Genomic DNA, 72,089 nt, shown 5'->3' on the forward strand with positions numbered 1-72,089 from the left:
AATGCAAAAGTTAACCTAGGAGAAATGTTTTAACTGACAGGTTATTTAAACATCAGTCCAATTCATTAAGAGATCTACAGTATAACATATGGAATATTTAAGACACCAAACTGTGGGGCGCCTGGGTGGCTCAGTCAGTTAAGTGTCCAACTTCAGCTCAGGTCATGATCTCGCAGTCTGTGAGTTCAAGCCCCACGTCGGGCTCTGTGCTGACAGCTTAGAGCCTGCTTCAGATTCGGTCTCCTTCTCACTCTGCCTCTCCCCCCCTGCCCATGCTCTGTCTCTCTCTCAAAAAAAAAAAAAAAAAGTTAAGACATAAAACTACGAGATTTGAGGTGAGTGCTTACAAGAGCTTAAAGAAAGATATGGGAAAAAAAGACACTTTATAAAAGAGATGGAAAGGTTAAAACTGCAAGGCTAAGTGAAAATAAAAATCTGAAAAGTTAAAGCATATTTGTTTTTATTTATAGATAGCTATCACATGAATTATAAAGAAGAAAAAGGACATCAGAATGGAACTTGGGCAGATGTATGCATGCTCTGGCTAAGAATAAACAACGTTCTTACATATTATGGTTAGTGAGAACATTATCAGTAGAACAGAGAATTGTGATTATTTAAAAATATGCAGAACTTATTTAATCTGTACTTTAGAAATAACCTGCATATAGTGTTATAAGTTGAAAAGAATTCAAAAGAATAACTAATACCAAATATACAACCTGTGTATAAGAATTCAGAAAAGGCCGCAATCTGTAAAGTCAATCGGCTGTATTAAAAATGACACAAATCCAAAACAAGATGCATGTTATATAAAAGGGACATTTTTGTAAGACTGTAAGATTTGCTTGCTGCATTAAATCCATGGTTTAATCCACGAAATCTCCTTTTAATTAACATTTAGATAGAAACATGCAAACAGCTTAGGTTCTACTTAGAGTCTTCCCCAAATCCACTAAGGCTACAATATCACCCTGTCAGGAGCTAAGCAGGTATTCGGGTAGCTGCTTCCTCCTCTGCATCAGCTCGGTTTGCATTAATTTCTGCAAGCGTTCGGCCAAACCGTGCCCATTCATCATTTCGGGGGACAGCAATCTGCTGTTAAAAGAAAAACAATGTTTTTTCAATGTACGCTGAAATAAAAGATCATCTTACCCAGTATTTCAGTTTGTTTTCAAATAATTTCTCCATTAAAAAGTAATAATTGACCTAAATGGTCTTTCCATAATTACAGGGACTATAACAACGCTTTACAATACATTTCAAAACAAATGATGATGTTTGTGAAGTGTGTTGTGACAGCCTCAGAAATGATTTTGCTGTTACCACCATCAGTGCAAGAGAAAATAACAATGACGCTCTGTAAATATAACTCCCATGCACTATCTCATGGATTTTGCTGGTGGGGAGGAATTCCTTAACAGTTTTTACTTCTTGCACTATTCCTAACAGGAAATAGTTTTTGAAGCATGCTTCAAAGGGGTTTCTTATAAGTATTTATTTTTGCTTGGAGCATAAGATAACCTTTTTAGATATCTTAATCCCTTCATCAGAAGGTATGTTATCTCTTAACACTTTAGTGATGTACAAACAGCAAAAGGGGAAAAAAATGCTTCCCTGAAGCATCCAAGGACCAAAACTTTTTGATAACTGTCATCATAATATTGGAGGAATTCAGATACTGCCATATGAGGACACAAACCACTCAGGGTGGCAAATGAATGTGCCTGTTTCTTAACCTACCATATTAGATTGGATAGTGATATCCAATATGGTGCTACCAGACACATGTGGCAATTAAATTAAATTACTTAAAATGAAATAACATTTAAAATTCAGTTCTTTAGTTGTACTAGTCACATTTTAAGTGTTCAATAGCCATATGTGGCTAGTAACTACCACACTGGTGCTGAAAGACAGGAATTCCATCTGTGTGGACAGTTCAATTGGTTATTCTAAATGCTTCAATCTACCTCCCCCCAGATCCAATTGCTAGAAACTGTAGGGTGTCCAGAGGGGTGGTGAATCATAAAGGCAGAGCAAAAGCAAGAGTGACTAAGGCACTAGTCAGGACTAACAAGAAGGAAATCACCCTGGACATTGTGCATGGCCAACCCAAGTACTAAAGATGAGAGAGATGCAACTCATCCTACTGGATTCAATGATAATGGCTTTGCAACAAGGTTCACATTTGTTGCATCAAATATCTCTCAAAAGAGTAATACTACTTTTTAAAAATATTTATCTTGAGAGAGAGTGTGCACATGCACAAGCAGGGGAAGGGCAGAGAGAGGGGGAGAGACAGAATCCCACGCAGGCTCTGTGCTGTTAGTGCAGAGCCCAATGCAGGGGCTCTATGTTACAACTGTGAGATCATGACCTGAGCCAAATTCAAGAGCTGGATGCTTAACTGACAGAGCCACCCAGGCACCCCTCAAAAGGTATTTTACTACCTGGCCCAAACAAATCTACAAACACAGAAAAATAAGAACTTAATTCTGGAAAGCCCCAATGTCTATAAACTCAACTTTGACTCCAAATTTCTGCTTCTTCCTGAAGAATTTCTAATTTCTAGTGATTTATGCCTCAAGAAACAAGGTACTTCCAATGTATGATATTATCCTCAAAATCTGTTGCATGGGGACACAGAACGTCTAGTTTAGGAAAATTAATTCCAAGAGTTGCTTCTGTGGTGGAAAAAGTTTCATCTTTACAACCATATAGTTTATACAATTCATGAACCTTGAATACTAGTTTTAGCCACAAAGATACCATAACTACAATGCCCTGAAAGCTAAACAGATGTATCAAAATTACAGGCAGTGAGCCCCATACCTCTCCCACGTCATATATGACAATCTGTCCTTCAGAATCACCCACAGCAATCTCTCTTCCAGAATGAGTCCATCTTACACGATTAAGAGCAGGATTACCCTCCACAGAAATGCTGGCAGTTGGCACCTAAAGTCATTTAAAATATAGTGCAGTGTTAAAAGTTTCATCAAGATTTCTATAAACATGTAAAGCAGTAACTCTTCTTTCTTTCAATCTGGCTACATTTTTTAAAACAAAGATGAAAATAGGTAAAGAATTTTCCCAACTTTCTTCCTGTGCGGTAATACTTTATGAATGACATTATAGTCAATCCTTGAAAATGGTTTGGGAAAATAACTGAAGTTCTTATATAAGAAATTCTCACGCGACTGGATACATTATTTTGAAAGATCTTTTGTTTATTAAAGGATTCTTTGTTGTTATTTTAACTTTTTTAAGAAATCAAGCTGTTTGAAAACAGACGGCCAAAACCCCATTTTAAAGAAATTTCAAAAGCCCTCATAAACAGATTACGGTTCAATTTTAGAGGACAGAAATTACTTTTGTAGGTTGCAACTCTGTCAGCTGAACCCCGTGATTTGATCCACAGTTCCTAGAAACAGCTTATACTGAAGGTGCAGTATGGGTCTTTCCAAAGCTCTTGTTCCCATGAACTGTCTGGAGCGAGTAGGAAGATAGCACCAACACAATGGTACCAGCCCCTTGGAATCTGACTATACCTCTCCTATGCTGAGGAAAGAGAGATTTATCTGCCACACACAGAACAAACATTTAATGTTTGGCTCAGACTGGAGACACAATAACATTTCTGAAATCTGATTAAAAATAATCCTTTTAATTGACACTAGTCATCCCCAGGTGATTAATTTAACTCCTAGAATGCCAAAACTGTTATAGAGAAAAATTATAATTTAGATATATTCTTTGAGGTAATGATTATAGGAAAGATCCAAATTTAAGCATTACCACAAATCTCAAACACCAAACCCAAAGTAAAAAAACACAATTACTTAGTATACCATTCTAGGTAACTACAAATGTAATAGCAAGCCCAACCATCTAGTCAGGGCTTAACACCTTTTCCTAGGAGTATCTGAATGTCCCTCCTCAAACTACTAGACCAGTAGTTAGGATAGTTAAGTATTCCTACATTTCCAATACATAACTTCATTGCCCTGTATAACCAACTATTGTACTTCAAGGAATTTGGACAGCTGCCACTAGACACATGAAGAAATGTGGAATGCGGGGGGAAGGCACCAGGAGACTTTCCCCTCAATAACTGCTTCTGACAGAACTGTAAAATATTACTTCTTACCACCAGGTAGCAATAGAGAACTCAAGGAACATCTCTAAGTTGGTAAAAATACACATAGCTAATATAAATAATAGCTACAGTTAAATTTCATTGACAGTAAATGATTTTAGCATAGTAATTAGGCAATTTGGTGATTTCTGTATTCGTTTTATAGTAACAGTAACAACCTGTTTTCAGTCCTTTATGGAACAAGTCATCAAAATACATTCTTTCACTCAAGTAAGTCAGGCTAAGACCAATGTTTACGAATGATATACAATTCTGTCAAGGCTAAGAGATAATTTAGAAATTCAGAATTAAGGTTAACATATTTCAACAGTCTGAAACTATCTGCTTTGTAGTCTATGAATGAAAAATATCCCAGTTGCCTTATGAATGAGACTTTGCCAGGACATTACAGACATGATAGTGCTTTTCAGAAGTAAAAGGAAATGCCCCAGTGCTCTTGGCAACATTATTTCTCCCTTCAATTCTGCACAGCATGCTGTTTATTATTTAGGGTACAAAGCTTATTTGGTTGCTTTGTGATGAAGCTACAATCACAGAGCCCTTTTACATTCCTTGGGATAAAAAGAATTTCACAAATTATTCAATAAATCTCCAATTTTCTATTTTTCAGTGCTATTTTTGTTATTATCCTGCTCACCTCAGTGTCATTATTGAGATTCCACAAATCCAGCCTCCCCATGCCATCCACACAAGCAAACAGGGCTGGGTGGGTGGGTGACCACATAACATCATAAACATAGTCTGAATTATCTTCAAATGAATACAAAGGCTTGTTATTCTGAAAGGGAAAAGTTGATTCTTAATATAGTTAAAATACAACATACATTAATAGGTATGAATAACATTTTATGATCTTTAACTCAGCCTAGAAGTTCCTCTTATTTGTTTCGCTACAAAATTACCTGGAGTTATAAACTAAGAATCAACTATGGGATTGCAGTTTCTTTTTAACTTGTAGATACCATACTGTTTAAAAAAAAAGGAACAGAATGTACTTCAAAAACACTTGATCATGAGAGGATTCTGGGAAGAGGACAGTAATGGCTGTGTACTTTTTGAACCTCCTCTAAATCTCCCCATAAACCCAGACACAGCAAAGAGGATAGCAAAACCAAAGATTCACAGACAATATGTACAACAAAATCAGGAGACAAAGCTCCAAATGTGAGTAGAAACAAACCTCTGCCAACTGCAAGACCTACAGGGTACCAGCATCCTTGCAAGAAGAAGTGTGGAAAGGCATGGGGCTTTTGACGACCAGAGAGCAGAAGAGAGGAGACTCACAGTTGACAGCGGATGCTCACTGCATAGTGCTGGGGAGCACATGGAGTCTGAGAACCGCAGCAGAAACTAGGAGGGAGTTTAACGCAATTCTATTTATAAATAAGTGCAAGCAGACTCCAATGTGATGTAAGTAAGGTCTAATGGTGCAGTCTGAGTTCTATAAACTCTCAAAATTAACAAACCAAAGTTCTCTTTCAAGACAAAATCTCACCAAAGAGAAACTGCTGGGAGAAGAATCAAAGTTGTGGCATATATAGCACAGTAGGACAAAGGAAAGACAAGGCTCAGATAAAAGTGGTAGAAAAAAACATAAAACACACATCTCAGAAAGTACAAGATAGACAGACACATAGAGGTAAATATCCACTTTGCAGAAAGGGGCATCGGAGGAGCACAGACTCTTGATCTCGGGGTCGTGAGATCAAACCCCACAGTGGGTGTAAAGATTTCTGAAATAAATGAAACTTAAACACAGGAGAGGTTTGTTTTTTTTTTTTAATTTTTAAAATTTATTTTATTATTTTTTAATATGAAATTTATTGTCAAATTGGTTTCCATACAACACCCAGTGCTCATCCCAACAGAGTTTTAACCTAGACTATGAAACTAGAAAAGCTATCCTTGCCCATTACCTCCCTCCTAAGAGTAGAGAAAAAATCAGTTCACTAGTAGACAATAAGCAACAAAAAAGAATCTTAGTTGGGGTGTCTGGGTGCCTTGGTCAGTGAAGCACCCAACTCTTTTGATTTTGGTGTAGGTCATGACCTCACACAGTTCCTGGTTCAAGCCCTGCATCAGGCTCCGTGCTGACAGTGCAGAGCCTGCTTAGGATTCTCTCCACACCACGCCCCCCCGCCCCCCACCACCACCCCCGCCTCTGTCTCTCTCTCATGCACGCTCTCTCTCTATATTAAACAAATAAATAAACAAATAAATACAATAGTAGGTTCTTAGCCAAATCCCAAAGTTATTGCAGCAGATCATCAATAATGGTGTCATGACAATTAAATGGGAAAAGAATGTTTTTTGGGGGGTACAAGATGAATATGCACATGCACAAGAATGAAGTTGGACCCCTCCTTTCTCATACCCTACACAAAAAGTAACTCAAAATATACTAGTAGCCACAGCAATCAGACAACAAAGAGAAATAACAGGCATCCAAATCAGTAAGGAAGAAGTAAAACTTTATTTGCGGAAGGCATGATACTATATACAGAAAATGGGGAAAATGCCACCCAAAAATTGCTAGAACTGATAAATGAATTCAGTAGTCAGAGGATACAAAATCAGTGTACAGAAATCTGTTGTATTTCTATACACCAATAATGAAGCAGCACAAAGAGAAATTAAGAACACAGCCCATTTACAATTACACCAAAAATAATTGACGTATCTAGGAATAAACTTAACCAAAGACATGAAAGACCCATACCCTGAAAACTACAGAACACTGATGAAAGAAACTTAAGATGACACAAAGAAATGGAAAGACATTCCATGCTCAAGAATTGGAAGAATATTGTTAAAATGTCTCTACTACCCAAAGCAACCTATACATTCAATGCAATCCCTATCAAAATACAACAGCATTTTTCACAGAACTAGAACAAAAAATTCTAGAATTTATATGGAACCACAAAAGACACCTAATAGCTAAAGATATTTTGAAAAAGAAAAGCAAAGCTGGAGGTAATCACAATTCCAGACTTCAAGTTATATTACATAGCTGTAGTCATCAAAACAGCATGGTACTGCACCACAACAGACACAAGATCAAGGGAACAGATGAGAAAAAAAACCCCAGAAATAAACCCACAATTATATGGTCAATTAATCTTCAAGAAAGCAGGAAAGAACACCCAATGAGAAAAAGTCTCTTAAACAAATGGTGCTGGGAAAACTGGTCAGCTACAGGCAAAAGAATGAAACTGGACCACCTTCTTACACCATACATAGACATAAAATCACAGTGGATTAAAGACCTAAATGTGAGACCTGAAACCATAAAAATCCTAGAAGAGTATAGGCAGTAACTTCTCTGACTTCTCAGCTATAGCAACTTTTTTCTAGATAGGTCCCTTGAGGCAAGGGAAACCAAGGAAAAAATAAACTATTGGGACTACCTCAAAATAAAAAGCTTCTGCACAGCAGAGGAAACAACCAACAAAACTAAAAGGCAGCCTACGGAATGGGATGACATATCCAATAAAGGGTTAGTATCCAAAATATATAAAGAACTGATACAACTCAACACCCAAAACCCAAATAATCCAATTTAAAAATAGACAAGTCTTCGAAATGAACAGACAAGTCTCTGAAGAAGATCTCCAAATGGCCAACAGACACATGAAAAGATGCTCATCATCACTTATCATCAGGGAAATGCAATCAAAACTACAGTGAGATATCACCTCACACCTATCAGAATGGCTAAAATCAACAATGTAAGAAACAACTGGTGTTGGTGGGGATATGGAGAAAAAGGAACCCTCTTGCACTGTTGGTAGGAAAGCAACTGGTGCAGCCACTATGGAAAATGGTATGAAGATTTCTCAAAAAGTTAAAAATAGAGGCAACCTTATGATCCAGCAATCACTCTACTGGTTATTTATCCAGAAAAGACAAAAACACTGATTCAGGGGCCCCTGGGTGGCTCAGTTGGTTAAGAGCCCAACTTTAGCCTAGGTCACGGTCTCGCAGTTTGTGAGTTCGAGCCCCGTGTCGGGCTCTGTGCTGATAGCTCAGAGCCTGGAGCCTGCTTGGGATTCTGTGTGTGTGTGTGTGTGTGTGTGTGTGTGTGTGTGTGTCCCTCCCCTGCTTGCACTCTGTCTCTCTCCCTCTCAAAAATAAATAAACATTAAAAAAAAAAAAAAGAAAAAAAAACCCCCACTAATTCAAAGGGATACATATACCCCCCCTATGTTTATAGCAGCATTATTTATAATAGCCAAGATATGGAAACAGCCCAAGTGTCCATTGACTGATAAATGGATAAAGAAGGTATACATACACACACACACACACACACACACACACACACACACACACACACACACAGAGGAATATTATTCAGTCATAAAAAAGAATGAAATCTTGCCATTTGCGATGACTTGGATGGAGCTAGAGAGTATAATGCTAAGCGAAATCAGTCAGAGAAAGACAAATATCATATGATTTCACTAATGTGGAATGTAAGGAACAAAGGGAAGATAAAAAGAGAGAGAGAGAAAGAGATATACCAAAAACAGACTCTTAGCTACAGAAGACAAACTGATGGTCACCAGAGGAGAGGTGTATGGGGGGAGGAGGATGGGTTAAACAGGTGATGGGGATTAAGGAGTACACTTGTTGTGATGAGCACCAGGGGATGTATAGAATTGCTGGGGCGCCTGGGTGGCGCAGTCGGTTAAGCGTCCGACTTCAGCCAGGTCACGATCTCGTGGTCCGTGAGTTCGAGCCCCGCGTCAGGCTCTGGGCTGATGGCTCGGAGCCTGGAGCCTGTTTCTGATTCTGTGTCTCCCTCTCTCTCTGCCCCTCCCCCGTTCATGCTCTGTCTCTCTCTGTCCCAAAAATAAATAAAAAACGTTGAAAAAAAAAATTAAAAAAAAAAAAAAAAAGAATTGCTGAATCACTATATCATACATCTGAAACTAGTATAACACTGTATGTTAACTAATATAACACTACATGTTATCTAACTAGAATTAAAATTAAACCTTAAAAGAAGAAAAGAAAGTAACTCAAAATGTTATCACATATCCAAATAAAGAGGTAAGGCTAGAACTCTTAGGAAAAAGCATAGGAGTTAAGTTGTTGTGACCTTGGAGTCGCCAAACCAAAAGTACAAAAAACAAAAGAAAAAGTCAATAAATTGGGCTATATCAAAATTAAATGCTCTTGTGCTTCAAACAATACCCTCAAGAAAGTGAAAAGACAACATATACAATGGAGAAAATATCTGGATATCATACATCTGATAGGTGACTTGTATCTAGAACTCTTTAAACTCATTAATAAAAAAGGAAAATAAGCCAATCAAAAACTGGGTAAAGGATCTGAACAAACATTTCTCTAAGGAAGATCTACAAACAACAAATAATCACTTGAAAAGATGCACAACATCATTATCCATCAGGGAAATGCAAATCGAAACCACAATAAGATATCATTTCATACACTAGGATGTCTTCTGATAAAAAGGACAGACAATAGTAAGTGTTAGTGAAGATGTGAGAAATCAGAACCCTCATACATTGCTGGTGGAAATATAAATTAGTGCTGCTGTTTTGAAAAACAGCTTGTTACTCAAAATGCTAATTAGAGTTAACATATGACCCAACAATTTCACTCCTAGTATATACCCAAGAGAAATGAAAACATAGTACACAACAAAAACTTGTACACAAGTGTCCACAGCAACATTATTCATAACAGCCCAAAAGTGGAAACAACCTAAATGCCCATTAACTAATGAATGGGTAAAACAAAAAGTGGTATATCCATAACATGGGATAGTTTTTGGCCGCAAAAAGAATGAAGTATTGATACATGCCACACATGGATGAATCTTGAAAATACTATGTGAAGTGAAAGAAGCCAGTCACATACTGCGTTTCCATGAAATGTCTGTAACAGGAAGTTCCACAGAAATAGAAAGTAGATTAGGTCACTTCCAGGAGCTGGAGAAGGGAAATGAGGAATGGACTGCTAAAGGATTTATATAAGGTTTCTTTCTGAAATTTGAAAATGTTCTAAAATTAGACAGTGATGACAGTGCACATCTCTGTGAATACACTAAGAATTGTACACTTTAAAAGGGTGAATTTTATGGTATTTGAATTGTATCTCAATAATGCTGTTAATTAAAAAAAAAAAAAAAGAGGGGCACCTGGGTGGCTCAGTCGGTTGAGCGCCGACTTCGGCTCAGGTCACAATCTCGCGGTCCGTGAATTCGAGCCCCGCATCGGGCCCCTGTGCTGACAGCTCAGAGCCTGGAGCCTGTTTCAGATTCTGTGTCTCCCTCTCTCTGACCCTCCCCCATTCATGCTCTGTCTCTCTCTGTCTCAAAAATAAATAAACGTTAAAAAAGAAAAAAAAGAGATAAAATGAATTTTTTCAAAAGTGACAAAAATTAACAAAAATATACCTATAAAGACAGCCACTGAAGAAGAAAAACAAAGCAATAATATAGTGCAAGTATGAAAAATAATTCAAGAGAACTCTCCTAAAATAAAAGACGGCTTGAAACTACATATTTAAGAGTACTCCTTTGTATCTAGGAAAATCAACCCTTTAAAGAAAAAGAAGAAAAAAAAAAAAAAAAGGTTTTGTAAGACCAGGTCACAATTAAGGAAAAGGAAATCAGACTGTCATCAGACTTTTTGACAACAATGCTTTTTGCCAGAAGACAACTGAATAACATTTAAGGTAATCAAACAAAAAACTAAATCATGGATTTTACATATAGCCAAACTGACCTTTCTAACAAGACAGGCTATTATGAATTGGGAATAATGCAACTACAAGCACATCCACAAGCACTCTACTGCAGAATGAGCTTCAGATGACAAAAAAACCCCTGAGGAGACATCAGAGTAAGGACAGGGAGATACCAAGTGATTCATGAGGGTAAACTTCACTTTACGGAAGCGTGAACAATCTACAACTATAATACACTAAGAATGCAAAATCCAGACTGTGAGAAACTCTTAACAGGACAACCAACTTGGTTTCTTCTTCAACAACAGCAATAAAGCAAGAAGAGAGGGAAAGGAAGCCCTATCTTAAGAGAGGGGCTCAATAGACATATCAACTGCAAATATATGGACTTTATTTGGGTCCTGCTGCAAACAAATGGTAAAAAAAAATTTTTTTTAACTGAACATTGATTGGCTATTTAATGAAACTAAGAAATCACTGTTTATTTTTGGGGGTGTGATATAGAGCATCATGGCTTTCTTTTTTAAAGACTTTCTTTTTTAGAGATACATACTGAATAATTATAGATGAAATAATATGTCTGGGCTTGCTTTAAAATCCAGGCGTACAGAGGGAGTGTTCATGGGAATGAATCAAACAAGACTGGTCATGTGTTGATAATTGTGGAAGCTAGGTAATGCATGGCTTCATTATACTCTTCTCTCTGCTTTCGTATCTATTTGGAATTTTCCATAATAGTTTAAAAATATTTAAAAATTTCAGATACCATAGTAAATGTCAACAGCATGACTATCTTAGTATCTAAAAATGTTTGCTTGTAATTAAGAAATTTTTCACAAAACTTAAAAGTTTTATAAGCTATAAACAGAAACTAGTAAGTTTTTTATCCTCTTAAGATCACTATTTTCCTATGAATCTCTTAGGCAACAATGATAAATGAAGTCTCACTCTCAGGTAGTGGTTTTCAACATAGGCCTGGCATCACCATCATCTGCAGAGCTTTTTAAAAATCCAGATGCAGCAACCCATCCTCCCCCCACCCCACCCCCTCACTCCATACACTTCATCAGTGTTTCTGGTGTTGCTGCACTAGTGATTCTGATGCATACCACGATTAAGAACCACCATGCTAAGGTATGTTACTCCTGAGGTGATAGTATACTTCCCCAAGGACATCCCATTTTCAAGCAATTTTGTGGTCCCATCAAAGATTTAAAACAGAAATTGTTCAAAACATGTTCACTTGCTCAGCTCTGTAAGAATACATATTGGTCTACATAATGTTCTAAAGAAGGGGATATCAATAGAAAAATGGGCAAAAGACTTGAACAGGCACTTCACGTAATGGTCAAAAACAACATGAAAGGTGCTTAATCTCATTAGTCTCAAGATAATGTATATTAAAACCACAATGCAATGCAACTACACCCATCAGAATGATTAAAATGGAAAAAGGCAGAAAATATTAAGTGTTGACAAGGATGCAGAACTGGGGGAACTTTCATGTGCTACCAGTGGATTACAAACTGGTAAAACTATTTTGGAAAATTACTTGGCAGTATCTACTAAGGCAGAATGTAGGCATATCCTATGGCCAAGTATTTCACTCCTACATATATGCCCAAGAGAAATGGTTGCTTATGTCCATCAAAAGACATCTACAACTATGCTCACAGCAACACTATTCATAACAGCCCCAAACTGGAATCAACCCAAAAACCATCAGCAGTAGAATGGACAAATTGTGGTATACCTACACAATGGAATAGTATACAACCAAGAGAAGAAAAACAATATGAATTAATCTCACAAACATACTGTTAAGCAAAAGCAGCCAGACACAAATAAGTAAATATTATATGATTCCATTTTTATAAAATATGAAAAAAGTTGAATGCAAACTAGATTAGAAGCTATTCATGTTTATAATGAAAAAGAAGACTGGTAAATATCTCAGGAAATGGTTTAGATTAAATGTTTCATCTACTCAGTGCACTATGCTGCAGCCAGAAAAAAAAGCAGGAAGCAGTACAACTGGGTAAAAGATTGTATTAAAAATAAAAATACAATAAATGGCAACATGTTCCCAAATTTTTCAAATGTGATTATAGACCTCTTACAATTGTTTCAAGTTTAATTTTAAAAACAGTCATCCAAGGACTAGCAATTTTTTCCTTTCAAAAAGAAAACATGTACTTAACACCAAATACTGTTTTGTAATATAATAATTTTATATAACTGTCAATTAAAACCCCAAATGGATCACTTAAAGTACGTTTTAACGGTAACATTTTTTCTTAACTTGAAGACTTCTGCCTAAATGGCAGAGAGGCAGCAGGGAGGAATTGAAGAGGGGTACAAGACCCAGATCACTGTCTCAGGGCTACTAATAACTAGTTTTAAGACTTTAGAAAAGTCACTTCATCATTCTAGGGCCCTAATTCCTTATTTACAAGACAAAGGTTTTGTATCAGTGGTTCTGACCCTTGACTATACATTGTAATCCCCCTAACCCTGGAGAATTTTTAAAAATACGCTGTTGTTCGGATCTCCCCCTTAGATATTTTTTAATTAATTTTTTAAATGTTTATTATTTTTGAGAGAGAGAGACAAAGCACTAGTAGGGGAGGGGCAGAGAGAAAGAGAGGGAGACACAGAATCCAAAGCAGGTTCCAGGCTCTGAGCTGTCAGCACAGAGCCTGATGTGGGGCTTGAACTCACTAACCGAGAGATCACAACCTGAGCTGTAGTCAGATGCTTAACCAACTGAGCCACCCAGGTGCTCCTCCCCTTAGATATTTTGATTTAATTAGTTCAGCATGCCAAGTGAGCAGTAAAAGTGTTCTTTTTGCTTTTTTTAAGAGAGAGACAGGGAGTGTGAACAGGGTAGAGGGAGACAGAGAATCTTAAGCAGGCTCCATCAGTGCAGAACCCAATGTGGGACTCAGTTCCTTGACCCTGTGGGATCATGACATGAGCCAAAATCAAGAGTCAGATGCTCAACTGACTGAGCCACCCAAGCATCCCAAGGTTAGCACTAAAAGTTTTAAAAGTTGCCCAGGTTATTCTAATGTGACCCAAACTGAGACGCACTTAACTAAATAACGTCTAAAGGATCAGTGAAGCTGTAAAATTATTACAAATAAAAGGTCTGCAAACACATCTGCCAAAAGAATGAATCAAAACAAGCTTCTTTGAATGATAGGTAGCATCCGAATAAGCAAAAGTAGCTCATTATAGTACAGTGGTGTGAATAAACACTGTATGGTCAAGTGAGAAGCCATGTTTTTTTTTTTTTCTGAGTTCTTTACGATTATGTATTGGGTTGAATAGTTTCTCTCTCTCCCCCTACAAATTCATGTCTGCCTGGAACCTGTAAGTGTGATGATATTTGGAAACAGGTTCTTTGCAGGTGTAATCAGGTTGAGCTGAGGCTATACTGCATTACAGTGGGCCCCAAATCTAGCGTAACTGCTGTCTTAAAAGAGAAACATTTGGACAGAGACACCGAGACAAACAGGGAGAATACCATGTAATGACAGAGGCAGAGACTGGAGTGATGCAGCTGCAAGCCAAGAAGCACCAGGATTGCTGGCAACCACAAGAAGCTAGGAAAGAGGCAAGCAGCACAGGAACAGATTCTCCCTCAGAAGCCTCTAAAAGTCACCAACCTTGCCAACATCTTGATCTTGGACTTCTAGTCTCCAGAACTGTGAAATAATACATTTCTGTTGTTTTAAGCCACCCAGTTTGTGGCAATTTGTTTCAGCAGCCTTAGGAAACTAATATAGTAATTCTATATTTTTCTATAGAGAGAGTTCTAGCTTAATAACCAAAAGTGTCCCTATAGTAAATCTATGAACATAACAGATAAGTGCTCTCCAGAGAACTAAGAATGCCCTCACTTGGATGAGAAGAGAAATAAACAAAATCTCTTTAAAAACAAATAATTCCAAGATCAGAAACATCCTCCTATATAGCCTTATTGAAGATACAAACTTTTTGAGAAGGAATGTCTATTAAAAGCAATGGAAATACAAAGTAGAGTCTTAAAAGAAAAATGAAGACAGTACCCAATTGTCCAGGAGAGAATCTCAGCCAATGGATTCTAAAAATTACCACCCATGGCAAGGCTATCTCTCTATGAAAATGAATGAATCACACTATCTTTGCTTGATGCCATTAAACATTCAAATTAGAAAACTTCTTTTGTTCCAATTCCTTGCTCACTAAGCAATCTTCTGATTATAATTTGGCTTCCCACGTGGGTTGTCTACAGGGAAACAATGAGCTGGTCAGGCCAGCATGAGCATCTCTGGGCCTTCTGGCAATCGTTTCTCATTGGTAAATTAATAAATTGATCCTCTCCATGTCAGCGTCTTAGAAGCTTGTTAGTTCCAGTCAGCACTCCCTGGCTAATCAACTCTAGCAGACTGACAAGACTAAGTTTCTGAATATGCAAAGGGCAGGCTGGACACTGGCTAGTAGCAAGTTACTATAGTAAATGCTAACATGGAGGACTGGTCCTAATGGTTGGACAGCCTTCCCCAAGAAACAATCCAAATTCAAAGCATTTTTTCATTTGAACTTGTTCAACATGTGCACAGTTGTTATTCCAAGCGTTAGGAAAATCTCTTTAACCCCGTTTTTAGGCTGGTATTCTCTGAGAGTTAAATAATTAAGCTGTTAAAATAGAAAAGAGGATTTAACACATCAGAGACTGTGAAAATTCAAGGTGTAGATGGACTATCGAAGTCTGAAAACTACCTATTCTAAGAAATTACCCACATTAATAATTTTAACCATGACTGGTAAATACAATTCTGACAGGCATTTGTTCTGAGGTTAGAATATACTGTGCATACATGAAAACATTTTGGCCCCCAAATAAGTAATTCTTACATTTTAAGAGTGATTATGTAACAAGTATGGTTAGATGTGGTAGAATATTAAGCTAATTTACCAGGTCTACCCCTAAATTGAGCTCTTACGGAATCCTCTGGTTACCTTCAAGAAGTTTCATTTCTTACACATTCTTCCCACAATTTTTCAGGGCTGCCAAATACTTCTGTTGTAAACTTTCAAATTTGGCATTTTGAAAAGGTAATAGTGTCTTCCAAATATATTAGAAGCAATGTCTTGGTTGGTATAAACCTCACCAAAATGTGGAAAATCATCTCCCTCTGTTTATCTTCTTTACTAAAAATAACTGAATTAAAAAAAAAAGTCATGAAAACAATTTGATGAACCAGAACTATTGTTGCCTTATAAATTCCTGACCAGGCAAAAATAAGAAGCTGACTACAGAAGTAGTTTATTTTTTTTTGAACTTTGAAAAAAAATTATTATTTATTTTGAGAGAGAGAGAAAGAGAGTATGTGTGCACAGGGGCAGGGCAGACAGGGAGAGAGAGAGAGAGAGAGAGAGAGAGAGAGAGAGAGAGAGAGAATCCCAAGCAGGCTTTGCGCTGAACACATGGAGCCCAACACGGGGCTTGAACCCACGAACCATGAGATCATGACCTAATAGTTGGACGCTTAACAGACTAAGCCACCCAGGTGCCCCAGAAGTAGCTTACTTTAAGCTAAATTTCACGCAGTGTCAAACTGAGATTTCTGGGATTTTTTTAACAGACTTACAAGAAAGGGAGAAAATGGAGGAATCTTGTTTTGTTTGCTATTTGGGCAGAGCCAGATCTTAAAGGACACAAAGGTATCTAATAATTCATTCCTTCCAGTTTATAGGGGCTCAATTCCTAGAGCCATGAAACCTTCATAAAAAAGTAGAGGCAGAGAAGAAAAACATTTAAATTTTGTTAAATTCATGGATGTGAAGATACTGGTTTAAAAGCTTAAAATGGAACTGGAACAATGTTTTTAAGGAGATTATTTAGAAACCTTGTCTATTATTTATAACTATTGTGTTGGAGAGCACAGAGGCTCTATCAGGTTTTTTGACAGGGCAGACAGTAAATACCAATAATACAATTAATCATGAAGTATAAATCCAAGATCAAAACAAGAATACTGGAAGCCATGATATGATCAAATAAAAAAATATTTATTCAGATTGTTGCTGTTCTATTCTTCATAGACTAGAATTAGTTGTGTGCAGAAAAGTTAGAATAAAAGATAACTTTTCTGTAAAGTTTTAGAGGGCCCCTGAGCATGTATAAAAACACCCTGTTCAATGTGGGTTAGTCTTTTGGTCACTAATACTGGAGAGGTATGCACATATGTATGTGGGTGGGGGGAGACATATGTATCACAGATGAATGAATAAATGAAGCTCACAGAAGGAAGCAATGCCTAGCTCAATTAGTAAAGAAACTGATATGCCTGCCTGTCATTCTTATTCAGAAGGCAGTTCTATGTTGAAATACAGCAAAATACTAGAACAAAAAATACCAACCACCAATCAACCAGCTGTGTAACACCACAAAAGCAAGCATCAATCAGTCTGCTATCACAGACATACGTTCTGTTCTTGTTTAGGCAATGAAGAGGAATTCTTCATTTTCCAGTCCTGCTGTTAAGTTTAAAAAATTTGTTTTAAGTTTATTTATTTTCTGAGAGACAAAGACAGCATGAGAGGGGGAGAGGAAGAGAGACAGAAAATCCCAAGCAGGCTCTGTGCTGCCAGCCCAGAGCCCGATGTGGGGCCTGAACTCATGAACTGAAATTGAGTCAGACACTTAACTGACTAAGCCACCCAGGCGCCCCCAGTCCTGCTGTTAAGTTTAAAGCTAAAAACCTGGCAACTGAAGCCCTGTGAAATATTTAAATCTACAAATTTATAAAAGATTCTTTTCAATTACTGAAAAAGGAAGCTGGGCAACAACCTAACAAAGATGTGATGTCTCCTGTGTCTACACAAAGGACTACTCAGGTGAAAACACATTAAGAAATCTAGCTTCTTATACAGCTGCCTGCAGCCTATACTGAAATAATTGGCCTCATCTCTCCAATTCTGTATCTTGCTTCGGTTTTACTAGCTAAACTATGTATTTCTTTGCTTGTGGTTGTAAGAGCCTTCTTCTTCCTCTACCTTTTTCCACTGAAAAATCTCATTAAAAAAAAATTTTTTTTTTTTTTTTTTTTTTTTTTTTTTTTTTTTTTTTAAGAACAACCCAAGAAAGCAAACAAATGATTGACTAAAAGCATTCAGGCTCTGTCTGATCCTCATGAAGGGGAGAGAAACTAAACAGTGCTAGGTGCCTATTACATGCTAGACACTGTGTTATGTACCTTTCTATAAGTTTCCTTCATTAGCCTTAAGTGCTATTTTTATACTCGTTAATGCCAAACAAGAAAATGCTCAGATTTAAAAGGCAAGCTTTTAGAGGCAAAATTTTCTAACTCACTTCATATTTTACACTGAAAGAAAGCATCATGAAAGAACAAGAGTGAACAGTGAATCCTTCCCAGCTTTCTGAGGCCAGCATTTGACATATAAACATGAGTTCACTGTTAACAATAAAGAACATTTCTTAAGACCACTAGGTTTCCTCAAAGAAACTGAAGAACAAAGTAAGATCTCTAACCTCTGTCTCATAATAAACTATTCAAAGTGTCAACATTTAGAATAAGGCAAATAGAAACATGAGAAAAATACAGCTTAAAATTTAACTTGATTTAAATAGAATCTGATATTCTGATTGTGCAGCTTTGCCAACTACAATATAATATTGCAGAAAAGAAAGATAGCAAAGTCAAGACTTCTTAGTTTTAACATGGGGGCAAATGAGGGACGCCTGGGTGGCTCAGTAGGTTGAGTGTCCAGCTTCAGCTCAGATCATGATCTCATGGTTTGTGGGTTTAAGCCCCATGTTGGGCTCTGTGCTGACAGCTCAGAGCCTGGAGCCTGCTTTGGATTCTGTGTCTCCCTCTCTCTGCCCCTCCCCCAATCACGCTCTATCTCTTTCTCAAAAATAAACATTAAATAATAAAAAAATTTTTTTTTAAAATATGGGGTTAAAGGAAACTAGAAAGCCTATCACAAAAAGTAACATTCCTTACTTGGATTTGCCTTGAGACTTTCACTGAAGCAGGGCGATGTCACATTTATCTGGAATTGCTAGAGGATTAGGAAGCACTTAATAACACAGTGGGTTTTTTTTAAAAAACTGAAGCTTATTAAAACCAAAACAATTTAAAGTGTTTACTGTAGAAAACAAAAATATATATTCATCCATGCCTTCTTCACACAATACTTCTTTAATGATTCAAGTTTGTTATGTATAGTCTTATTTTTTTTTTAATTTTTTTTAATGTTTATTTATTTTTGAGACAGAGAGAGACAGAGCATGAATGGGGGAGGGTCAGAGAGAGAGGGAGACACAGAATCTGAAGCAGGCTCCAGGCTCTGAGCTGTCAGCACAGAGCCCGACGCGGGGCTCAAACTCACGGGACGTGAGATCATGACCTGAGCCGAAGTCGGATGCTTAACTGACTGAGCCACCCAGGCGCCCCTGTATAGTCTTATTTTATAGGATTTATTGTATGTCAGTTAGCTGTGTTTTCTCCGTTTTTCTAACAGTTCTGTGAGCTACTGCAGCTTCCAGAAAGCTCTCCCAAGAGTAAATAGATGGCTTTTGTGCCAGGCTATACACAGCTATGTAAGGTGCTATGAGAGATACTCAGGTGCTTCTTCCCCAACTCAGTTCAGGATAAACAGTTCTGTGCTTAAAAAGCCTTAAGTGGGAAAATTGGTCTTTGATTGTGTGTGGGTTAATGTATTTGCCAGTACACTTATGAAAACTAGAACATCTAGTAGCTCACTCATGTTCAGTATAACTTATCAGGTTTCATCTATCAGTGAATCATTCTAAGCTACTAGAAAGCTTTTCATCTTTCCCATGTAGAATTAGAGCACCACCTTGTGTCAGAAACCTGAGCAAATGAGCCTTGATACCTTAGTTTTTAGATACCTTAGTTGTCCAAAGTTTTACTGTCCAGTCAAATGATGAAGTGACAAAAAGATGTGAGAAGTCCACTGCTCCAACAGCTGCATGACAATGGATACCAGTGATTGGTCCTTGATGTCCCTCAAACATCTCACTGATTCCAGCTTTGCTATTTCATAAGAGTGAAAATTTTAGGGAAATCTCCTGTAAGTAGACCACTTACAAATACATCTTATTAAGCATTATACGTCAGACTCTAACATAATTTCAACAAACCTAATTCTGTTCATAACACATCAGAGTAACTTATGTTGAGTGTAACTATTCAGATTTGATAACACTACTAAAGCAGTAGGTACATGTTGAACCATAAATATATGCTGTTGACAGCAGAACTCATAACTTCAATATCTAAGGTGGTGGAATAGAGACAAAGGGATGCTATACGTAAGACAGAAAATCCGGGGTACTTCTGTATCAAAAGCTTTGAAGTGAAGGTCATCTGTATTTGAGATGAAACCTAGACACCATTTTTTTTAAGGAAGCAACTGATAAGGTACAGCTAGACACTTTCAAAACAAACTGCACAGCAGAAGACATACCAATTTAAAATATGTACATGACATTACAATTATAATACAATTATCAGGAAGATGAACCAAAGCTCAAAGTACAAATAAATCAAATGGGAAAATGGCTGAAAATTTTATTTACAACTCTAAGGGTCAGTATGTGGCACGGGCATATTGTATTTCCAATTGCTGAAAGCTACTTCCTACCGCTAACTTCTGTGAACACATGCACACATACAAAAACACATCACAATCCTTAAGATCCAGAACACATCATGATCCCAAATAACCTTTTATTTAAAAAAGTATATAAGTTTTAATATTATATATCTGAACTCAAATATAATTCGTCAAAAATAATGAGTGGCTCTCTGACAAATTTCTACTTAAACAGGGGGCAGCTTGTTTTAATGAGATTATTAAAGGGAGACATTTAAACAATTACAAATTCCAGTTTAGATTTACCTGCCATGGCGGCATGCTGTGTACACGGAACCTTCTTCACTCCCAACAACAAAGTTGTTGACATCTCCAACAGGGAAGGACATAGATGTCACAGCTACTGCCTTTGACTGTTTATGAACCAATTCCATGCTATCCTACGTAGAAGAAAATTGAGGAAATGATAAACCTGCAATTTTTAATTTTCTAGTTTAATCGGTTTAAAAGCAATTCTTTTACTATAATACTTACAGAAATGTACTTTAAACGACGCAGGTTTGAAAATAAAGTATACATACAACTGTACTTAATACATGTTTAGTTTATAAACTTATAATACTATTATAAAACATTTATGAAAAACATAAGCTGGGATCAGTACAGACTTAAAAAATAACACTTGTCTCAAAATTTCAGTTTTCCAAGTTTAACCTACCTGTGGATGGGAAAGCATGTCCAGACTCCATGAACAAATTTTTCCATCAGTAGATATGCTAATCAGATTGTGAGCATTTTGTGTTCCAACAACATTTACACAATATACAGGATGCTAAAGAAAGATATTAAAAGAAGTTTTCTGGGATTATTTTACCAAAGAAATGAAACCGTTTTTACACTATAATCACAAGTATTCTGTTTCACATCAAAACAGTCTCCTATCTTGATGATATTTTTAATGTGAAGTTTGATGCTATTCTGTTGATAAACAAAATGTTGTCTCAGAAGATAGAAGAGTTTCTAATAAAACAGATTTCCAAAAATACAAAAAAAAAAAACCAAACTGCCTTCATTCTTGGTGGCTAGATAAGGAACTCATACATCAAAGGAAACACATTCCGAGACTACTCTGATGGACACTGCTAAGTATTTAATGGCGAAACAGCACAGGAGTCTAGTGGAAATAAGCTCTTTACTTACTGTGTGTGCAGCAGCTGACAGCGGAGTTCTCTGCACTGGAGTTCTTTTATTGCTACGGTTATCCCACAGCACAATTTGGCCTGAATATGTACCACCAACAACCAGATTTGGATGAAATTTTGCAAACGTAGCAGACATCACAGCTGACTATAAATAAGTAAGATTTTTATACTTAAGGTTCAAATGGAAGAAGCTTGTTATAAAAATAATTCTATATCCAAAACATCTTCCCTTTTATTATAAGGTATTAGAGATTATAAAAAGAAATTTATTTAAAATTTTCATTTTATTTTGGAATATAAAAATATACCTTTAGAACAGCTTTTGCCTTAAAGTCAAAAGTAATGATTATTTGCATAAATGTGTTCAATTTATAAAAAAAGCAAAAAAATTATTTCATGTGCTTACAGTATTAAATCAAAAGACAACTGGCTCTCCATTAGCCTCTAACAGTAATCTGACAACAGAGTATAAGTTAGTTGTGATTCAGTTAAGCATTTTTTTCAGAATTATGATTATTATTAAAAGATTATAACTTATGCAACCAGAAAAGGCTTACAAATTCTAACCTTCCACTAAACCCACTTTAAAAATCTGCATCTGTTTCCTGCTTCAAACATATGTTTCTAGTTAAAACTATCTAGTTCCAATTCCTCAGGCCATGTATAAGTAATTCAGTGGGCCAACCATCTAATTGTATATTCAGCAAATAAGTTCCTGAGAAATTCCCTGTAGAAAAGACATTTTATAAAAGATTCCTTTTAAACAATCAATCACAATAACAGAAAATCACAACTGCAAAGGACTTTAGGTGTGATTAAACATAAGAGATGTCAGAAAAGCTACAAAAGGCATATCATGTTGAACTGAGAAGTCCTCAGTTTTCTGTTAACATCTGTTTGCAAATATGGGGTGGTTTAGTAAATGCCAATCCAATGAAATCATCATGTTGACAAGAAAAGAAAAAAGGCACTTGTCTAAATTCATTAATGAATTCTTAAACTTAGGGAAGACTGTTAAGAGACCATCTTACCTGGCAGTGAAACACATATTCGGGGGTAGTTTTTTTGTATTTCATATTCCATACAAGGGCCACACCATCCGGCTCGTGAGGAGCATCTTCATTGTTATTATAGGAAGCCACGAGTAGCTCTGGATACTGCTCACAAGAATCAAGTGGGAAAAAAAATGCTATGCGTGTAAGAATTGCCTCACATTCTTACTCAACTGTTTTTATCAATTGTTTTGCAAATACGAATACCTAACAGTTCCCCAAGAGAGGTATCTCTAGAGTTAATGCTCAATGGGATGTTAACACAACTTTAAGTTACTACAATTAGTTATTTAAAATGTTTTAACATTAAAACATTTAATAAAATGTTAAATGTTAATGTTAAAACATTTTATTAAAACATGCTGCAATTTTATCCAAAGGATTGAGTGAGCAACTGAAATCAGTAAACCTGGGTTGTGGCATAAATTCAATCTTGAGTTTTAAATATAAATAATGTTTCCAATCCCTTCTTCCAAAGTATATAAAATAAAATAAATATGATAACATTAGAACCATCATCCATTATTACCTTAAATGATATATATTGATTTAATTACATTTCCATAATTAAAAGTGTCTATTAATTTTAATTCAGAAATGAGTTAACAGTAACCAATTCTGTTACAATTTACCTGAGATGACCAATCCAAACAACTAACAACACGATGTTTTGACCAACGTTCATCAAAAAATTGTCGATTTAATGACAGTTTAGCACCTGCTTGAATCTCTCTACAGAAAAAGACAAAACCCAAAAAAAGATGGTGTTATAACTTCTCACTCTTGATCTTAAAGTAATTTAAGTAATCTTAAAGTAATGTTGCTGAAGCCGTAATTTTAGCAATTAAATATTACCCTTCTTTGTCTTCTAAATCTCTTCCGCTGTAGTCAAAGAAGATGTTAATCTGCTCAGAAAGAGCTCTTTCTACAATTCTTGTGGAATGGTCAAAGAAACTTAAAAACTCCTCCGAGTGTAAGATTTGTTGCTTTTCTTCTTCAGTCAGCTCATGAGGGGGAGCTGGAAAACAAATGTTTTCCTGAAGTCTGATTTATGTCCATCAAATCACGTCAACTCACTATCAGTTTGGATCAGTGAATGCCACACATTTTTTTCCAACTAGGTTCGCCTCATCGATTTAGAGCATTTTATTCTACCTTAACACATAAATAATTTTAAAAATCTTAATTGGAATCAACAAAATTTTTTAAAGTTAAATTCTTTAAGATACCTTTACTATCATTTTCTTCATCTTTCTTTAAAGTTTTCTCTTCTTCTGGTTCAATAGGTGGTTTAGGAGTCACTACGTCATCTTCTTCCTCTTCATCTAAAAACACAGAGCAGTAACACAAAAATTATTTCTACGAAAATAACTGAACTTCTGAGCAATAGTTCAGAAGGTATCCAACTAACTTCAGATAAAAGCTAAAGATAAACCGCTGATAAGACAGAATGAGTAAAAATGATACAAACTTCATCAACACAATTTTAAAGAAAGAAATAAGTGGAACTTCTTGGTGTTTATACATACCTATGTGGCACCTCCAACAGTCATTCCAAATTTTGTAGCTACATAAACTGAAATAAGATATATATGCAACTAGGATTCCTCATGGAAATCTCTAAAAGCTTGCAAGCACTTATCATTCCAGACAGAATAACATGTAACTCCTGCATAGTTTTATGTAGCATGCTGACACATTAATGCTGCAGAATGCAGAAAATCAAATGTCTAAAATAGCCTACAGAGCTGGCTGCTTACTTGTGATCTGAAACCATCAGTGTCTAATGGGTCTTCATATGGCATAAAGACGGCTTACATTAACTCTCAGGTTGCTATTTGAGAGGCAGATTTTAAAGATAATAGCTATGAGACCACATTTTCTATTCTGTCATTTTAAATGCAAGTCTCATTATGTACCGTTGCATGATGTGGCAATAAGCACTTAAAATAATGTTTTATTAACTTGAACAAAAATATATATTGAGATAATATACAATGTTTATAAGAAGACTTTATTACTAAATCTCCTCTCCAAACCAAGAGATACCTTAAAATCACTTACTTTAGAATGTTTTAGAACATAAAACTCTGCACTACACACTGGGATAGATTTTCTATGGAGAAAACGGTTATTTTCACTGCCTAAACAGATGTGTCATTTGTCTATAAGGGAATGGCAGCAGGCGTCTACAGCACAGTGCATCTGAAGTAATGAGGGCCTATTCAATAAGGGGACTTGTTAGTTATAGTCACTTCCCCAACCTATGTTCAAAATTATCTAAAGCACACATACATGCTACATACACAAAAGAACTGGTCAAGGATGGGAACCAGCTGCCAAGTCATGGTCCCAGCAGCCAGGCCAGCTGACAAGATAGCAACAACCAGATGGCACTGCCGGGATTGTGTCTTTCTGCTGCAAGGTGGCAAAGGGATGGCACAACATTCTTCCGCTCGGCTGCTTCCAATCCTGTCTCTCCCCAATGGTGAGCCTGTGCAATTACCCACACTCCAGGAGGCCTACAGATAAGCCTTTACCCTGCAAACAAAATGCAGCTTGTAGGCCACACCAGCTGCCAAACCACACACATAGTGTTAGGTTTGGAGAGCTATGAAAATCTTTCTAAGTCTATAGTATAAGCAATAAAAATACAACTGTACCTGTAGGAGAGAAAGCTTTAAATGACACTGTATAATGCACACAATGATACAACCTCCAACTTAATCAAAATGATAATGACGTATGCCAATCCTACATTACTTGAAATTGAGCGATTTTTACGTTCTGACAAGTTTACAGAACTAGGATAAATGGCACGAATGATTTCAATATATGCTCATACTTTTGAACCAAATGGTGAAGGTTAAAATTTTTCCTTTCAAGGGCCTCAATCAGCCACAAAGGAAAACAGTAATCACTGTCTTTTCAGCCAGCCCAACCGCATTTGTCAGCCCTTTCTCCGTCAATGCAGCCAGAGCAATCAACCTGCCAAACATTCAGAATGGAAAAACAATCTGAAAATACAGGGTATAATGCACCTGCCAGTGAAAATGGCCATTTCAAGAAAAGCTAGTGATCTCAGTGACCCTGCTGAGGAGGCGGTGGTGCAAAGGGGAAAGAACACGTAAAAGAATTCTTAGTGATCGCCACTCTCTTGCACATTGACACTTCCTTACAAAGCATGCCAATTACAGCTTTTGTGCTACTTAAAAAAATGAAAGCTTTTTTTGGGCAAAATAATCACACAGAGAAACAGAAAGACAGTACTTCTTTTTAGATGAATTCTCATATACAACAGATTATTAATCTGAAAACAGTATAACTGGTAACAATTCTATACTGTACTGCTCAAACATTAGGATGAAATTCTACCATAAAATCACCTGCAGGTGTAATGTAATAAAATAGGTGAATTACATTTAACTCAGAAGCTGACTTTTAGAATGATATATTTACTTCAATTAAAAATGAAGTCTGAGAATATATATATATTCTATTTTCTGCTGTTAGCTATCCTAATCAATTTTGTTTACTAGCAGGGTTTACTGTATGTAAATCCTAAAATCAAAGAGAAGGATTTTGAGATACCCTGGACAGGTCATTCTTGAGCACTGTGAATTATAAATTACAGCCTCCTACCCACATTGTATTTTCCTCCCTCAACTTTGTTGCATTATACGGCTTCTAAGTACCATTTCCAATGACAGGTGTCAAATTCCTGTCATAATGCATATGGTCAGTACTTTAGTGCTAAGTGACCTCATAATCTACATATTTAACAGAAAAGATCTTGTTTATAGACACTCTTTTCCTTTTAAAATTTAAAATGTAAATGAAGTATGTTAGACAGTGATCTATATCTGCCTATTATACAGCATTTGCTATGCTATTTGCCCATATAGTTTACTTGTAGCTGAATGATGACTTACCATTTAGATACATGTTTTCAGGATTTTGTTTTAAAGTGAATGTACACAGCTCCCTTACTACATGGATTAAAAACTGATTTAAAAACTGTGATAGGTCAAAAGACTAAGCTAAATAAAATTTCAAGGAACATAAAACAAATGATCTGTTCTTAAAAACTACAAAAAATATTTCTATTATAAAGTTGGTCTTAGGTAATTATCTATATATACCAAATATCTGACGAAAACGCTCATCAGTAACATCAGATTAGAGAATGTTCCTCTGAACAAATACACTTCTCTTATTAAAAACTAATACAATAGCTACTAAATGACTATTAATTAACATGATCAAAAATATAGTATCATAATTCTGGAAATTTTCTAAGCTAGTCCTTATTACATGATAAACTATAATATATTAAAAACAGAAAAAGAATGCAACAGAGCAAGAAGACTGAAAAATGGGACTGCCATGTCACATCAATTTATTGATGAATATTCATTGCAATATGCTAAGTGGTTAACTCCATGCTTTCTCTGACAGGGAATCTAGGGTTATAAACTGAGCAGTAAAGAATGCATAAAGTAGCAGTTACTTTTAAAATGACAAATCTCTTGTCAATGAATGCTAAGACTAGGTTTAATGAACCATTGAATTTTTACTTTGAGTTAACATCAAAATTGTGATGTATTTTGGTGAGATGGAAAGAAAAGCTGTTCTGTAAATTAAGCTGCACCTAGAAATAACACCAAAGAATGAAATTCCAGTTGTCGGAATAATCTGTTACAATGGAGTAGGTTAATCAAAGTTAAATCATCTGTAAAATGGGTGGCTTTTGTTAAGCTGAGGAAAGGAGTCTACAGAGCAAGTTTTCTCATCTATATCTCACATTACATTTAAGAGACATCTGAGTTAAGAATAAGCGACAAAGTACACTTTGAATTATTTTAAAATATTATAACACATTTAACAGGTAATGTGTAACATTCTAGAGAATCCTCACTAAACACTGATACTTTTTAATCTATCACTTATCACAATTAATTCTCATTATGAAGTGAAAAACAAATCCCATCATTAGTGCATTAATGTTATTTAGGAAATACATTTGTTGTCTATAAATTTATTTTGTATTTTCATTATATCGGTGTGCCCTATTTTAAGATAATTTAATGTCCTATGGAGTATTCCTAAATTACACAGTAGGTTGATTATTCACGGTACAAAGGAAGTTGCCACCAAGTTCTAAAAATTAGAAAATTTGTTACATATAAAAACATAATTTTCAAAAATTCAACTTATGAATAACTTCACAAAATCTTTCATAAACTATTAGAGGGAAATGCTTTCATCATTAGTTTTAAAATATAAATTAGATATAAATAGTTTTCCTTTAAAAATTTCTAGATCAAAACCATTTGACCCACTTCATTTCAACCCATTTGTCCTTAATCTCATCTACTTACACCTTATTCTTTAAAATCAATATTAAGAGAACCTTATGTTGGGACAAAGCTTCATGAATGGATCAACAGAATCCACTCCTTTTATTATTTTTTTAAATAACATAGAGTGATATGCAAGGTCACTTGGATTTCCTTAATAATTTAGAGCTTCAACAAAGGAAGATATATAGCAGACTTTTTAATCAGGAAATATTTTGAATACAGATCTAATGCTAACTTGGGGGGAAAATAAGAAAGAAGTAAAATTTCAATTATACCATTTAACACAATTTGTCTCTCTACATGGTCTTTCTTATACAAAATTCAGATTTTATCTAGGCAGTAGTGGCATCATTTACATAGATCCTGAGATCTATGATGTCATAAATATTACATTTTTCTCAAGCCATAATTTCAGATATGCTGATTAATGGTCTTTAAGATTTAGAACAAACGCTTTAATTTTCAATTATATTTACATTCTCACAGATTCTCTAAGGGTTAAATGAATTTATTAAATACCTTATTTATTCCAGAATTTAAAAAAGAAAAATCAATTTTGGACAAGGGTAGTATCAACAAGAAGGCCCACAAATTTAGTCTACCTGGTAAGCGTGGATTACTGATAGATATTGAGATGATGCAATAAAAAAAACTTAGAGCTGTTTACATATAATACTTTTCTATACATTATAAATACTAATTGACGTTTCTGAGGAAAAATATCTGGTTACTAAACCAACACCAAAAGAAATTGTAAAACTCCACACAGATAAGAAATTGGAATAGCGTAAGAACTGCACTTCAGGGGAAATCAAAAGCCACGTTCTGGTTGTGGCCCTAGTATTCACCCACACTGTAAGGACAGGCTTGTCAATTAACTTCCTCAGGCCTCAGTTTCCTCTGATGTAAACAAACTGATTACATTAGGTGACAGGATTTCTTCCTCTTTGAAAATCTGTCTAAAAATAGCAACAAAAAAATTCATCCTGAAAAGGTAGGTAAGAAAAAATAATTCTATTTTCAAAAGAGTTAGACTTCTAAAAGGTAAGGGAAGAAAGTAACTTTTCCAGCAGTTTATCTGTGGGCACCATAAGAAGCTTTTTACCTGCCGAGAGAGAAATTGACTGAGGTCACATGTTCCTAGTCAATTTCATTCACAGTAGGTGCTTTAAGACAGCAAAGCACCTCAGTTCAGAAACAGTGCTACCAACTTACAGGGTAAACTTGAAACCAAGAAGATGGCTAGAATGGGGAAAAAGAAAAACAAAGCAAAAAACCAAAACAAAACAAAACACCCACTGCTTTTTAAAATAATAGATTCAGCCTTAAAAAAAAAAAAATGGTAGAGTTAAGCCTAACACCAATTTTTATCTTCAATTTAGTAACTCATATTACTTCTGCACTGATTACACTGCCTACCCAAGTTTAATTTACTGTCTGCTACACTCAAATTGTAATTTCAGCAATTCTGTCTCATGGTGAGTTTGGGAATTTGTTACATAATTCTTAAATGGAAACCAACCAGGCTAAGTTTGAGAACCACTGCATTAAAAAAATGGATGAGTACAAGTACAGTTCAGCACAAAGTGTTTTCATTAAAAAACCTTAATTTCAGCTTTTTTTCTTTCTTTCTAAAACTTTCCCAAATTGGGAAAAGAAACTTAATATAAGAGCCCTAGACATGAAAATAATTGTAATAATACAGAAATGATTTCATTTTTATCAACAGCTCCAAAGGGCAAGGATGGCCCTATGGTAGCAGGATAAGTTTCTCATTCTCCTTCACTTACATAACTCAACTTGAAACAACAACAACAACAAAAATGACTTAGTGCCTTCATATACAGTGCATACTCCATAAAATTGTAGAATAGTGAATACTTGTTAGGTTGCAAATAGGACCTTTATTAATTGTAGTATCTAGGTCTAGTCTGCATAAGAACATTTAAAAGGTAGTACTGCTGATGCAGACATAATCAATAGAAACTAGGCTGAGTTCAAGTATCTTGTCACTTCAACTTCAATAAGAAAAATTACACATAGCACTATGAAAGATCAAAGCTGTTTATTCATTACTTAGACAATTACTGTAAAATATTATCCGGATGCAGATATAAATTTAGCACATTATGGTCATTTTTCATTAAAAAAAAAAAGAAATGTAACAAAAGGGGAGGTGCTATTTAATAAAACTTTTGTTTCAGTGATACATCTGTACCCACATCTGTACTGTATTATACTATAAATTGAATTTTTATCATAGGTTACTATTATGAAAAGTAGCAAATGCTGCTTTAGTGGCAGCATGCGAGAGAAAGTACATCTTAGAATCAGACTTGGTTTAGAATCTTAGCTACTAGCTACATGACCCTTCATAAACTATCTCCTTCAGTTTTACCTTCTTCATGTGTAAAAAGAACCAATATTTGGTGAGAGGATCAGTGATAACGTGAAGTGCTTACACTATACCTGACATGTAGCACTCTTTGCTGTTGAAATTTTCAGCTATTAAACATAAAGTTTGAAGAACTGTTTACAAATAAATAGCTAAAATAATATATTTGAAAGATGCTAACATGTTCAATTTTGTTCAAAACATTCCGAGGGATACACAGGAACATAAAATAACACCACATTAGTATCTATGTAGTTTGTCACAATGGAATCCACAAAGGCTTTAAGGAGAATCTATAATGGTTTCATTTATAGATCTAAGAGCAAATAGAGATTAGAAAATTATATAGTCACATTAAACCAAGAACTGAGACTAATCATACTTTTTCACCAATTTCATCAATAATTATACTGTAGCATTAACACTTGAAAATAACCCATTTTCCAGTAGTTACTTCCAGAGTAAATGCATGAAAATTAATAACCCAAGTAAGCAAAATTATTCTCCACAGTAGATATAAACAATTAATTCCTTCACCAAATATTATGTTCTTACTACATGCCAGGCACTATTCCAGACCAGGTATTACAGCAGCTAAGAAGAAACAGTCCTTATTATGCTCATGGAAAATCTGACAAAGTTTGATGATGCTAAAAGCCTTGCTCCAAATAATTTAAAACTGAAAAGAATACAGTTTATTTTGTGCTTCTGGATCATCAGCCTATCTAACAAATCATGATCTTTCAAATTTTTAATTACTTGCAAAATAAAAATAGGAAAAAGAATTTTGTAAAAATGCCAGTCTTATACAGCTATACATTCAAATTAGTTCAAAGGCAGTAAGTTACATGTTCACACTTAAAAATTTACACACAGGGGCACCAGGGTGGCTTAGCCAGTTAAGCATCTGACTTCGGCTCAGGTCATGATCTCATGGTTCATGGGTTCAAGCCCCACAAAAAATTTAAAAAAATAAATAAAAAATAAAAATTTATACACATCTCAAAAATTAGCAATTAAAATGCAAATTTCAAACAGGATATAAAACCATATGTGTATATATATTTGTGTGTGTGTGTACATATGCACAGAATTTTTGAAAAAATAGATTACAGAAAACTGGAAATATTAACAGTGGCTATTACACAATGGAATCGTGTATCCTTTATACACATAATATCCTTTATACACATAATATTTTTTAATATATATCCTTTATACACATATTTTTTAATATATAATTTGTAAAATTGGTTTCCATACAACACCCAGTGCTCATCCTACACATAATTAAAAAAAATTTTTTTAACGTTTATTCATTTTTGAGAGACAAGCGTGAGCAGAGGAGGGGCAGAAAGAGAGGGAGACACAGAATCCAAAGCAGACTCCAGGCTCTGAAATGTCAGCAAAGAGCAGACACAGGGCTTGAACTCACAAACCATAAGGTCATGACCTGAGCCAAAGTCGGACACTTGACCGACTGAGCCAACCAGGCACCCTATATATATATTTTTAACTGAAGTGTAATTGTCACAAATATCCTATTAGTTTCAGGTATACATCATAGTGATCTAATATTTTTATACACTACAAAAATGACCCCAACAATAAGTAGTTACCATCTGTCACTATGTGAAGTTATAATATTGAGTATATTCTCTATGCAGTAATTATATTCCCATGACTCATTTATTTTATAACTGGTAGTTTGTACCTCTTAATCCCCTTCACTTATTTCACCCACCCCCAACATGTGCCCCCTCTGGTAACCAACAGTTTGCTTCCTGTATCTATGAGTCTGTTCGGGTTCTGTTTCGGGTTTTTTATTGTGTTTTAGACTCCACATACAAGCGCAAACATACAGTAACTTTCTCTTATTTCACTTAGCATAATACCTTCTAGGTCCATCCACGTTGTCACAAAAGGCAAGAGCTCATTCTTTTTATGGCTGAGTAGCATTCCATTGTATATATACACACTACATCTTCTTTACCCACTCATCTATAGATGTACACTTAGGCTGCTTCCATATTTTGGACTATTGTAAACAATGCTGCAATGAACATAAGGGTGCATATAATGTTCAAATTGGTGTTTTCATTTTCTTCTGATAAATACCCAGAGTGGAACTGCTGGATCACATGGTGACTCCATTTTTAAGTTTTTGACAAACCTCCACACTGTTTTCTAGAGTGGCTGCACCAAGTTACATTCCCACCAATAGGGTACAAAGGTTCCCTTTTCTCCACATGCTCACCCAACATCTGTTATTTTTTGTCTTTTTGATTCTACCCAATATGACAGGTGTGAGGTGATATCTCACTGTAGTTTTGATTTGCACTTCCCTGATGACTAGTGACGTTGAACATCTTTTCATGTGTCTATTGGCCATCTGTATGTCTTCTTTGGAAAGAGGTCTATTCAAGTCCTCTGCCCATTTTTTAATTGAGTTTATTTTTATATTGTCTAAGTTCTTTATATATTTTGGATATTAAACCCTATTCAGATGTATGATTTGTTAATTTCTTTTCCCATTCGATAGGTCACCTCTTTGGTTGATGGTTTCACAAAAACTTTTTAGTTTAACGTAATCCCATTTGCTTATTTTACTTTTTGCTGCCCTTGCCTGAGGAAACTGGTCTAAAAAAATATGGCTAAGACTGATGTCAAAGAACTTACTGCCTATGTTTTCTTCCAGTCCAGGAGTTTTATGGTTTCAGGTCTTATACTGAAATCTTTAATCCATTTTGAATTTATTTTTGTGTATGATGAAAGATAGTATCCTAGTTTCATTCTCTGTATTTTCTAAATTCTCTATGATATACTACTGTAATAATGAGAAAAAAAATTATTTAAAAAAAAACAAGGAACTCTTCACTTAAACTCAATTTAAGTGTACTATGATGGCACTGACCAAAATTGCTTCAGAATGCTTTACATTTCAAACATTCCAAGATGCATTTCATAATTATGATGGAATAACTAAAAATAAATCTCCAAATTATTAGATGAAGAAAGACAGCCTAATATACTTTTTAAATGAGTCATTGTGCCCTAATTTTGGTTATTTTGCTCACTTTTTGAGTTAACATATCTAATGATGTAGCTTCAGAGAGACATTAAAATACTTGAATATACTAATTAATAAAATATTATTTTCCAGAAATTACGGAATCCTGCAGTATTAGTATTCTCCATACTGATAGTTCAACACTTTATCTTTCCTTTTTTAAGTTGCTTATGTCTTTAGTTTACCATCAGTGGCTTTTTTTTCTAGTAAGATGAGGATTTTTCCACCTGTGAAAGCAATCTTACCAATCAATGGAGCAATAGAACTGAGAAAACGTATCCATAGAAATGAACATTTGCATGATCAAGTAAAAAAAAAACTACTTACGATAAAAATGTTACCCTGATTTCCTCAAATTTTTCCAAGCGTAATAGTATGGTTTTTTGGGGAACAAGAGGAAAGTCAACAAAAAAGTTTAAGGTATTTATTTCATTTCCATCCTTAGTGGGCAGGCAAAGGAGAGTTGTTAAAAAGTGCATGTGATAATCTACTATTAAATAAAAAAAAGACTTAAACAGGTATATCCTAATACCTTTTGAGGTATATATAAACATGAAAATTTAAAGATTTTCTTTGGTAATAGCCAGAGGTTTCAAGGATTTTTTTCTCCTTTTTGTTTACTTGTATTTTCTAGACTTTCTGAAGTGAATATTACTTTTGTTTCTCCTTCAGGGAGAAATACAGCAATGCAACTAAAATTTTAAAAATTTGATAAGTAACATTTTAATGTTTGATATTCCATTATTAAATAGGAATCTTCCTGGCCAAAGAGAAAAAAATGTTCCTTATGCACAGATTGCTAAATGGAAAATTTATTACAGGACCAAAATCCAAAATATCAACAACTCTAAAATCCATAACTCATTTGGTGGTAAACCCTAACCACAGATAAAGCTATTTACAATTATTATTTATCTTACTTAGTTTGAACAGTCATATCTTCTGCTGCCAAAATATTAATGTCCAAGATGCTGCTGGAGTATTTACTTATGGTACATCTACTTTGCTAGTAACTTTTCCAAAATCTGACAAATTCTGAATTTGAATACATATATGGCTTCAAAGGTTTCAGATAAGAAACTGTGGATCTTATGTAAACCTCTTTTGTGTCATAAATTTATTAGCCTCACTGGAAAACATAAGAACTAGCATATTAACTTCATGCTTGAATCATTAACTATCTGATGAGATTTTAAAAATTAGTCCCTAATGTAAAAAAGGTAACTCCTTCTGGTTTAAGAATCAAAGGACTCCACATTCAATGTCTGTGTATACTTCTCTCCATTACGCACAGATTAAAGATTGCTTATAAACTCAATATAATTGAGCCCTTAGATCACAAAAGAAAAAGTTTAAGAATTAGGTCTAGATTTGTTCATTAATACGAATAACAATGATAGCGTATCAGAATATACATGCTCTACAGAAAATAATTTACATGGTTTCATTTACTATGCGATATACTATTTTAGAGGATTATGCTCAGTGACAGAGAAATAGATTGCTAACCTTTTCTAATTCTAAAACAGCACATATCAATGACAAAATGAGGATTAAAAAACTCAAGTTTATGCCAATATAATTAAAAACCATAATCACAGCTTATAGTTTTATTAACTTCTAGAAGTTTTAAAACTCTAAGAAACAAATACATCAATACAGAAACCTTAGTGTATTAGTTTCATATTTCCCTAAGAAAATATGCCAAAAAAAAAAAAAAAAAGGAAGAGAAAAAAAGAAAGAATCCATTTATTCAATATGGAAGCTTAATGCTCATCATATTAAGGATAGATATTCACCTTCTTTGGGCTGAGCCATAACTGGAGTCTGAGTTTCCTTTGTATATGTGACGATTTCTCGAGGAGGAAAGTCAACTTGTGTAATTTTAGCCATTCCAAGTTTAATAGGTCCTCGTCTAAATAAAGACAAATGTTTTTAAATACAACAAATGAAACATTTTGACTACATCAAATCATGTTATTTTGGAAAATTAAGAATTAAACATTATGTGTCCAACACTGTAATTTAAAACCCTGTTTTATTCAAGAAATTTTAGACGAACAATGAATTGGCTTCATTTTAAGAAAAGAAATTTAGAAGGTAGCAAAAACAAAGATATTTCTGAATCATTCATTTATTTGTCACCTTAAAATAGAAAATAATTTAGTTTCTTAGAGCAAATGTGTGCATAATAGAGTAAGAGGATAGGAATTTCAGAGTGGACTGCTAAATATTGTTGGTTATAAGAAATGCTCTTAGCAGGAGGATAGGAATCTTGACTTTTCTGAAGAGTCAGGTATACAGACCTCACTCAGTCCACATTTCATTTCCTTCACCATTAGGAGACTTCAGCTTTAAAAATGGAAAATAAGTTTCTCTTGAAAGCCTTTTTTCTACTTTGCAGAAATTGAGAATCATAAAGTCAATTTAAATTAAAAATTTTAAATCTCTAATCTCTGCATGGTCAGTACTGTCCTTGATTCACACATGGACAAACTATAGTACAGACTGTCTATACTTGAACTAAAGTAACAGGTATTTTGAATACCATAAAACTACTAAAGTCACCTTCTGTTTTAAACAGAGGGAATACATTCTTTTTTGATAAACAAAAAAAGAGAACTGTAACTGAGGAAAATGGATCAAATAAAAAATATCTTTTTTTTTGGTTTATTAGAATATCTAAATTGTAAATCAAATAATGTGGTATGCTTACAAACTCCCAAAGAAATTCTCAATTATAAGACTGTCTTAAAAGAACATCTAATAAAAGCACTGCTGTAACTTCCAGAATATCAAGCAGGGTATGTATGCACACATACATACATACACACACAGGGTACGTATACACACATACATACATACACACCCATGAATACATATATATACATATATACGTAATATAGTAACTTTTCTTATAAAACATCATTTTCAAAATCTTGTACAAAAAAATAAAATTAGTACATTAAATGGATTAATTTTCTCTAAGGTTCTAAATGTGGGCCATAATAAATTTTTAATGTGTTTTCCACTTTAGGAATATCTTAGCTTCAAAGGGAAAAAAATGCATAATCAAAGAATTAAGTGGGAAAACTTACTCTGACTTTAGACATAATTCCAAAAGGTGTTGGTCATGTGTTTTAGAAGGTACAAATTATCAGTGTAAAACAACTATCTGAGTAAGGAACAATGGCATCTATAAACATTTATAATTTGACTGGAATAAATAAATGAGTGAATGAATGAATTAATGAATAAATCAATACAATCTGGGGCCACGGTATAGATGACCAACAGCTCTGTTCCTCTTGAAACCTTCTAAGGAAGGAATCATCAGGAAATATTAATATAGGAAAATAAATTAATATCCATATCTAGTAACCCAGAAAAGTTTCAATTGTATGTAGAACATATATCAGAAAAAATCTGGGAAGTTTGTAACACAGCTTAGAAAATTTTACATCAAAAACACAGAAATAAAAAAAAGCACTTTGGAACTTAAACAGGTAAACTTAGGGTACCTAAAAAATCATATACATAAAATATTTCTTTCACTAATGATAGAGGATAAATGAGGTGTCACAGTAAAATATTAACTCTTTCCCTAACTGTATAATGTACATTAGAAATTTAAGTAAAATTAGGACAGTTTCACAAAGAATCAAATTAACTATAAAAGAGGGAAGGTAAAAAATCTATTCAATACCCCAAATCGGAATCTGAGTGAAGCTGAAGAACTGATGGATCTGTATCCCAATGCAGCGTCCTAAACGGTTGTAGGACAACCACGAAGCGTTAGCAAAAAAGGCCATACGTTAGTCAAGCAAATACATTCTATGAATAGGTAAGCTAAAATACTGTTCACAATTAAAAACCACATGTTCTGGTTAGTATGAAAAAAAACACGAGGTATCACTCAATGCTTAGTGCATGCCATAAGCATAATGTGGTTAAAGATGCAAACATACAACCCAGAATAGTTAAAGGCAGTATTTTGAGACTACAGGAAACTAGTATTGCATAATAATGGACAAGAACAGCCAAAGCATACAACACAAATAATATATTATTTTTGGATATCAAGTTAGGCTATAAAAATAGCCAAACTTTTAATTTTCTTAATTAAAAAAACATTAGTAAAAACATCTTAGTTAACATATTATAATCTTGCCCAAAGCATTAAATGTGTGCAGGAAATTGTCATATTGGTAAAGGAAATGAATCAACACATAAGCCTTTTGGTAAGAAAACCAAAGACTATTCCACTGGGATACAAAAAAGCTAAAGTTTCCAAAATGTGACCCCTATGTAATTTATGGGTTAAGCACTGCCTTGGGCTTACATGTCATCTGCTTTAGAAAGCAACTGAAGATTTCTGTCTCTAGGAAAAGATAAATTTTTCCAGGAAAAGTGTTTTATGTTCAAAGGACTTATCTAAATAAACTCCTAAAGAATATTAATTCTAAATAAATATTTGGTTGTGTTTTAGCCGTGCCTACTGGATAAATAACTTACATGGGACCTTTTCCACTTAAGCCAAATCTTATATGACTAAAACAAAAGGTACTTTATCACACTGGCATTCTTATAAGTTAACAGTATATAAGATAATTAGGTATAGTACTATATGATGCTCATAGTCCTTCATAAAAAAGTTAAGCACAATATATTCAGTACTACCATTTTTGTCAAATGTTTCTCATTTATATAAAGTTATAACATATAACTAAGATAGCTATAATATTTAAATACAACAAATCATTTCTATACTTTACTTCCTATATAATTTATCAATAAAAACTTTCAGATGAATTGAGCTAGAGAAATTCTTCATATTAGAAATATAAAGATTCTGGGATTTAAACAGGATTGTGTATAATGTATGTAAAGGTCACTCTGAAGATCTACTTTGTACTAAAAGCAATGAACAGCAACAAACTTAGGCTTTGTTGAATCAGAGGGGGGTTCTGTGAGCTGCTCTCCAAGGAATGTTCTGTCCACAGCCTTTACATTATATGAGAGGGATAACTGTTATCAGTGACATACAGCTCCTTATTGAGGATGCCATTTAAGTCTAAAATTAAGAAAAACTTTGCCTCAAAATACAGCCATTACTGAAAATACATTGTATAACATACAGAATTATATTAAAGGCATCAATAGACATATAAAGTGAAATTCCAACATAATCTAAAAGCCTGAAAGAAAAACTCATCAAGAATGGAAAAAGGAACACAAAGTATGGATTACCCAACTGAGTAACTGTCAGCGAAATTTTAGACATAAGAGAAGTGCTAAGAGAACTAGAAACTTAATGAAATGCAACTCCAAATCTACAAAGTTAGAGAGAGAACACTTTTCATGGCCTTTTATATTTATTCGTAAATTATAACCAGGCCCAACAGAAATTTTTGGCATTTAGAAATAGTGATTCAGATATGTCTTAATACCATACCTGGTAATGTCTAATGTATCTTTTCCTACTTCTTGAGTGTACTTATCTTGGACGTCTTGCCAAGTAAGTGCAGAGGTTCATACATTTCACACATCTTCATGTATTTTTCCGTTGATACTTTTTATTCTCTTCATTTTTTCATTACCAACATGCCTGCTCAGTTCAAGTTCATTCTGTTTCATTCTCAGATCTTAGCATTCTTTTCAAACAGATTTTTTTTTAATGTTTTATTTATTCTTTTTTTAATTTTAATTTTTATTTAAAAAAAAATTTTTTTTAACGTTTATTTATTTTTGAGACAGAGAGAGACAGAGCATGAACGGGGGAGGGTCAGAGAGAGAGGGAGACACAGAATCTGAAACAGGCTCCAGGCTCTGAGCGGTCAGCACAGAGCCCAACGCAGGGCTCGAACTCACAGACCGCGAGATCATGACCCGAGCCAAAGTCGGATGCTTAACCGACTGGGCCACCCAGGCGCCCCTGTTTTATTTATTCTCGAGAGAGAAAGAGAGAGAGAGGCAGACAGACAGACAGAAGATGAGTGAGGGAGGGGCAGAGCGAGAGAGGGACACAGAATCTGAAGCAGGCTCCAGGCTCTGAGCTGTCAACACAGAGCCTGTCGGGGCTCAAACTCACAAGCTGTAAGATCATGACCTGAGCCAAAGTCAGATGCTCAACCAGCTGAGCCACCCAGGCGCCCCTTAGCATTCTTTTTAAAAGCCATGTATTTAGAAATGCTATTATTTCACTGCCAATAGCACCAATTAATCAACAAGATTAACTATCTCTCTACTATGGAATCTGGAGATGATGCAGAACTCATAGTTTTTACTCTTGTATGTATACATATATACATAAAAAAGAACATACACAGCTCTCTTGAAAATTAATGATTAAAACTGAGTCTGTGCTATCAAAGTGGACAATGTATGTAGTACGATTAAAAAGATAACAAGGTCATCTCACTCAAAAAGAGGAATTTTTTTCCTCCTGTTAAACTTCGAAGAAACTAAATTTTATATTCATTATCTAATAAGAACAAATGTCTCTGAAGATATTTAAGTACCTATTTTCTTGTTTTATTACTTACCATTAAAAACCTATACTTTAAACTTAAACACAAGTTAGCACACTATGCTTAGAACTTTTCAGTACAGTGAATATCTTAAAATTAATTATGTAATCACTAGAATGTAAGTTCCATGAGGCAAGGGCCATGAATATTTTATTTTCTGTGGTAACCTATACAGTATTTAACATTAAATTGGCAATTTGATAAATGTGTTCCATATACAAATAAATATTTTTCTTAACAGCGTTTACTTCCTATACCAATTCACAGTATTTCAATGGTCTCTAATAAACTCTAAGTTTCCCAGTGAAACTCAGAAGGATATGTTCTTCTTTTTTTTAATGTATTTTTTGAGGTTTGTTTATTTATTTTGAGAAAGAGAGAAACGAGGGGAGGGGCAGAGAGGGAGCGGGAGGAGAGAATCTCAAGCAGGCTCTGCACTGTCAGCACAGAGCCCGATGTGGGGCCTGAACTCACGAACTGTGAGATCATGACCTGAGCCGAAATCCAGTGTCAGATGCTTAACCAACTGAGCTACCCAGGTGTCCCATCAGGAGGACATGCTCTAATTCAAATTTAAAAAACCAAGTAGATGTTATACAGTAGTTTTGAAAGCAAACTTGCTAATACTCCATTTAAAATTATCTTTCTACTCCTATTCAAAATCAAGAACAGGGAGTGCAAAATGAACAAAGTATAATATCTACATAAAAATAATGTATAATGAAATAAACAAATTTAATAAATATAATAATTCTTTGGGTAAATATTTGTATTACAAGAATGTTGTAGAAGAGGAAAAAAAGCCTTCTCTTGAAAATACCACTTGCTGGGGCGACTGGATGGCTCAATCAGCTAAGCATCCGACTCTTGATTTTTCTCAGGTCATGATCTCACAGTTGTGAGATCAAGCCCCAAATTGGGCTCTGTGCTGGGCATGGAACCTGCTTAGGATTCTCTCTCTCCCTCTTGGTCTAGCCCTCCCCTGCTCGTGCAGAGGCTCCCGAAAGAAAGAAAGAGAGAGAGAGAGAGAGAGAGAGAGAGAAAGAAAGAAAGAAAGAAAGAAAGAAAGAAAATACCACTTGCTTATTACAAAAAGAATATTAATACATTTGTATAAAAGTACAGAAGTATGAAGTATGAAACAAATTTAGCCTTAAAAATGAATGTAGACTAAATAAATTTAGTCTTTATAATATATACTATTTTATAAGGTACTATTATTTCTAAAAAAAAGTTCTGACTTTTCTTAAATGATAATTATATCATTTACCTCAAATGACAGTATAGCTTAGATTTGTAATTTCAGTTCTATTTATAAAACAGTTTTGGAAAACACAGCTCAAATACAAACTGGTGAGACTTTTGTGTTTTCTAATTGTTAACGATAACTCGATTATTCAGGAATTAATTAAAATACTGAGTTTATTATCTAGTTCCTTGCTTCTTTTTTCTTGCCTGCTTTTTTGATACTCATTATTTATTTATAACCTTAATCAGAGGAACTCAGGCACAAAGAAGATAGCACTTCTCATGTTTATTTCTTATTAAACGGTGTGTTAAGAAATTGCTCGGAGGAGGACATTTAACTTCCTGCCCAAAATAAGGATTCTGAATAAAGATTTTAACTATGTTTAATCTCATTCCAGCTCTCACAAGGAGTCAAAAAGCGCGATGCTGTTTTTCCTTTTATTATTTTTTTAATGTTTATTTACTGAGGGGGCAGAGAGAGAGAGAGACAGAGAGACAGAGAGAGACAGACAGACAGACAGACAGAGAATCCCAAGCAGGCTCCATGCTCAGCACAGAGCCTGACACAGGGCTTGGTCTCACAACTGAGATCATGACCTGAGCTAAAATCAAGAGTCGGGCGCTTAACTGACTGAGCCACCCAGGCGCCTCAATCCTGTTTTTAAAAGACATGTTGTTAGCATGACAGAAAGGAATAATAATACTTTCCTTGATACAATCTTTGGAAAGAAGTGAAATCTTACTGAACTTTGGAAAAGCAAGTCTCAACATGTGTGCAGGATCCTAAAACAAACATGAAATACAGTTTACAAGGAAGACGTGAGTACAGAAAAACTTGGGGGTAAACTTTTATCAAGTGAGGTATAACTGACATATAACACTATATTAATTTCAGGTATGTAAAATAATGATTTGATATTTGTATATATTGTGAAATGATCGCCATAATTCTAGTTAACATCTATCATCATACATAGTATTTTTCTTATGATGAGAACTTTTAAGATCTACTCTCTCAGCAATCTTCAAATATGCAATACAGTATTATTAACTGTAGTGATGATGCTGTACATTACATTCCCATGACTTATTTGATAACTGCAAGTTTGTACCCTTTGAGCCTCTTCACCCATTTCGACTGTCCCCTATCCACTACCTCTGGCAACCACCAATCTGTTCTCTTTAACTACGGCTTGGATTTTTTTTTTGGGGGGGGTGGGGAGGTCTTAGATTGCACACATAAGTGACATAATTCAATATTTGTCTTTCTCTCACTTATTTCATTTTGCATGAAATTTCATTTTGTATTTCATTTTGCCCTTGGGACACTAAACGCTCTTTTTTTTAATTTGTTTTTAATGTCTATTTATTTTTGAGAGAGAGAGAGAGAGACAGACAGAGAGAGAGAGAGAGAGACAGAGACAGAGTGAGGGGGGGGAAGGGGCAGAGAGAGAGGGAGACACAGAATCCAAAGCAGGCTCCAGGCTCTGAGCTGTCAGCACAGAGTCCGACACAGGGCTCAAACTCATGGACTACAAGATCATGACCTGAGCTGAAGTCTGATGCTTAACTGACTGAGCCACCCAGGCGCCCCAGGACAGTAAACACTCTTAATGTTTCCTTAGCAGTTATCTCTATTTGATATTTTATGCACTATTATTTTCTATCCTAATTAGAACTAGTGACTCAATAGAACACAACTGAAATGTTTAAGTGAATTCTTTAGATTTTCAATTACTGAATGGAGAATTAAGCACAACAAAGAGGTTTTACACCATTTATAAACTATTTCACACTATATTTATACTATTATATTTATACTATTTTATATTATCATACACTATTTACACTATTTATACACTATTTACATTTTTCATATATATTATATATACAAAACCTTTACACAATAACTCATGCAGTAGGCTTAGACATAAAAAAATTAAATGAATTAAAACTCTATTTTCAATATAAAATACCATAAAATGAGTCTGATTTAATCAATGGGGACAATTAAAATACTATTAAAAAAATTTCCCCCAATTTATAACAAATAACTTCTATGACAATTTAGATTTCAAAATGTTAGGTTCAACACAACTATTTAGAATCCCTCTAAGGCATCAATGGTATCTGGGCACTAAATGCATTCTATCATTAAAATATTTTTAAAAATTTACTGTACCTAGATCCCACTGCGCCATCTCCAGAGTCTTGGCTTCCAGCTTCGCTTGGTGTGCTCACAGATTTGGAGGATGGAGACATAGGAGGAGGGACTAAATAGTGAAATAGACAGGTATCCGCTGTTACTACACGCAGAGGTTGCTCAGCTTATGACGTTTCAAAAGTAATTTAACATGAAGTAATTAACAAAAAAGAAAAAATGGCAAACCAAAAAACAAAAATACATGAATGAAAATGAACAGTAGAAAGAAGAGGAAAAAGACAAAGTTAACAATGCATGCTGACGATTCATGCAATTTCTCTGGCAAAATGCATTTGGGCTTTATATTAAAAAAAAAAAAAAAGCAAGATTATGAAAGGATGCATCTTCATCCCAGCCAACACCAAATGTGGGCACTAATTTTCAAAGGAGAGCATTCCTTCTCCCCTAACTTCTCACTTTTAAGATCACCAGATTATAAATATTATTTATAATTGCTGTCAAAATCAAAACTCTGAAATATTCTTCAGAAGTCATTTGCTTTCTGATTTTCTGATATTTCAAAATGTTATTTTTTGTCTAACAACTTTTTATTTTAGGAATTAATGCCTTAAATGATCTCATTTCCCCCTCCCCCGCCCCAACAAGAAAAGGGGCCAATTTAGAGAAATGACTACAGCTAAAGGAATGGCTCCTTTAAAATGTCCATTAGTTTCCAGCAATTTGGGTGAAAAATGTAAACAGGCCATAAAATAGCATGCCTTCTAGACATGATGCATAACATAAAGTGATGCATGCAACTTAAACAAGGCAAGACTTATGATAACTTCCTTACCCCAGTATTCAGAAAAAACTGAAGTGTACAAACAAAGATACAGACACCCAAAATATTCTTAATCCCTTCTTATAGAAAAATATACATTTTTCATAGTATATAAAACAAACAGCAAATGCTTTCCCCTAAATCATCACTCTTAACATTATATACCAACAATTAAACGTGCACATTTCATGCTATTACGTTTGTAAAACATTTTGATTACCATTGCAGGAAGTATAGGAGGATCATCACTGCCATCTTCTGGTTAAATTTTACCATAAATGTCCCCCATCCCAAGTATCTTTTTAAAATAATTTTTCAGTATACAATATTAAGTGACTAACACATTTTATGTTGAGCTGCAAGCTGCTGTTTTAATAGTATATTGAAAAGAAGGTGAGTTCCTAGTTATAAAGGAACTAATCTAAAGAAGTATATATTTAATTAAAAATCTGTTTTGGGGATAGTTGCATTCACTGAATCCTTGAAATTATGTTTAATTGTTTATACATGATACAATAAAAAAGGGGGTTTGCTAATCTAACAAAATGTACTAGTATGATGAATTACATTGTTTTTGTAACGTAAGCTCTACACCCAATGTGGGGCTTGAATTCATGACCCCAAGACCAAGAGTTGCATGCTCTACCAACTGAGCTAGCCGGCTGCCCCTACGATGAATTACATCTTAAACACAGGTACAAAACTAACCATCCCTATGTTTTCAATGGTAAATTCTATTGGTAACCAATAGTAAGATTAGAAGGGGAAAAAAATCATAGCTAGAAGGTTTCCCAAGACATAGTGGTTAATTCTCGCTTAAAATCAAATGTTTCTAACTTTGTGATTAAATCTCTCAGAAACAATGAAAAACCAGGACACCTTCATATAGTTTACAGGTGGATGGCACTGTGTTAGGTGCTGCGTGTACAACTCAAAGTAGCTAAACATGATCTGTATCATGATCTGTATCATGATATCATGATCTGTATCAATAAAGGAATATTAATGTCCCCTAACTTCACTTAGATCACATTTCCTCATCTTTTTGTATATCTCTCAATGTGAGGCTTCCCCTAGTCTAAATCCCAACAGGAATAAATACAGGAATAAATAGTATCTAACAGGGGCTTGCCAACTATGCTGTAAAGCACAAATATGTTTATTATAGTGAGACACCATGATTTTTTCATACTAAAGATTTTTAAAGAAGAAATTTTGTATTCTTTAAGTTACATACTTAACTTCATGCTTAGGAAAATAATTTGTCTAGGTATACATATTGCAAAGATTGGAGGAAAACAGTAATATTTCTATCAATCTATTTGTGGTGAACTATAAAATTCTTTTGCAGTTTAATATGGTTACCATATTTGTTACCCTTTCTGATGACTGTTAAGTATCAGTGACTCCACTCAATAAATTCAACAGTATCATACTGGTTAAGACTACACTATAAAAAAATGTTACCTCAAGTTCTTTATGGAAACAAGTTAAAAAGTAATTATACACAAAATAAATACACTAACCTAGCCATTTAAAGTGTCAGAAGTAAAAGTTCCCCAAATAAAAAATAAATTACAGGGGTGATGCTACCAAATTACCATAGTTTATTAGACAGAAGCAAAATTAATTGCCACGACATCAAATTTGTAATTCAATAAAAATCTCCATCCTAGAACTATATTATTTCTCACAAAAGGTATTTTTCAAGCAACCTATGGAGAGGACTCATTAAAGACTCAGAATTATTATCTGGCTCACCAACTTCATCTTGCAATAATAAATAATGTATACTACAGAAGGGACAAGCCTAGAAAATTACCATTATTGAAAAAGGAGTAATATTAACAGAAAAAGGGGAATGATAATGTTATTTGGTCACTACCATATTTCAACCTAATTAGTCTAAAAAATCAAAGACTACAGCAATTGCACAACAAGGCAACGCCTCCATACTCCCAGATTCAACAACCTCCCAAGAACAAACAGCATGTATTCAAGGAGGTTAAAAAACCAAAAAAACAAAAAACACCTCTGAACTCAGTCCCTCAAATCTCAAGACTCAACTCTAGAATTCATTTGCAAAGATGGTTTAACAGTCCAATCAGCTTTGAAAATAACAAAAGCCATTACTAATTAGCTTTTGCCAAGTATCAGAGATATAATGTTTAGTAAGAACAGTGATTGAATCACATTACTAGATTTAACATTACCATATGTCAATGTTTAACAAGTTCAAGCTTCTTAGAAGTCTAGAGCAAAGATCCTATTTCCTTTTTTGAAAACCAGGGGAGATACATGGAGTAAACTGGTAAACAAATCTGCACCATGGCCTTCACTGATCACTTAAGTAGTATTGAAAGACTGTGACTTTTTAATTCTCTAGAACAAAAACCCAATCAAGAAGGCCTTTCCTGCCAGTTTAGATCTTGGCCTTCCAAGGATGTAAAATTAACACTGCTGCCTTCTGGCACACAAAGAAACAACTAGACTATTTTTATTTATTTTTTTATTTAAAAAAAAATTTTTTTTAACGTTTATTTATTTTTGAGACAGAGAGAGACAGAGCATGAACGGGGGAGGGGCAGAGAGAGAGGGAGACACAGAATCGGAAGCAGGCTCCAGGCTCTGAGCCATCAGCCCAGAGCCCGACGCGGGGCTCGAACTCAGGGACCGTGAGATTGTGACCTGAGCTGAAGTCGGACGCTTAACCGACTGCGCCACCCAGGCGCCCCTCACCTAGACTATTTTTAAATGAGAAGGGAACTAGGAATGCACCTAGATTTACAATTAGACTTAAGTTTGAGTTGACAACTCAGAACCACACAAGTCTCAAGAGATGAAGGATGATGCATAGCCCAATTATTTCTCATGTAGAAGAAAGCCTCTGGCAAGAAGGGGCTTTTGCCAGGAAGTAGAACCTAGAAAAAGTGAACAACCAAGGAAAGCGAATGTATGGAGTAAGAGCTAGTATAGACAGTAAAATGGAAGAAGTGAGCTTCTGAGATAACCCAAAGTTGTAAGACCTTGTCTAGGTAATCAATGATACTTAACATTCAAACACAGCACACACTACAATAATGCCCCCTTGTGGATACTCTTAGCCTGGAAAAATAACATTTAAATAACTTTTTCATAACTTCCTCTTTTTGTCCTGAAAGGTGTTGCTTTAAACATGAATTCTCTTAAATATTAATTTCTCCCTTTCTATGGGGTGTCTATGGCTCAGCATCCCACTCCTGATTTCAGCTCAGGGCAACATCATCTCATGGTTTGTGAGATCAAGCCTGAGGTCGAGCTTCCCACTGTAAGCATGGGATTCTCTCTCTCCTCTCTCTCTGCCCCTCCCATCTCTCTAGAAATAAACAAACATCTAAAAATGTTTTCTCTCTTTCTATGGCCCCTTCTCCTGATAATGAAGTTTAAATATCTGCCACTAATTTCCCCTAAACGTTTCATTTCCTTTATTCTTTTCAATGTAGTTCAGAGCATCAGATAAGTTTTTTAAAAGAAATTAATATATAAAAATAAAATTCTGTAGCATTAATATACTTTAAGGAACCATTTGTTAAAATCAGTCTAACCTTGAAGAAATGACTTGGTACATGGGAAACATTCATTCTATCTAAAAATCAGATTTACCAGTTTTAAGATAAATAAATATTATTGATATAACCTACAACATGACCTACAGTTAATACTATTATATGGTACATAGGAAAGTTGTTAAAAGAGTAGATTCTAAGAGTTCTCACCATAAGAAGAAATTTTTTTTTTCTTTTCTTCTTAGTATATCTGTATGAGATGATGGATGTTAACTAAACCTATTGTGGTAATCATTTTACAATATACATAAATCACACCACTACAAATAAGTAAACTTATATGGTGACATGTCAATTACTTCTCAATAAAACTGGCAAAAAATGAGATTTAAGGTATTGAAAAGTTACGAAGTATGAGGGAAATAAATGAAGTACTTATTTTTGAGTAGCAAAGTCCTTTTGTTTCTTCCTAATAAAAGAAAATACAGATAATAAACTATCATACTAATCAATGTACTGTGTCCTACTGATACGGACTCAGGCTACAGACTAATTGACAGTATCTGTTTTCATCTCTCTATAAGATGGTCAAAACAGTAATTACACATACAAAAGAGATTCACTTCACTTTTTTTCAATCATCGTTTAAGAGCTCCACACTGGATACAACATGTTTGAAAGTTGTATCTAAAATTAACTTTCTTTGGGGCGCCTAGGTGGCTCAGTTGGTTAAGTGTCCGACTTCGGCTCGGGTCATGATCTCGCAGTCCGTGGGTTCAAGCCCCGCGTCGGGCTCTGTGCTGACAGCTTGGAGCCCGGAGCCTGTTTCAGATTCTGTGTCTCCCTCTCTCTCTGACCCTCCCCATTCAAGCTCTGTCTGTCTCTGTCTCAAAGATAAATAAACGTTAAAAAAATTTTTAAAAATAAAAAAAAATTAAAAAATTAAAAAATAAAATAAAATTAACTTTGGCCACTTAAATTTAGTTAAAAACAAAACAAAACACACACAAAAAACAAGCCATGCTTCTTTTATGAAATATTAAAATTTCAATTTCCATGACGCTTTTTTCTGAAATTTAAACAATTACATTTTGTTATTACTTTTAAAGCAGATGGCTTTTATTTGGCCTTACAAGGTAGAGAAAGACATATGACCTAGTAATAATTGAACAAACATTTAAATGTCTAGCCTGTGCCGGACACCAGGGATAAAAATGCTACTGTCCCTGCTCTCGAGGATTCCTGACAAAAAGTAGTCAACTCACCAAGTAAGAATCTACCAACAAAGAGAAGCTAAAAGAGATTTTATTAGCTATATATATATATTTTTTTTAAATAATTTCTTTAAAGTTTATTTTTGAGAGAGAGACAGAGTGTGAGCAGGAGAGGGGCAGAAAGAGAGGGAGACACTGAATCAGAAACAGGCTCCAGGCTCTGAGCTGTCAGCACAGAGCCTGATGCAGGGCTCGAACTCACGAGCCATGAGATCATGACCTGAGCTGAAAGTCAGGCACTTAACCAAATGAGCCACTGAGGTGTCCCTAGCTGTAACTTTTTAAAAAATCAAATCTTTTCAAAAAAATAAATAAAATTATAAAACAAATTCCTTTCAGAATTTTAAAAAAAAAAGAAAAAAGTCTGTTTTAGGAAAATCAGAGAGTGGTGTTTTTAATAAATCCTCTTAAATATTCTAGCAGTATTTTATACTTCTACAATTCAAAAATGTTTACTAAGTACATTCTGTAGTGAAAAGGAAAACAAGTATCCATCCTGGGTCATGATATAAAATATATTTTTTATTATGGATTACTGTCAAGAAAGTTCTATGGACACTGACTTCACCTGTATCCTGTATTCTTCAAGTCTAATTTTAAATAAATACTAGAAAGATCTTTAGGCATCTGTCAGAGAACAGAAGAAGATGGAAAACCACACAACCCATTTAAGGTGGCTATTATAACTATTATAATAGAGCCAGACAAGATATAATAAAAGGAAAAAAATTACAGGCATGATTCTCTTATGAGCATAAAGAACTCCTAAATAAAATATTAGCAAATGAATTCAGCAATGTATAAGAAAAAAATTATCTCATAACTAAGTGGGATTTGTTCCAGAATGTAAACATGCATTTACATTAGAAAAACTATCATGATAAATCATTGTATTAATACAGTAAAAGGAAAAAAAAACATATTTCAAAATATAAAGAGAACGATGAATTTGTTGCAGTTTTGGCAGTTTTAAAAAACATCCAAATTCTTTGTGAATTCCAGTTGACAGAATGTGGTGGAATTGATGCTCTATGATTTCCAAGAATAAGTCAAAAAGAATAGCTTCTTCCTGGTTTTCTCTATCTTTGGATTGCTCATTCTGGGAGAAACTGACATTCTGCAAGGATACTCAAGCAGTTCTGTGTGGAGAGGAACTCAGGACTCCCACTACCAATAGCCAATATCAACTGCCAGCCATGTAGGTGAGGCACCTTGAAAGCAAATCCTAGTAATAAGCATGCCTTCAGATGACTGCAGCTCTGACTGACATCTTGACTTCAATGCCATGAGAGACCAGGAACCAATGCCAGTCAGCTAAGTCACTACCAAATTCCTGACAGGCAGAAACTATGAGAGATAATAAATGTTTATTATTATTTTTAAAAAATCAACCGATACAAAAAGGAATAGAAAACCTGAATAGACTATAACTTTAAAAGAAGACTAGAAATGGTGAATAATCTCTGCTCCCAACTACTCCCTGGGAAAAAAAGTTGCAATCCCAGGCAGTTTTACAGTTGAATTTTACCAAGTTTTAAAGGGAAAAGTAACATCTACCTTTTACAAGCTGTTGTACAAAATATCAAAAGGGAAAGCTGTCTAATTTATTTTAAAATCATAACCAGGGGCGCCTGGGTGGCTCAGTCAGTTAAGCATCTGACTGTTGATTTTGGCTCAGGTCATGATCTCGTAGTTTTCAAGTTCCGGCCCCGCACTGGGCTTTGTGCTGACAGTGCAGAGCCTGCTTGGGATTCATTTTCTTTCTCTCTCTCAATCTCTCCTCCTGCCTCCCCTGCTCTCTCTCAAAATAAATTAATTAATTAAAAAAAAAAGATAAAATCATAACCATGATGGCCAATGAACTTGAACAGTATAAGAAAATTACACGCAAATTTACTTATGAATATATATACAAAGATTCTAAATACAGTACTGGCTAACCTTTTTAAAAAATACACACAAAATCTCTGGCAATCCCCGGAGGTGACTCTTAGTAATTAAAGTGAAAAAAACTAAGCATGTCTTCTGCTTTTCTAACAGGAAATTCATTTAGGGTAACCAAATAAATCTATTATGAGAGAAAGTTCCCCTTTACAGAAGAATTTCAGCCACTAAGTGCACTAGAAAAGATGGAATTAAAACAGTTCTGCAACTCCTAATTAAACAACTGATTTAGATAAGGATCACCAAGAAGTATTAAAAGTATTTGGTGAAAAGTTGATGGAGAAATGAACATTTACATGGTGCCAAAGTACCATCTCCAGATATTACTGAATAGTCATAAGGAGAACAACAATAACAACAAAAAACTATGATGGAGAAACTTGCCTGTCATAATTGTAACTCAGTAATCAATCTTGGCATCACTAATAGCTCAACAACCAGGCATATGTACTACTGATATGATGTAATACGAAGTACACAGAATCTCTATGAGATATTCTTTCCAAAGATGTTCCAAACAAGTTTTTTAAACCAAATTTCCAGGGTAGAGGAAATACAAAAGATACAGGAACAAAAGCTAAATGTGAGAAAAACCATCATACAAACGCCGGAGGTGGGACATTCTAGAGACCAACTGGCCCACTCTCTTCAACAACTTGATGACATAGGGCAAAAAGTAGTGTGTGAAGAATCTTCTAGATCTAGAAAGACTACAAACATATCACTAAATGCAACATATGGTGCAGCAAGATTTTGGGGGGGGGAATCTTAAACTAGTTTTTTATAGGGAAGAAAAATTTGTTAAGCTAGAGCTATTTTGAAAAAGAGGAAAAAAGAGGGGTGATTTTCTCTATCAGAAATTAGGATATAATACAAAGCCACAGTAATTAAAACTGGGGGTTAATAGTATAGAATCAAACAAATTAGATCAACAGTGAAAGTAGAAATGCCATGAATACATGGGAACTGATTGTACGACAAAGTTGGCATCAGATATCAGTGAGGGAAAAGATGGACTATTTAATAAATAGTATTGAGAAAATTAGCTAACTATATGGAGAAAAACTAGATTGGATCCCTACCTCATACTATATTCAAAAATATAACCCAAATATCTAAAGGTGAAAGCTAAAACTATAAAGCCTAACAGAAAAAAAATGTAGGAGAATATATATTGTGTCCTCAAAGATAGTATTTCTTTAAAAAAAAAAAAAAGATCAGGGGCGCCTGGGTGGCTCACTTGGTTGAGCGACTGACTTTGGCTCAGGTCATGATCTCACCATTTGTGAGTTCGAGCCCCACGTCGGGCTCCGTGCTGACAGCTCGGAGCCTGGAGCCTGCTTCGGATTCTGTGTCTCCCTCTCTCTCTGCCCCACACCCACTCATGCTTTGTCTCTCTCTGTCTCAGAAATAAACATTAAAACAATTTTTTTAAAAAGGTACAAAAAAAGGGTTATAATTGGCAGATCTATTATCAAAATGAAGGATTTGGTTCAATGAAAGATACTATCAACAGAGTGAACAGGTAATAGACTGGGAGAGGTATTTTTGTTAAAAAACTAAAATAAAGAAGTCCTCCCCTAAAATATACAAGGACCTCCTACAACTCCAATGGTAAATGGGCAAAAGATATGAATATGCAATTCACAGAAGAGAAAATAACAGATATTTGAGAAATGGTCAACCTCACTATAAAGAGATAAATTTATATTAAAACATTTTGGTAAGGGCGTCTAGGTGGCTCAGTGTGTTAAGCATCCGACTTTGGCTCAGATCATGATCTCATGGTTCGTGAGTTCAAGCCCCACATTGGGCTCTTGGCTGTCAGCACAGAGCCCGCTTCAGATCCTCTGTCCCCTTCTCTCTGACTCTCCCCCATTCATTCTCTCTCTCCCCCTCTAAGTAAATAAATAAACTTAAAAAATTTTTTTGGTATACCATTTTATACCCATCAAGGTGGCAAAAATTGGAAAGCTGGAGAAGGTCAAGTGATGATGTGGATACGGTAATATTGTTACTTTCTTATTCAGTGGTACTGGGAGGGTCATTTTTGAAAGTGGTATGTAGAATCTAATAAATGTAAGTAAGCCCATACAAATAACATAGCAAATCAACTCTCGGGCTTACATCCCAGAGAAACTCTTCCACAGCCCTCAAAGAGAAAGTATATATTCTTTGCAGTGTTGCTTGTGAGAGCAAAGCAAAGAGGGAGAAGCAAGCCAAGTGCTTATTGCTGGGAAACAGGTAAAATATGGTACAGAATAGAATATTAGGTGTCAGTCAAAAATAAATACCTAGATCTGTATTTGGCAACATAGGTAGCTCTCAAATGCTGCTTGACAAAAAGGTATAAACAGAATGACACACACAGCACAATGCCGTTTATGTGTGTAAGATATACATAAATATGAAACCTTGAAATACGTAAGCACATGTAGGACAGATCAAGAGGATATATGTTAAAAATGCAAGAATGGGAACTTAATGCAAGACTAGGAAGGAGAATGGAATTGGAGATGGGGAATGAGGGAGAAATGCACACCCACATACCCACACCCACACACTGAAAGACCATTCTTTCAAGGCACAAGGGTGGTTCAGTCAGTTAAGCGTCAGACTTCGATTCAGGTCATATCTCGGCTTATGGGTTCGAGTCCCAAGGCGGGCTCTGTGCTAACAGTTCAGAGCTTGGAGCCTGCTTCAGATACTATGTCTGTCTGTCCGTCTCTCTGTCTCTCTGTCTGCCCCCCGCCCCCCCCCCCCCCGCCGCCGACTCACGCTCTGTGTCTCTCTCTCTCTCAAAAATAATAAACATTAAAAAAAATTTAAAAATTTAAAAAAAGACTGTCCTTTCAAGAATTGATAACGAATATGAACTGAGAATTATGAGCAAGTGAATTCCATGAAAATGAAATCCTAAAAACAGAAAAGGGAAAAAATTCCTATAGGAGAAAAATGAAGCCAAAGACTCAGAAAAACTGATTATAGTCTATGCAACTAACAAGCAACTTGGTTTAGTTACTAGAGTATTTTTTTAACAATAGTGTTATGATTCATTTACTTTTAAAACTGCCATTATGCAACATTATCTTATTAAATAAAGACAATTCAAAATAAATAAATAAATAAATAAATAAATAAATAAATAAATACAATTCAAGTTACTATATTTCAATCTTCAAATTCTACCATAAAGAAAGGGCAAATGAACTGAAAGAAATAACAATGAAGCAGACTAAGAGAGTAACTAGTTTTTCATCTTGAAACCTTCTAGAAATATCAGCTCTAGAAATAGTTATATTGTAGTTTCACAAGAGGCAAACAGCAGTTACTATTTCTAAAATATATGTACCCTGAACTAGATGGAATTAACCCACAAACGAACCAGAAATGATAAAGGCCATATCAAACTAAAATACTATGTAACAGCACCCAGCTCATTTAAATATTTAATGCTTTCTGATATGTAACTAGATTGTCTTCAGTACCTCTACTACCTCAGCTTTTTGGTTTAGTACTGTTATCAAAATGAATAGCACAAAAGCAGAACAAGTCAAATCACTGCCAAAATAAGCTACCAATATTACTTCTCTTATTGGCAATGACAGCAGAGGTGTATCCTTTCCTTCCTCTACCTCTGAATACAAATAAGCTTTTAGAACTTTGACTCATTATACCTCTCTTTAACCTACAGAAAGAAATATAGAGTTAAGACCAGGAATCACAGTTATCTTTGAGTTAAATACAGTATACCACAGAAAACTTATTCAACAAATGTTGAAATAAATTACTGATTGAACAATAAAAGTCAATTGGTTGCTCACTGTATGTTAATAAGTATACCTAATCTTGCAGCTCTTTTAAACAAACAAAATAACCATGTATTGGCACATGCGAAAAAAGATAATTCTGAATAAATTGTAAGATTAGTCATTTTTAAGAGACACAAGTAAGAAAAATATGCAAAACATATTAAAGTCAATTCATTCATCTCAGATATGTCTAAGCTAAATAAAATCTATCTCTTATAAATGGATATATTCTTATCCTTACCAATGGGGGATTCTGGAGTTAGCCCCATGCTTTGAAGCAATGCTTCAGCTTCTCTTCTTTTTTTTTCAAGATCCGATTCTTCTTGCACAGGAGCAACTGTTTCCTTCTTCTGATCAGTCTAAATTTTTAAAGTTAAAAACTTAAGTTTACATAGGACATGAAACATTTGTTTGCAAAAAAATGTATTTTAAATAATGTACTAATACTGTATACTCTGGGAGAGTGGACTTAATTTTGAATACACGTTATAGTCATTAAATGAAAACCATTCTCAATAGAGTTCTAGTAAGTAATCTCCAAATGATATGTAATGAAGGAGTTCCCACAAAAGTTTTTACCTAGTAAATTTAAAAAGTACAGTTATTTCTATTTATCCACAGTATGAAACTGCTATTCATGGTTAGGAATTGTGGAAACCTTCCCTAGAGACACAAAAGCGTAGATATAAATATCACAACAGCATTGAAAAAAGAAAAAAAGATTATTTAACAGGTAACACATTTTAAGTAAATGGACAACGTATTCTGTTGAAAATCAAGTATGAGTATCTCAAACTTTTGTACAATGTACTTTTCATTGTATTTATGCAATTTTATGTAGAGGATGTTTGTCAAAAATTCATCTGGAGGAAAGATTTTATTTTAGTTTTTGAAACTATAGGTAGTATTTTTATAATAAAAAAAACACGGATGGATTTGGTAAAGCTAAAATTCACTTTTGCATAGCAAAATTATTGCCAGATTTTAGCCTTTTATAGTTTTAGCAAAATCCTTCAGTTAAACTAGATAAGCCTCAACAATCTGAAATCATCCAAAACATTTCAAGTGAAATTTAAGTTTTTTGAAGGAAAAGTGTTATATATTCACCTCAGATGCCTATTTTGGCTAACCACTATTACTCATACAATTATCTGCAGTGAATTTTGTCAATCATAACATTCTACGATACCATTTTAACTTAAAGAAGTCATCCATGAACTTCATCAAAATAGTCAAACAGGTTATATTACCAAGTTGATAATTTACCTGTACATAGCAATATATTAGTAGACTCACTATTTAATGCTATTAACTTATCCCTCATAATGTTTTATAAATTTTAAATTAGCTATAAATCATGTAGTAGATGTCGCTAAGAGGCAATTTATGCCACTTAAGGCCATTTCTGGAAAACAAAAATCAAATATGCTTTCAGCACTGAAGGGTTTAAGGCTGTAGATACTACTTTGGAATGGCTCTACCATTCTATCAGTTAACTTTTAATCAAACAGCTAACTTAAATCTCCAACTTTCCAAGGTTCAGAATAAATTAGAAAATTCTTCAATTACAGGCCTTTATAGCATCATAGCAATGCTGCACATAAATCATACTTTTAATTTTTCTGATTTTCTTTTCCCTTAAGAGATTTCTAGAAGTCTTGGCTATTAGCTATCAAATAGAAAACCTTGCAACTAATGTCACACTTAGGACAAATTATTGTACACCGACCATTTAAAACATGTCTGTGGTAAAATTATACAAATCTGTCCAAATAGTTTCCACTGGGAAAAAATGTACATTTCAACACAGGAGCGAGCAAAATATCTCCAGCTCAGGATTAACGTGTAATTGCCATACATGATGAAATGGTGATGTGAAAAATCAGAAGACACAGCTACCTGGTCTATCTTTAAGGCAGTATCAACTCACTGCTTGCCAAAAATATTTCAGTATTTCATGATGAAGGAAAAAAGAACAAATTCCCTATCAATTAAATAATCTATTATGTATTTCTCTTTGCCGTTATTTAGTCTTGCAAATTATTAGCAGAACAGACTGGCAAAACATTCAGAAAAGTAAGTTCAAAATCCAGACTAAGTTATGATATATATGCCATGTTTTTTAAGAGCTATTACAAGGCAGATGTCCCTTACTTTATATAATAAGCATATTCTTAGAAATATGTAAATTGAACTTTTATGCATCAATCCATATGAAATATTTTTATTCAGTAAAAAAAATCATTTTAACTTATCAACTTTGTCATTTTCACATTTTTTAAATCTGATTTCCTTAAAATTCACATACAGTGCTCTATTTGCAGTCACAACTGCTAGATTTTTATTCTACAGGTATTACATAAAAGTGTATTTGATATTAAATCCAATTATTTTACACTGTTTATTAAAAAAAAGAAAACATACTTCCTTTTTTTTCCTTTCTTCTTCTTTTCTCTTCTTTTCCTCTCTGATTTGGGCCAACCGCTGCTTCTTACGTTCCAATTCTGCCTTTAATTCACTTTTGTCCGACATGTTTGTGAGCTTAAAAAACATATAATCATTTATAATCATCATTACGTTGGAAAAAATATATAATCATTTACAATCATCATTACGTTGGTAAAAGCAGGGCTCTTTTAAAAAATCAGTCTTCAAAAAGAGAATTATCTCAAGAGGCCATGTAGCGCACTGCGATCAAAAGACAACATATAAACTCTACTTTTCAAATATGGAAGCATATATATATCACTAAGACTTGGGAAACATTATGAAGAAATGTATGTAAGTAAATATTTGGAGTTGAGCAAAGTAGCTAGCACACAGTAAGCTCTTTAACGTTCAAATGTCCAAATTTAACACCATGTCTCTGACTCTTAAAACAGAAGGCATGGATTGGCATTAAGGAGCTCTTCGACTATAGGACATAAACCAAATCTATCACCAGAGTTTTGTATTCATCCCTAGAAATTTGATGAAAACAATATGCAGACAAAAATTCCTGTAAATTCTAAAACCGACGTGTAAAACTAACATTCAGGACAAGCAAAACACAAAAACTGCCATCATTAACTATCACATATATTTAAAGTACGAATATTTTTAGACAGAGCCCAACAACAAAGTCTGACTGGCTTCACTACCTACAGCTGACCGGCTCTTCCTCCGAGGCCGGGAGCTCCACGAGTGACAAGTTCACTTTCTCAAAACTACAAGGAAGACAAAGTCTCGGTAATTTTGTGCTACAACCTCCATGTTCGGGTACTTTCCAACACGCGCGGGGAGGGAAGACGCTGTCATCGCCGGGTAGTAATTTATTTATAAAATGGAGCAAGGCGAAGGGTTGCTTTTCCCCTGAGGTCACCACCAAGAGGGCGCAGTCCAGGACTGGGGGTCTGGGAAAGGGGGGCGCTGGGGGCCGAGCAAGACTCGAGGCTCCGCCGGCCACCTCCGGTGGGTCAAGGAGGAAAGAAAGTGGTCTGGTCTCCACCCGCCTTCCCAACTCACCGCACCTGGCTCTCCCCGCCTCTCCTTCAGGAGTCGGGCCGGGCAGCGCAGTCAGCAGGAACTGCCAAACCGCCCTTTGAGCCCCGACGTGAGACACAGCAGACAGAAAGGCCTTGAGGGAAGCACAGTCAACCCACCTGTAAGCTGGCGGGAAAGAAAAGAGTCCGCCCGCCTGCAACGACCCGGTAACGTCCCTCTCCTCCACCCCCGACTCCAAGAATCGCTGCCACTAGCTCCGCGACTTGCCGAGGCACACACAAAGAGAGATGGGCGGCGGCCACTACGGCGAGAGCTTAGGGACAAATGGCTTCACCAGAACGAGGTCGCTTCCAGAAAGAAGGGGTGGGGCCCCGCTGCGTGGAATTGCAGCCCCTCCGTGACTTACCTGTGTAAAGTAGAAACCAAGAGGTAAGACAAAGACCTCAGTCAGCCCAGGGACCCGAAGTGTTTCCACTTTGCTAAAATCTGGAAGAATACGCCTGATATCCTCGGACTGGATAAGCAACCACCGCCCTTGCCTTACAGATTGACACGACCAGAGAGGGAGAACTACAAGCCCCAGCTGTAAGGGAAACCTGCGTGCGCCGAGCAAGGCATTCTGGGAGTTATGGTCAATGATAGTCGCAAAGTATGCTGGGACGTGTAGTGTTTTCCGAGGCTTACGGTTTCCCAAGTCGAGGCCTTCTATCTTCAGTATCCCAAAGAGAAGCTGCCAGCACTGGCCTTAAACCAGTATTCTGGTCCATTGGTCAGCGCTCACAGTGTTGTATAAGTTATATATTAAGATCTTTGACTCAACACTGGCCGGATTTTAAGAAGGGCTATTTTCCGGCTGTGAACCTATGTATTACACTGCACATGAACAACATTTTTTTAGGCTATATACACCAGTTTTAGTGAGAAAACCCCTTATTGAGGTGTCATGTGGCATCTTAGGCAATATCTAAAATATAAAACTAAAGTTTTACATTCTTTCAGAAATGTGACAATTTGTCTTTAAAAAATTTGTAAGTCTTTATTCAGTTTTTACTCAGCATCCTTGGACAGTTGTAAACTTGCTTAGCTGGAGTGTTACAGTTATGAAAATTAGCAATAAGAACTTCTAATTCCTGTATTTTCTCCTAAATTTCATCATGTACACATGGAATATTTATTTGAGCCCAGAAATAAAATGATTACTGTTGGAATAAATAGCTAGCTAGCTAGCTAGCTAAATAAATAAATAAATAAATAAATATTTATCAGCATTGCAAATAATTCTTCAGTTCTTTGTTGTAGTGTGGTAGGTAGCATTTTTATTTTCTCTTAAAGAATTTTTGAAAACATAACACTATTGAAATCAATCATGTTATCTATTAAAACCGGACAAGAATGGTTTCCACAGTTTTTGATTTTTTAATATACAAAAAAAGGGAAAGTTATTGGAATATGAATTTTCCGGAAATGTATGGGTCTATACACATTAAAAATGTTTGTGTTTAAATAATTTAAAAGACTATCTAGAAACAAAGTTAACACCAAAGAAATGTCTTTCTTCAATTCTAGAGGGACATTGCTCAAATCTAGGATTCATTTTTAGGATTCAAATTCTAAGTCCTTGGGACTGTGCCTAGTCTTTTCCTTATCTTACTTTGCCTATATGCAAGATAAATATCTCAGAAATAAATTTGAGAAAGAAAATTCTTTGAATTTCAAGATATCTTCCCATAACTTAAAATTTCAAACTGTATCTTTTCATTTTCTTCCTTCTTTCCTAGTATTTAGTTTTTGTTTAATTTGGAAATTTGCTATTGATTGCCTACCATGTGCCTGGAATGGTGCTGGGTGCTGTATGTAATAGCTAAAATGCATATCTCCATCAGGACACCAGGTCAACTAAATATTATGATGGGATTCTGTAGGGAAGTGACGGAAACACTCTGGAAAAGAAAATTTTCAGGAGAAAATGATTCCAGAGCTAAATCTTTGATTCTGGAAGGTTGAATAGAAGCTAACCAAGCAAAGAAGATGCAGCAAGTTGCCTTAGGAAGAGGAAGGAATGTGGCCAACGTACAGAGGTAGGAGAGCATGGACTACTGAAGAATCTGGAAATAATTCAGAATAGCTGTAGGCTAGGATAAGAGCTAGGGAATGAAGCTACAAGCAGGGGCACAGTCACATATCCCAGTTTAGATTTAGTCCTGAAGATGATGTGAATCCACTGACAGATTTTAAGTAGGAGGATGGTGTAAGGTTAGCATATTAGACATTTGACCTTTCAAAGTGGTGTGAAGAAAGCCTGATGTGGTGGTATTTTTGGCCCTCAGACTCACTTCTTTCCCTTCTTTGCCCATGTCTGTGCCTCTGGGGAGTGACCCCAGCCTCTTTGAAAACTTCATTATGGTTGAGTTTGACTAATGAGAGGCTTAAGCAAGGTTATCGGAAGGCAGATGGAAGGTGAAATTTGGCATCTCTTCCCCACTTCCCTCCTTTTATGTTACATCTCCAATAGTAGCTTAATTCCTTCATGGCTACAGCTCTTTCCAGGTGGCCCCTCCTCCATGGCTCTTTCACTGGGCTCTGGAAACTTTATTTTCTCCTTTTGTCTCTTTAGCATCTCCTCTGTAGCTAGTTTCCAAGTGCCTCATCAACTCTTACTTGCTCCCTTACCTCTGTCAGTCTTTCTGTAACTTATTTCATCAGAGTATCTTCATTTGAACTCTTTGGGTGAACTCTGTTTCCTGCTGAGACCTTAACTGATACAGCTTGGTTGGAGAGATGGGAGATGGAGAGAAGAGGCAGGATAGAGACAAGAAGCAGAGAATATAGTTTGAAGGCTTTTGGGTGGAGCCAGAAACTATATGTGTATGAGCCAATGCATTGGGAATGGAATTAAGTGGGAATTAAGAATTAATTCTTAATTCAGGAGAATTAAGAAAAATAGACTGGAGAAATGTTAAGAGTGTATTAGACATTTATAGCAATAAAGCAGGCTAGGTAACCACCTGAACTCCCCCCTGAAAATAACTGACAATGCAGGATAAAACACCTTTTCTTTCTTGCCAAGAAAGTAAAGAATACTTCAGACAAAAGGGGGGAACTTAGATGGCATTTGCCTAACTTGATGAATTTTCATAGCTTGTAGGCAAGAGATCACAAGAGACAAAGCCCAAAGCCTATTCTAGACTGCGATTTCAAAAGGAAACCTCTCAATACATCCTTGATATAGGAAATCTACCCCAGGGGTGCCTGGGTGGCTCAGTCGGTTAAGCGTCCAACTATTGGTTTCAGCTCTGGTCAGGTTCTCATGGTTTGTGAGTTTGAGCCCCACACTGGGCTCTGAGCAGACAGTGTGGAGCCTGCTTGACATTCTCTCTCTCTGCCCCTCCCCCACTCTGTCTGTCTCTCAAAACTAAATAAACTTAAAAACATTTCTTTAATTAAAAAAAATCCACCCCAACTCTTGGAAAATTGTCCAGCAACTCTGGCACTCACTGGGATGGGAATGAGGAGGCAAATTTCTGAGAATGTGCAATCACAGGTGGGCCTTCACATGGCTTTTCAGCCTGAAATGTCAGTATCTGGATGGTTCATAAAAACATGGACCGAAAATTTGGTTTCAAGTTTTCCAGACTTGTCATGTACTCAGATGCCTGGGAGAAGCAAATGTGAATCTTTTTGTAGGAACTCCTTTTATTCCAAGCTTTGAAGAATTCCATCCTTGAGAATTCTATGCTTTGAAGAATTCCACATAAATTTCAAGAAATAGGAGCTCAAAAATCATACAAAACACACAAAGAAGGCACCAAAAGCAAGAGCCAACCAACCAAAATAACAGGTAGCAGAATAAGACCCAGAAAGACTTCAGATATTAGAATATCAGACACAGAATATAAAATAAATATGGTTCACTATTGTAAAACATAAAAGAAGTAGCTAAAAATATGACGAAAACAGTAGATTTTAAAAATGAACCAACTAGGTCTTCTTAAAATTAACAATATACTAACTGAAATTAAAAAAGAAAAAACCCTCAAGAGATGAGTTGACCATAGCTAAAGAGAGCAGTACTACCCTTAGACCAGTCTTGGGCCTTGTACTTTGGAGTCTGCTCTGGCCTTCATCCAGCTACAAGGAATCTGCATGGCTAAGGATATGGCCAGTCATGAAATCTATATGCCCCCTTATAGACCATACTTCTGGCAGCAGAGACTCTGCAATTACCATCCCAAATAGTCCCAAAGCAGCTTCTGGTTCCTTATATACACCTCTTCCCTGGGTCTCTCCTCCTGAGAGTAGCCTGTACTCTCAGGGGGTGGCCAAGAAATTGCTCTCATGGAATGAGATGGGCTGTAATGGAATGTGGATTTGTAGGTTGGCTGCCTAAATGTGTACATTCAATGTCCATTGTAGTGTGGAATGGAGCTGAGGATAAAAAGGGGTTTGGGTTGGCAGATGGGAGTCAACAATCCCTGTGCCACCATAGTATAGGGCAGAGCTCTAGGTATCCAAGAATTTTAAATTCAAACCTGGCTTTTGTCAAGATAGGAGGAGGGAATATATTTTATTTAATGCTTTGTTAGCTTGATTTCTGACTTTTAAATATGTTTATATAGTATGTGGCCTTTCATTTGTACTCTTTTCCAGGGTCCTAGAAATATTGAGGGTAGATCAAGATGAGAAAATGTTTGTATTAGAAGGTAGTACTAAAGAAATGATCCAGAATGCAGCAGGAAGAGACAAAAAAGATAATATGGAAGAAAGAGTAGAAACGTGGTGGATAGTAGGAGAAGGTCTAACAAACAACTAATGAAGTTCTAGAAGAGAAGGGGAGAGAGAAGAGAACAGAGTCAACTTCTGAAAAGACCATTTTTTTACAACTGGCAAAAACCACGAATCCACAGATTCAAGAATTCCTATTAGTTGCAAATGGGGTAAATGTAGAACTTGACACCACAGAATGAAACTGTAAAAAAAAGAGGGGCACCTGGGTGGCTAGTTGGTTAAGCTTCCAGCTCTTGGTTTTGGCTCAGGTCATGATCTCCCGGTTCATGAGTTAAGCCCCGTGTTGTGCTCCGCGCTGACAGTGCAGAGCCTGGTTGGAATTCTCTCTCTCTGCCTTTCCCCTGCTCTCTCTCTCTCTCAAAATAAATAAATAAACCTAAATAAATAAATAACTTCCTTAAAAAAAAACATAAAAAAGAAAGGAAAACAAAACAAAACAAAACAAAACAAAAAACCAACCCTGAAAATAACCCAAATGTCCATCAACTGGTGAATGGATAAAATTGTAATATATCCATACAATGGAAAACTGCTCAACTCAGAGAGGAATGAGCTACTCGTACATGTAACAGCATGAGTGAATCTTGAAAGCACCATTCTAAGTCAAAGAAGCCTCACAGAAATGACTACATACTGTATGATTGTATTTCTATCAAATCCTAGACAAGGCAGAACTATGGCAAAAACCAAATCAGTGGTTGCCCAGGGGTGGAATAGAGAACGACTGACTGCCAAGGAGGCATTAGGGAACTTTGTAGAGTGATGGAAGTGTTTTGATTACTGTGGCTTTGTAGCAAGTTTTGCAGTCAGGAAGTGTGTGACCTCCAACTTTGTTCTTTTTCAGGATTACTTTGGCTATTGGAGTACCTTAAAATTCCATACGAATTTTAGGATGAATATTTCTATTTCTGCTAAAAAGGCCATTAGGATTTTGGTGGCTATCTATAGATCTGTTTGGGGAGGATTGCCATCTTACTCTCAAGTCTTCCCATCTATAATCACAGAATATCTTTCCATTTATTTAGCCCTTTAATTTCTTGCAGCAATACATGGCTTTATTTTGTCTTCAGTATACAAGTCTTGCCCTCCTTGATTAAATTTTACCTAAGCATTTAATTTTTTATGCTATTGTAAATGTAATTGGTTTCTTAATTTCCTTTTGGGATTGTTCATTGTGGGTGCATAAAAATACAGCTGAGATTTGTGTGTTAATCTTGTATCCTGCAACTTTGCTGGATTTATTTGCTCTAAACAGATTCTTTATAGATTCTTTAGGATTTTCTACATATAAGATTATGTCACCTATGAACAGAAATATTTTTACTTCTTCCTTTCCAATTAGGATGACTTTATTTATTTTCCTTGCCTAATTCTCTGGCTAGAACTTCCAGTATTATGTTGAATAAAAGTGGTGAAAAAGAACAGCCTTGCCTTGTTCCTGATCTCAGGAGGAAAACTTTCAGTCTTGAAACTACAACTTTTTTAAAAGGCTAGAATACCACTTCTTAGAAAAGCCAAGATTATTCTGTGGAGTCTGGTTTGTCTAACACCATGGGCTATTATTTGATCCTACTAACCTGGGGAACTACATCAGCTGAAGGCTCCTGTTTTTAGGCAGGGAGCTGAAAGTGGTGTGGGAAATAGCCAGATATTGTTTGGAATTTCCATCCACTTAGTTGGAAGTAAAGGATATCTAAAATCCTTTAGCTAATTTCTGTCTCTTAGTGTCCTGAAATTTCTGTCTCCTTGTGATTAAATAATCACTGGTCAAACAAGGATGCTTACCTGTTTTTCAAATCCTGAATTCTGATGAAGTAAATAAAAGTATAACCAGGGGCGCCTGGGTGGCTCAGTCGGTTAAGCGTCCGACTTCGGCTCAGGTCACGATCTCTCGGTATGTGAGTTCGAGCCCCACATCGAGCTCTGTGCTGACTGCTCAGAGCCTGGAGCCTGTTTCAGATTCTGTGTCTCCCTCTCTCTGTGACCCTCCCCCGTTCATGCTCTGTCTCTCTCTGTCTCAAAAATAAATAAACGTTAAAAAAAAAAAAAGTATAACCATAGAATGTGGTACCATGAAGCCATTAAAATTAGCTTGGTGGTTCTCTATGTGCTGATGACAAATGACCTCCAATATAATTATAATTTATAGTTGAAAATAGTGAAGTTAAGGATAGTTTGCCTAGAATTATCCGACGTGTGCAAAAAGGAAGAAACATAACCATGTATGTACTGTTTTTACAAAGATACACAAGAAATGAGTTATAATGGTTGCTTCTAGAGAAGAGGGTTAGATGTCTTTGGATCTAGAGCAAAACAAAGACTTTCTTCAATGGCCCGTTTGAATTTTTTTTTAAATGTGTCAATGTGTAAACAACAACAACCACAACCAAAACCAAAACCCACACATGTTTTTGTTTTATTTCATTTTTAACACTTAAAAAAAACTTATTATCAACATTGATTAGAAAGACTGTAATGGCTAAGAAAAGTTACTACTCCAGATTACTTAACTCAAACCACTATGTCATTGCTACTTAAGTTGGCAGGGCTGAGGAGGAGCATAGTAAGCATTAGTACTGAAGGGATTTTTTGTTTTAAGGGAATGGTTGGAGGGGCGCCTGGGTGGCTCAGTCAGTTGAGCGTCTGGCTTCGGCTCAGGTCATGATCTTGCGGTCTGTGAGTTCGGGCCCTGCGTCGGGCTCTGTGCTGACAGCTCAGAGCCTGAAGCCTGCTTCGGATTCTGTGTCCCCCTCTCTCTCTGCCCCTCCCCCACTCATGCTCTGTCTCTCTCTGTCTCAGAAATAAATAAACATTAAAAAAAATTTAAATAAGGAATGGTTGGAGAGGTTGCACTTTAAAATTTCTCAGAATAGTTTGTAACAGAGGTTAGAAATAGAGGGAAAGTGCATTTATTGAACACATTCATATCCAGAGTTACACTTGAACTCAATATGTCCACTTATAGAACGTCTTATAAAAGTAACATTGAACATACTGCAGGGTTTAATTTATATGAAATTTTAAAGTAGGCAAAACTAATGCTATAAGTCAGATTAGTAGCTATTAAGGTATGGGGGTATTGACTGGAAAGGGACATGGGAGGTTTGTGGGGTGCTGGTAATGTTACACATCTTGATTTGGGTGTAGTTTACACAAATTTATATGACCTATAAAATATTGTACAATTGAACATTGTTAAAGTATAATTTTATGGATTTATATAATTTGTAAAAAAAAATTCTACCCTTATAAAGGGTCCTCTTTACTATAATATATATATATATATATATACACACACACACATATGTATGTATATATATTATATTCAATTTAAAAAAGTAAAGAAAAAAGGAGCATATTGAACTGTGCCCCTTAAACCAACGGACATATAAACCATCAGAAAGATACAACACCCAGATCAGAAGAGGAAGGAATTTGCAAGGAATAGAAATGTGTTACACTTACTTAGTGATCCAGGCCTTTCAATATATTGTAGGGCCTTCAGGAAGTCTTTCCCAGGTAGCCAGCCATAGCATTTAAAAATGTTTGTTGACAACATTGTGATATGCATTTTCATCAAAGTTTATGATGAAATTATGTTGCAAAAAAGAAAATTGTAGCTGCATTAGCAATGCATGAAGCTTTCTGGTAATCACACTTTTAGTGTTCTTCTGTAAATGTCACTCGTTTGGTTATAACTTTGCTAAAATGAGATGAACTAAAATTTAAGACATACATTCCTACGACCTTTTTACCAGACAAAGAGCATACAGCATTTCTCAGGACCTTTTCATAAATATTGTGTCTCTCGTTTTTTTTCTACATGTGAATCCTCTAACATTTCACTTTGGTTGTCTAAGTTCCTGAGTTTTCCACCACCCTGCCTCTGTGACCTTGCATTGTTCATCTTTTGCATGTTAACATCTCCTTCCAAGTCATTGTGTTGTTAATATTTTCCAGATACTTCCTTCACCTTCAGGAAATGTATTGGACTTTGTCTTTCAGATATTGGCACAACTACCTATTTTCCTCCAACTTTGGGAACTCTCTTAACTTCCCCATTTCCTCTCATGCCTAAATGAAGTTCTTTAAGAAACTATCTTCACTCAGGGGAGGGTTCATGAGCTGGCCAGCAAATCTCTGCTCATAATTTAATAGCCTTACTTTTCTATTATCCTTATATTGTTCTAGTCTGTATTTTTCCCTTTGGAGTGTTTGCTGCATTGTTAACTTAATACAGTTTTTTTTTTCATTATTTCCTCTACTTGTCTTGATGCACATATTTTCTCTCTTAGTGTCAAAATAAGGTGATGGTGAATTATGAGTCCCTTCTGAGCTGAGGATACTTTTGTAATCTGGTAACCTTTGGCAGGAAGCACATATCCTAGTGAATGATGGAGCACTTAAGAGTGATTCACCACTGAGCATTACAGAAAATAGGCTGAGGGTTCAAAAATTCAAGGCAAGTTCCTTCTCCTCAGCGTGGTGTATATACTGTGCTCTCACTTTTCTACCCCCTATTATGTGGTTAAGAGAGAGAAGATAATGATGGCTTCTTAAAGTTACCTATAATGCACTCAAAACTCTGTTAGGTGTAATGGTTTTAAAAGGTAGAATGAAAACACAGCTAGAAGATCAACACAAAAGGAATCATTTTCTGATGGAGACAGCAAGGTTTGCGCACCTCCTAGTACACACCTGCAACTCCCATTAACTGTGATGGGAATTATGAGTGCCCCATTAAAGGAGTATATGACCCTCCCCCCGCAAGTGTGGTAGGCAGATACTCTTTTGCCCCCAGAATCTCTTGTATTGATTTAGTTTCTTGTGGTAGAATCAGATCTTGTATTGTTGTTTTAAAGTTTCTCTTAGGTATTCAATATGTTGTCTTTTGAATGGAGGGGTGGAAAACAATCACTGATTGGCAGGCGAAACGTTGTTAAACGAACAGAAACCCTGCGTAAAGCTCAAATCAGACCCGGATTGATTAAGTTTCAGGTTAGAAGCCTTGATCTGTAATATTCCTCTTTGAATCACTATTTATTCAACATCTGACCTTACTGACTTTAGGCAAATTTCAGTGTGGTTAAGACTTTCTACGTTAACATGGAAACGAGCTTCTGATTATACAGAACTGTTGATTAACAAAATGTACAGATTTGCATAATGGGAAAAGAACTTTCCAAGATTCAGTGATCTTTCCAGAAATCTTGATCACTGACAGACGCTTAGCTTTTAAAATGTTGTCTGTGTGTATGTATGAATATAATATGTATGTGATATATAAATATACTTACACTTATATACTGAGAGATATTTATGCAATGTAACACTATCCCCTGAGCTCTTGAGACATACATCCAACTCTCCACTGGATATCTTCTGGAGATCCTGCAGGCAAGCCTCAAATTCAACATGTCCAAACCTGACCTGTCATTTTTTCCAGCAAACCTGCTCCTTCCGTTTCCAGTCTCACAGAATGAAACTATCATTCCTTCAGTCATCCAAGCACAATCCTGCAAAATCATCCTTTTCGGGTTTCATATCTCCCTCATCTACCACTGTTGATTCCATTTCCTAAATGCTTTCTGGAGGCAACAGAAAGACATCTGTGATGCTAAGTGAGCAGGCTGCAGCAAGCATGACTAGTGAGCATCAGATCCAGGCAGATGGTCTTCATGAGAGAAATGCAGCAGCAGGAAACAAGAATCCAGCCACAGTGATAAAGTCCAACCAAGAGAGCCCTGGGCCCAAAGAACTAATAGAGTAAGGAGAAAATTAGGTAGTGATGAAGGAAGCCAGCAAGGGAGGGATATGTTCCTAGAATTGGGATGGCAGGCAGGGATTTGGTCACACATGGCCTTAAATAAGTAGCTAGAAGACATGGTGAGAAGTTGATTAACATTAAGGGTGGCTCTAGGCAGACAAAGAGGTATGAGTCCCATAGTCCTTATATCCCTGACCCTGGACCTAATTAATCTTAGAGACTGGAATAGAAATGAAGCAATAGGTGGAATTAGATGATCTCAACTGTCAGCTTCTAGGACTTTGGGGCCAGAGAGGTTATTACATCAGTTGTCACTGGGTGCCGGCTATAATGCTCTCACTAGTAGCCCCCTCATCATTTGACCTACTGCCTAAGAAGCTTTTCTCTGAATAATTGCACACTTTCAAAAGAACGGTATTTGTGCCATCCGACAGTAAACTGCAGGGGCCCTATCTCGCTTAGTGCCGTTATGTCCCTAGACCTAAGAACAATGTCTAGCCCATAATGGGTTCTCAAGAAATAGTCACTGGGGGGCGCCGGGGTGGCTCAATCCGTTGAGTGTCCCAGTTCAGCTCAGGTGATGGTCTCACGGTTCGTGAGTTCGAGCCCCGCATCAGGCTCACTGCTATCAGCATGGAGCCCACTTTGGATCCTCTGTCCCCCTCTCTCTCTGCTCTTCCCCTGCTCAACCTCTCTCTGTCTCAAAAATAAGTGAACATTAAAAAAAAAAAACAGAAATAGTCATTGGCTTTTGGATGAATTACAATGTAATTATAGTGGTACTTATTACTTTGGACCTTACAGATTTACAATTCTGATAGTTCAGATGTCACAAACTAGAATCTCGCTTTTCTCAATGTAACAAAGTAAATGAGGAAAAATAGGAGTGATGCCTGATATATTGTTTTCCGGCAGCTGTGTAGCAAAACATTTAGATTAAAATCAATGAGTGTACTACTTATGAATTACTTTTGACGTTCAGAGAACTCATAGAAATCATAGAAAAATTACCAGTATACTAGGAAATAAATAGGCAAAGAAAAAGATAGTTTGCAATAGAGTAACTACAAATGGCTAATATGTGTAGAAATGTCCAGTTCCTACTAGTGTAGATATGCAAATTTAAACAAGGAAATATAACTTTGTAGCTATCAAGTTAGAAACTATGTAAAACTTCTAGGTCTCAATAAGTAGACAGATGTTCTTACCTGCTTACACTTTGTTGCAGCCTTTAGGAAAATAACTTTTAAAAAAATGTTTGCAGGGCACCTGGTGGTTCAGTTGGTTGAGGGTCCCACTCTTGATTTCAGCTCAGGTCATGATCCCAGGGTTGTGAGACCGAACCTTGTGTTGGGCTCTGGGCTGTGCATGGAGCCTGCTTAGGATTCTCTCTCTCTTCCCTCTACCCCTCTCTCCTGCTGGAGTTTTCTCTCTCTCTCTAAAATTTAAAAAAAAAAAAAAAAAAAAAGGTTTGCATCATTAAACAGTTTGTTCAATGCCTGAAAGTCAATTTTACAAAAATAACTTTAAAAAGAGTATTTACATTGTCGTGAGTTTTAAAAATAATTGTGAACAATTAGAAGCAATCTGGATGTCCAACTAGAGAATAACTGAAGTCAATTGTGGTAGAAGCAATATGGTGGAAACATTTACCACTGCTAAAATTATGTTTCTGAAGAATTGATGATGTGAGAAAACCCTTTGTTATAATATAAGTGAAAAATATAAGAATATAAGTTGATATATAAAGTATGATCTCAAGTACTTGTAAACAATTATGCAGAGAAAAAACTAGAGGGAAATTCACCAATATGTTAACAGTGAATGGCTCTGGGTAGTGAGACAACAGGACCCAGAAGAGGAGTTGGCAAAGAAGAGTTAGATGGTCCAGGAGAGAGAGTTGTTCACATGGGTGTGGATATAAAAACCCCTCAGAAAGATTCAAATATTCTCAGAAAGCATGATATCATCCACATAACAGACATAGGAAATGTGACATGAAAGAATATGGCATCTTTAGCAGTGTTTGAACAGTTAAGGCTGAGAAAGGCTTGCCTTGTGGGAAGAACTTAATGCTGAAGTGTTTTGTCAAACTGTGTTCCACAGAATCCCAGAATCCTGCACAAATATTTTAGAAAGGCCATAAGCCTCTGGTTCAAATTTCTTCAAAGTTTACATTGCTGTTAAGACTGCAATTAATCCCATCAACCCCATTTCAAATGTTTGTGTTTATCAAAAGTGTGCTGTTTTATTAACTTATATAATAAGTAAATGTTAAATATTATAAAGCTGAATGTGTAAAATAAATCCATGTTGATAAAACACTGGTGGTCTTACCTATCTTGCATACTGGGGTTAATAATGGTTTTGTTAGTTAAAAAAAAGAAAAAGATTCTGCTGTTTAAAGATTTTTTTAAATGTTTTTTTATTTATGTTGAGAGTGAGAGAGTACGTGAGCAGGAGAGGGGCAGAGAGGGGGGGGGGGGGAGAGAGAATCCCAAGCAGGCTCCACACTGTCATCACAAAGCCCGATGCCAGGCTCGATCTCACAAAATGTGAGATCATGAGCTGAGCTGAGATCAAGTGTTGGATGCGTAACTGGCTGAGCCATCCAGGTACCCCAAAGGTTCTGCTGTTTAAAAACAAAAATGAAAACTGCTGCCATCTGGGTCCCAAGGACCTTGGTCTAAAGTCTACCTCTTGGAGCTGCCCACTGTGCAAAACTGGTGGACTCAACAGTCAGGGTCCACCATATAAATGCCAATAAGTTTGGGTTTTATCTTAATTTTTTTTTTTAACGTTTATTTATTTTTGAGACAGAGAGAGACAGAGCATGAACGGGGGAGGGGCAGAGAGAGAGGGAGACACAGAATCGGAAGCAGGCTCTGGGCTCTGAGCTCTGAGCCATCAGCCCAGAGCCCAACGCGGGGCTCGAACTCATGGACCGTGAGATCGTGACCTGAGCTAAAGTTGGATGCTTAACCGACTGAGCCACCCAGGTGCCCCAATTTGGGTTTTATCTTAATGGCAACAGAGAACCACTGATGCATTAAAAAAATTTTTTTATTTATATTGAGAAAGAGAGAGTACGAGTGGGTGGGGGGGGCAGAG

The 72,089-nt window shown here is 35.6% G+C and overlaps 1 protein-coding gene across 6 annotated transcripts; it reads right to left on the bottom strand.

Annotated features, from left to right (window-relative positions):
• Positions 1-443: 443 nt before the first annotated feature.
• Positions 444-59,031, bottom strand: DYNC1I2 (dynein cytoplasmic 1 intermediate chain 2). 6 transcript variants are annotated; one of them, XM_049615526.1, is made up of 17 exons: positions 58,833-59,031; positions 57,368-57,484; positions 55,185-55,302; positions 43,567-43,657; positions 37,313-37,372; positions 35,406-35,521; positions 24,008-24,103; positions 23,634-23,796; positions 23,411-23,510; positions 22,758-22,883; positions 21,725-21,871; positions 21,243-21,356; positions 20,831-20,964; positions 19,818-19,962; positions 4,800-4,940; positions 2,836-2,961; positions 444-1,095 (listed from the first exon to the last, which is right to left on the bottom strand). In XM_049615526.1, the coding sequence occupies exons 2-17, from the start codon at positions 57,473-57,475 to the stop codon at positions 985-987; spliced, it is 1,896 nt and encodes a 631-aa protein (XP_049471483.1). In that variant the 5' UTR covers positions 57,476-57,484; positions 58,833-59,031; the 3' UTR covers positions 444-984. The 6 variants fall into 6 exon arrangements, with proteins under 6 accessions (XP_049471483.1, XP_049471480.1, XP_049471481.1 ...); XM_049615523.1 differs by having other exon boundaries at positions 444-1,098; positions 58,833-59,029; XM_049615524.1 differs by lacking the exon at positions 58,833-59,031 and adding an exon at positions 58,585-58,765 and having other exon boundaries at positions 444-1,098.
• Positions 59,032-72,089: the final 13,058 nt, after the last annotated feature.

Source organism: Panthera uncia (genome assembly GCF_023721935.1).
Source record: "Panthera uncia isolate 11264 chromosome C1 unlocalized genomic scaffold, Puncia_PCG_1.0 HiC_scaffold_3, whole genome shotgun sequence".
Lineage (NCBI taxonomy): Eukaryota > Metazoa > Chordata > Mammalia > Carnivora > Felidae > Panthera > Panthera uncia.

Excerpts from the sequence above, each read along its gene's own strand:
- DYNC1I2 (XM_049615523.1), bottom strand. The coding sequence starts at position 57,475 with ATGTCGGACAAAAGTGAATTAAAGGCAGAATTGGAACGTAAGAAGCAG. Across the intron at positions 55,303-57,367 it reads AAGAAAGGAAAAAAAAGGAA|ACTGATCAGAAGAAGGAAAC; the intron begins GTATGTTTTCTT and ends TTAAAAATTTAG. Across the intron at positions 21,357-21,724 it reads TGTCAGCTGCTGCACACACA|CATCCTGTATATTGTGTAAA; the intron begins GTAAGTAAAGAG and ends ATCTTTCTTTAG.